Source organism: Coregonus lavaretus, assembly GCF_964263955.1.
Source record: "Coregonus lavaretus genome assembly, chromosome: 38".
NCBI classification, from domain to species: domain Eukaryota; kingdom Metazoa; phylum Chordata; class Actinopteri; order Salmoniformes; family Salmonidae; genus Coregonus; species Coregonus lavaretus.
Window position 1 is genome coordinate 31505236 of NC_140025.1, and position 72089 is coordinate 31577324.

Here is a 72089-nt window from a genome sequence, read left to right on the forward strand (position 1 = left end):
TGGGTGTGAAATGTTTTTTTTCTTTCTTTGCTTTGTTACCTTCGAGGTAATGTGTTTTGTTTTGTGTTTATAATCTAGTGTAAAACAGTAGGGGTGAATGTAGTAGTGTGATGTTGTTCCCCTAGATTATGCACCAAGTTGCACACAAGGACAGTTCAAGTAGGCCAGGTCAAGAGGGGATGTTAATAAGTTAATAATAATAATAATAATAATAATAATAATACTTCAATGTGGTTTCTTTATTTAATTACAGCTGCATAGCTAATGTTATTTTTTGGTGTACAAACATTTTTATGTATCTATATTGTAAATACACCTAATTGTAAAGGTTTTGTATATTTTGGTTTGGTCCATCGCGGGTTATCTGTATTTATGTACCCTCTTATTGTTCTCTTTTGCCTGACCTTCAACTAGCAAGGTATGTTGTCCTTGGCGCCGTAATTTGTCAATATAAAACTGTGGTAAAGTTACACAAAGTGCTGTTACAAAACTATAGGTTTTGTTACAATGTGGACAATATAAAGATTTATGTTAACAACTTTCACCAAGCTCGCTAATTTGGGTACCTATTGTAACTCGGGAGTATTTGGGTCAGTGTTTGAGTGAGTTTCTATGTGCTCACGCAGGTGCCCGATAGCTGTGGCTGCACCAAGGGCTAACATATTGTGTGTTGTCTCTTCGTGTGCAGGTATGTCTTTTATTTTGTCAGAATTATGTTGTATATCATTTTACTTGTATTGTATAGTTGTGTTGTTAGGCAATGAATGTGTGCATGCAGCACCTGTTCTCTTTGGCCTGACCTTCAACTATCAAGGTGCCCGAGAGCTGTGGCTGCACCAAGAGCTAACATCTTTTTTTTGTCTCTTCGTGTGCAGGTCGAATAAAAATTATCCAACCATCAGAATTCCAGTTGTGGCAGTGTCCTAATTAAAAGTACACAACGCAGAACGAACCACGCTACATATGCATAATGATGTAGTAAACAACATCGCTCTGCGTGGGAACTTTTGGTGGGGGGGAAGTAGCCTTTATAAGTCTCCATGGTGGGTAAAGACCATCACTTCGTTGTCTTGTTGGGAATAGTAATAATTTGTGACAGTACGCATTGTATTAGTCTAACGGTTGTTTTTAATTTTGTTTCTCACATTAAACAGACATTTGAGAAGGATTTGAGAAGTGAATTGCTTGCAGTTGTACCTATGACACACAGACACACTAAAGCTGTACAGTGTAGTTAGAAAAGTCAATTTACATTATTTGCAGATGTGTTCCCTTTTATTTACAAATCGAAAAATGTAACATTTGAAATGAATGTGGCAGAACAGTTAAGCATAGAGTTCCTGTGGGAGTCTTCTCCTTCAGTCTTTTTGCCTCCTATGCCTCGTTTCCTATTAGATGGGATTTTCCCAATGCCAAGTTCACCTGAGACAGCCGCTATCCAGTGTCATGTGTTGCTGAATTACAGATCTCGCTATCCCAATGTCGCTGCTGTCCATTGTGCTGAAATATCCAATCTCGGCTATTTGCATACATAGGACCATCCACACTTGACACCACACACACAAGTTAATGCTAATATTACATTTACATTTACATTTTAGTCATTTAGCAGACGCTCTTATCCAGAGCGACTTACAGTTAATTTGACCGACAAAACGATCCCAATCACACACACTTTTGAACATTGCACAACCTGCAACAAGACACTGAAACAGCACTTAATTTCAAGTTTGTTTGTTTCTGAATAAAGATGCGAAGAATGAAATCAATGTGTGGAAGGAGATTGGACAATGTATAGGCATTCCCTATAGCTGTATTTGACTGGAGCATGATCAGATTGCTTTGTTTCAGCCAGAATGGAAATTTGGTCTGAGAAACTATGCCCATTATAGCATGACTATTTCAGACAGAATTCACTTAATATTGTCTGTAAAAATATAAATAAGGCAATGTTTATATGACCCCCTTTCAAACATTCACTTATTTATCACTTTCTTGCAGATATACAGTGCATTCAGAAAGTATTCATACCCCTTAACTTATTCCACATATTGTTTTCTTACAGCCTGAAATGGATTCAATTATAATATTTTATCTCATGCAGCTACACACAATACCCCATAATGACAAAGTGAAAACACGTTTTTGAAATTTTTGCAAATGTATTGGAAATGAAATACAGAAATATCTCATTTACATAAGTATTCACACCTCTGAGTCGATTAAAGCTGTGTCTTTCTGGGTAAGTCTCCAAGAGCTTTGCACAACTGGATTGTAAAATATATGCAATATACATTAAATAGACAGCCATTTTTTTTTTGCCATAGGTTTTCAAGCCGAATTAAGTCAAAACTGTAACTAAGCCACTCAGGAACATTCAATGTCATCTTGGTAAGCAACTCCAGTGAATATTTGGCCTTGTGTTTTAGGTTATTGTCTTGCTGAAGAGGGAATTTGTCTCCCAGTGTCTGTTGTAAAGCAGACTGAACCAGGTTTTCCTCTAGGATTCTGACTGTACTTAGCTCTATTCCGTTTCTTTTTATCCTAAAAAAGTCTCTAGTCCTTGCCAATGACATGCATACCCATAACATGATGCAGCCACCACCATGCTTGGAAATATGAAGAGTAGTACTCAGTGATGTGTTGTGTTGGATTTCCCCTAAACATTACGCTTTGTATTCAGGACATAAAGTTCATTTCTTTGCCACATTATTTGCAGTTTTACTTTAGTGCCTTATTGCAAACACTATGCATGTACAGGTTTCCTTCTTTTACATTTACATTTTAGTCATTTTGCAGACGCTCTTATCCAGAGCGACTTACAGTTAGTGAGTGCATACTCTGTCAATTAGGTTAGTATTGTGGAGTAACTACAATGTTGATGATTCATCCTCAGTTTTCTCCTATCAAAGCCATGAAACTTTCTAACTGTTTTAAAGCCACCATTGGCCTCATGGTGAAATCCCTGATCGTTTTCCTTCCTCTCCGGCAGCTGAGTTAGGAAGGACGCCTGTATTTTTGTAGTGACTGGGTGTGTTAATACACCATCCAAAGCGTAATTAATACCTTCACCATGCTCAAAGGAATATTCAATGTCTGCTTTAATTGTACCCATCTACCAAAAGGTGCCCTACTTTGCGAGGCATTGGAAAACCTCCCTGGTCTTTGTGGTTGAATCTATGTTTCAAAGTCACTGCTGGACTGAGGGACCTTATAGATAATTGTATGTGTGGGGTACAGAGATTATGTAGTCGTTTGAAAATCACTATTATTGCACACATAGTGAGTCCATCTAACTGATTATGTGACTTGTTAAGCACATTTTTACTCCTGAGCTTATATAGGCTTGCCATAACAAAGGGGTTGAAAACTAATTGATTAGATTACTAGATACTAGACTCTGTCAATATGTTTTTGGAAGTGGCTCTGCATTTCTTGCATACATATCATATTTATGTAAGGATTATGACGACCTTCTAAAAGGACAAAGCTGTTTATGTGTGTTCCCTTGTCTCCACATCCCTCAATGTGTGCAAACAGAGCATCTATATCAGGGATGGGCAACTCCAGTCCTCGGGACCTGATTGGTGTTACACTTTTTCCCCAGCCCCAGCTAACACATTTGACTCTAATAATCAAATACTCATGGGCTTCAGTTTAGAATGCAATACGTTTAATCAGCTGTGTTTGCTAGGGATGGGGAAAAATGTGTGACACCACTCCGACCCCCAAGGACTGGAATTGTCCATCCCTGATCTATATGGTAGGAACAGTACCAGATTAATATGGAGGCGAAAGAAACGTACACCTATTTAGGCGAGGTGCTGGCTATCGGAGTAGAACACTTGAAAAAGAAAAGGAGAGCCGCACACTCTAGGAGCTCAGAAGCAATAATTTAATAACCTAATAAACAACGTCAGGATACCCTGATGAAGACAGCTTGTCTGTCGAAACGTTGGTTATTAGGTTATTAAATTATTGCATCTGAGCTCCTAGAGTGTGCGGAAAAAGTGTGACACCACTCCGGCCCCCAAGGACTGGAATTGTCCATCCCTGATCTATATGGTAGGAGCGGTACCAGACCTGAATGAATGTGTCTGTTTTGAATATTCACGGAGACAGAATGATGTGGTTGATAGCAGAGACACCTCAGATTTGTGATGTTTAAATTTGTCTTGTTATTTTTTCTCTGTCATACTACTAACCATGAAGTTGGCTTTAGCTAGCCCAGGTAGGATCCCATTCTCCCAACCTAATAACTACACTGAACAAAAATATTAACGCAATATGTAAAGTGTTGGTCCCATGTTTCATGAGCTGAAATAAAAGCGTGAAATATTTCGTTCGCACAAAAAGCTTATTTCTCTCAAATTGTGTGCACAAATTTGTTTACATCCCTGTAAGCGAGCATTTCTCCTTTGCCAAGATAATCCATCCACCTGACAAATGTGGCATATCAAGAAGCTGATTAAACAGCATGATAATCTACGATAATCGAGAAATTCAATAAGAATTTTTCTACGGCTGGCCATGCTGTCCACCTGGCTATCCCTACCCCGGCCACCAGCTCTGCAACTTGCTCATGAATCCCCCCCAAAATATGGACCCCTACAAATCAGCTGGGCTAGACAATCTGGACCCTTTCTTTCTAAAATTAGCCGCCGAAATTGTAGCAACCCCTGTTACTAGCCTGTTCAACCTCTCTTTCGTATCATCTGAGATCCCCAGAGATTGGAAAGCTGCCGCAGTCATCCCCCTCTTCAAAGGGGGTGACACTCTAGATCCAAACTGTTACAGACCTATATCCATCCTGCCCTGTCTTTCGAAAGTATTTGAAAGCCAAGTTAACAAACAGATCACCGACCATTTCGAATCGCACCGTACCTTCTCCGCTATGCAATCTGGTTTCCGAGCTGGTCATGGGTGCACCTCAGCCACGCTCAATGTCCTAAACGATATTATAACTGCGATCGATAAAAGACAGTACTGTCTTTTATCGACTTGGCCAAGGCTTTCGACTCTGTCAATCACCGCATTCTTATTGGCAGACTAAATAGCCTTGGTTTCTCAAATGACTGCCTCGCCTGGTTCAACAACTACTTCTCAGATAGAGTTCAATGAGTCAAATCGGAGGGCCTGTTGTCTGGACCTCTGGCAGTCTCTATGGGGGTGCCACAGGGTTCAATTCTCGGCCGACTCTGTCCTCTGTATATATCAATGATGTCGCTCTTGCTGCTGGTGACTCTCAGATCCACCTCTACGCAGTCGACACCATTTTGTATACATCTGGCCCTTCATTGGACACTGTGTTAACAAACCTCCAAACGAGCTTCAATGCCATACAACACTCCTTCCGTAGCCTCCAACTGCTCTTAAACACTATTAAAACTAAATGCATGCTCTTCAATCGAACACTGCATGCACCAGCCCGCCCAACTAGAATCACTACTCTCGGCGGGTCTGACTTAGAATATGTGGACAACTACAAATACCTAGGTGTCTGGTTAGACCGTAAATTCTCCTTCCAGACTCACATTAAGCATCTCCAATCCAATGTTAAATCTAGAATCGACTTCTTATTTCACAACAAAGCCTCCTTCACTCATGCTGCCAAACATGCCCTCGTAAAACTGACTATCCTACCGATCCTTGACTTCGGCGATGTCATTTACAAAATAGCCTCCAACACTCTACTCAGCAAATTGGATGTAGTCTATCACAGTGCCATCCGTTTTGTCACCAAAGCCCCATATACTACCCACCATTGTGACCTGTACGCTTTCGTTGGTTGGCCCTCACTACATATTCTCTTGAGTGGTGCAGTGGTCTAAGGCACTGCATCGCAGTGTGCCACTAGAGATCCTGGTTCGAATCCAGGCTCTGTCGCAGCCGGCCGCGACCGGGAGACTCATGGGCGGCGCACAATTGGCCCAGCGTCGTCCAGGGTAGGGGAAGGAATGGCCGGCAGGGATGTAGCTCAGTTGATAGAGCATGGCGTTTGCAACGCCAGGGTTGTGGGTTCGATTCCCACGGGGGGCCAGTATATAAAAAAATTAAAATAATCATTCACTAACTGTAAGTTGCTCTGGATAAGAGCGTCTGCTAAATGACTAAAATGTAAAAATTCGTCGCCAATCCCACTGGCTCCAGGTCATCAATCCCCACCTTATCTGAAGTAATTGGTCACCATAGCAACACCCAACCGTGGTATGCGCTCCAGCAGGTATATCACACCTCCTTTGGCCACCATTCCTTCCAGTTCTCTGCTGCTAATGACTGGAAAGAACTGCAAAAATCTCTGAAGCTGGAGACTCTTATCTCCCTCACTAACTTTAAGCATCAGTTGTCAGAGCAGCTTACCCGTCACTGCACCTGTACACAGCCCATCTGTAATTAGCCCACCCAACTACCTCATCCCCATATTGTTATTTATTTTGCACCGCAGTATCTCTATTTGTACATCATCTTCTGCACATCTATCATTCCAGTGTTAATACTAAATTGTAATTATTTTGCACTATGGCCTATTTATTGCCATAACTTATTACATTTGCAAACACTGTATATAGATTTTCTATTGTGTTATTGACTGGATGTTTTGTTTATCTATAATAATAATAATATGCCATTTAGCAGACGCTTTTATCCAAAGCGACTTACAGTCATGCGTGCATACATTTTTGTGTATGGGTGGTCCCGGGGATCGAACCCACTACCTTGGCGTTACAAGCGCCGTGCTCTACCAGCTGAGCTACAGAGGACCACATGTGTAACTCTGTGTTGCTGCTGTTTTTAATCGCACTACTTTGCTTTATCTTGGCCAGGTCGCAGTTGTAAATGAGAACTTGTTCTAAACTGGCCTACCTGGTTAAATAAAGGTTAAATAAAAAAAATGAAATAAAATGTTTAATTCATATTCATTAAAGATATTTAGTCAAGACTTGAAAAGTGCAATTTATTTCAAATGATAATTATTCAGTGTCTGCAACCCTCAAGAACCAGGGTGAGTCTGGGTCCCCCTTTAACTGGGCAAACACAACTTGCATATCGTCATAGACTAGGCCTAAACGTTAATCTTTTAACCTTGCTTGAATAAAGCAATGCATTTTTAATAGTGAGAAAGAGTTGCGCTTTTCCTTTTAGATTATGATTAAGGTTTTTGGTTGCACCTCGACTCAACGTTGGTTGAGCGCCCTCCACTTTTTCGTCAAATAATACATCTAAAAAAAATGTCATAGGTAAATTATTAAAAGCATTAAAATTGGGATTGGGATGTTTCCCACTTATTTATACAACCTACTCCACAAAGTTTAGAGAAACGTTCTGAAATTAATTAAGAATTAAACAGAAGAAAATCAGAATTGAAGGCAACTATAATGCAAAGAATTTAATGGTCTATGGTTCAATCCTGTTTCTGGTCTAATGAATAGTTAATATTGTTCCTCCTCTTCCTTGTGGCAAGCGCAGCAGCACACTGCCCTCCAAAGCCTGCAAAAAAAACGCCGGACTGCCCCTTTCCTCGCCCTGCATGGAACATCCAGGGTCATGTCCTTGGTGACGTGTGGGGTGACGTCCGGGGTGACCACAGCAACATCCTCTGAAAAAGGACAAAAGCGGGACAGAACGTAAATAAATGCAAACCGTAGGTTCTAAACACTGGCCAGTTGAATGGGATCTTTAATTTCAGCTCATGAAACAAGGGACCAACACTTTACATGTTATCATGACAAATGGCACCTGTCAGAGTGCTTTCTATAAGTCTTACTCACCTGCTTGGATGTCAGATGGCAGAGTGGCGGAGACGGCCACCATGAGAGGCTTTTTTTCAGGTGTGACGTCCACAACCTCCAAGAGTGAAGAAGCCGGGTATGCATTTGTGTTAGGGGAGAGGTCCACAACTTCCAAGTGGGAAGAGACGGGTTCTACCTCTATATTAGGGGTGACTTCCACAACCTCCAGCTGGGAATAAGCCGGGTCTGCCTCTGTGTCAAAGGTGATGTCCACAACAACTAGGTGGAAAGAAGCCGGGTCTGCCTCTGTGTTAGGGGTGATGTCCACAAGCTCCAGGTGGGAAGAAGCAGGATCTGCCTCTGTGTTTGGGGTGATGTCCACAACCTCTATGTGTGAAGAAGCCGGGTCTGCCTCTGTGCTATGGGTTTCGTAAACAACCTCCAGGTGGGTAGAAGCCAGGTCTGCCTCTGTGTTAGGGGTGGTTTCCACAACCTCCTGATAGGAAGAAGCCGGGTCTAACTCTGTGTTAGGGGTGATGTCCACAAGCTCCAGGTGGGAAGAAGCCAGGTGTGCCTCTTTGTTAGGGGTGATGTCCACAACCTCCAGGTGGGAAGAAGCAGGGTCTGACTCTGTGTTAGGGGTGATGCCCACTACCAATGGGTGGGAAGAAGCTGGGTCTGCCTCTGTGTTATGGGGGATTTCCACAACCTCCAGGTGGGAAGAAGCCTGGTCTGCATCTGTGTTTGGGGTGACAATTAAAATCCTGATTGGCTTTACTACTACAAGGCACCAGGATGTCATGACAAAAGGCATCTGTCAGAGTGCTCTCTATGAGTGCTACTCACCTGCTTGGATGTCAGCTGGTAGTGTGGCGGAGACGGCCACCACTAGGACAGGGGGAACTGGCAGGGTGTCTGCAGTAGGCTGGAAGTAGCTTTTCACCTCGTCCGCCACAAAGGCACAGACAGAGCTCATAAAAAAAGGGGTTGTGAGGTCATCCAGGGAGAAGGACTGGCTGATTCTCCAGAGGATCGACCTCACAGAGTCAAAAGCAGCAGCCCGGGAGAAAGGGGTGTGAGGAGAAGAGGCCTTCAACATGCTGGAGAGCTTCTCCCCTACGGCCACCACCATACTCACAGCCATCCCGCTTAGGAGGATGGGGTGATCTGAATGGCCTTCCTCTGGCTGAAGCCACAAGGCCAGGAGGATCCTGGGCACCATCTCCACCACCACCTGGGATGGGCTGAGCAGGTTGCTACAGGGCTTATTGGACAGCTTGTCCAGAATGCTCCTCACAGCTCTCTCCCCGATGCTGTGGACCTTAGGGTCGCTGTAATCAACAAAAAGCAGCAGAGAAAGCTAAACGATGTGCAATGTTCACACAGAGAACACTGCCCTAGTTTCTTTCTGCATAGCTCCAGATGTGTAGATGAATGGAGCAAGCCGTATGCAGGGCAGTACATGGAACTCACATGTCAGCGCCAGCTGGTGAGGTGGGGTGCATAGAGCGGCGGAGCTTGCAGACAGCCTTGTGCTCCATGTCAATCATTTTTAGGCAGGTGTTTACTTCCCAGGTCTGCCGTAGGAAACAGGAAGTCCCATTAGTGTAATTTCACAACAGATATATTCTGCTGTACAACTAGTTGTTGAAAGGCTAGAAAGGAGCTCACTGACTGATAGTCTAAGTCTCTAACTCTCATTCTCTTACCAGCCGAGCGAGTTCGTTCCCCTCCTCCAGGGTTTCCTTCCACACCCTTCAAATAAAACACAAAGCATTTCAACTTTCCTGGCTTCCTATTTTTTGTTGTTTATTTTACCCACACCTCCTGGAGTGCTGCTGGTGACAGAGAATGGCAGTGAAGGTGAGAGCTGACGTGGTACTCACCTCTCCCTAAGGGATTTTTTGCCATCTATAATTATATGGTTGGTTGCGGCTGTCAGTTTGTCTTTCACAAATTTTTAAATACAATCGCGACATAAAACATACAGTTTGGAAAGCAAATGCCTATTGCTGAAAATAGAAGACTAATCTGTCTGTAGAAGCTACAAAAAATATCAATGTCTTTTGAGCAATTCTGAACTAACAGCACTGTTTTTCAAAGTAGCTTATCTTGAAGTAGGCTATTGCAGAATTCCCCAAACTTGGGGTGGCCTAATTTATAAAATGGGGTCACGATAAAACAATTTTTTGCGCTTGGTTCATAGAACCGGGGTTACCAGAGTAACCTCCTGTAGCCACTAAATGTGGCTCTAACTTTTTAACGGTTTAAGTTGCAAAATATTATGACCCCATCACTGAAAGATCATACTCTCAGGAACACATATACTATATATACAAAAGTATGTGGAAACCCCTTCAAATTAGTGGATTCGGCTGTTTCATCCACACCCGTTGCTGACAGGTGTATACAATCATGCACACAGCTCAGTGACTTTCAACGTGGCACCGTCATAGGATGCCGCCTTTCAAACAAGGCAGTTCGTCAAATGTAAGTGCTGTTATTGTGAAGTGGAAACGTCTAGGAGCAACAATGGCTCAGCCGCGAACAGAATGGGACCGCCGAGTGCTAAAGCGCGTAGCTCGTAGAAATTGTCTGTCCTCGGTTGCAACACTCACTACCAAGTTCCAAACTGCCTCTGGAAGCAACGTCAGCACAAGAACTGTTCGTCAGGAGCTTCATGAAATGGGTTCCATGGCCGATAAGCTGCACACAAACCTAAGATCACCAAGCACAATGCCAAGCGTCGGCTGGAGTGCTGTAAAGCTCGCCGCCATTGGACTCTGGAGCAGTGGAAACGCCTTCTCTAGAGTGATGAATCACGCTTCACCATCTGGCAGTCCGACAGACGAATCTGGGTTTGGTGGATGCCAGGAGAACGCTACCTGCCCCAATGCATTGTGCCAACTGTACAGTTTGGTGGAGGAGGAATAATGGTAGGGAGCTGTTTTTCATTGTTCTGGCTAGGCCCCTTAGTTCCAGTGAAGGGAAATCTTAACGCTACAGCATACAATGACATTCTAAACGATACTGTGCTTCCAACTTTGTGGCAGCAGTTTGGGGAAGGCCCTTTCCTGTTTCATCATGACAATGCCCCCGTGTACAAAGCGAGGTCCATACAGAAATGGTTTGTCGAGATCGGTGTGGAAGAACTTGACTGGCCTGCACAGAGCCCTGACCTCAACCCCATCAAATACCTTTGGGATGAATTGGAATGCCGACTGCGAGCCAGGCCTAATCGCCCAACATCAATGCCCGACCTCACTAATGAATGGAGCATGTCCCCACAGCAATGTTCCAACATCTAGTGGAAAGCCTTCCCAGAAGAGTGGAGGCTGTTATAGCAGCAAAGGAGGGACCAACTCCATATTAATGTTCATTATTTTGGAATGAGATGCTTGACGAGCAGGTGTCCAGATACTTTTGGTCATGTAGTGTATGTGTCTTCTGTTTCCCTCAAACCCCTTAGAACAGAGTGGACAGGACCAGCCAGTAAATGAGACTGGTGGAAAAAGAACATCATCAATGATGATGTTCTTTTCTACACAGAAGATCATACACAATTATTGGCTGATGTTTTCCTTTATGTTTTCTTGAACTTCCTAATAACTTTCTGATGCATTTCAAACCGTACTTCCTTCAGATTTAAATATTATTACAAATCAGTAAGTTAAAAAATACAAAGAAAGACAGACTGTCATAGCGGCAATTAAAAAAGTTAACATTGGTTATTGATTATATAACTTTTTTTACATGGTGGTGTTGCGAAACAAAATTGATATCAAAATGGGGTCACTCACCCAAAAAGTTTGGGAACCCCTGGGCTATTGGCACAAGCGCATCGGCCATCACCGCTGAGTAGCCCAGGCTTCATCTTTATCATTGGGTGAGACAGTGCCACTGGAAAGTTTATTTAGTAGCCTCCTGTAGCCAATAATAAATATAGTCTGACTAGAAGGCCGCTCCGGCTCCCTCTCCTCCGGCCGCGTTGTTTTACCTTATTTACGTAAGTATTCGGACCTTGTCACTTGTTAAATCCACCTCAATCAGTGTAGATGAAGGGGAGGAGACAGGTTAAAGAAGGATTTTTAAGCCTCGAGACATGGCTTGTGTATGTGTGCCATTCAGAAGGTGAATGGGCTAGACAAAATATTTAAGTGCCTTTGAACAGGGTATGTTAGTAGGTGCCAGGGGCACCGGTTTGAGTGTGTCAAGAACTGCATCGCTGCTAGGTTTTCCACGTTCAACAGTTTCTCGTATGTATCAAGAATGGTCCTCCACCCAAAGAACATCCAGCCAACTTGACACTACTGTGGGGAAAGTTGGAGTCAACATGGGCCAGCATCCCTGTGGAACGCTTTCGACACCTTGTAGTCCATTCCAGAATTGAGGCTGTTGTGAGGGCAAAAGGGGGTGCAAGTCAATATTAGGAAGGTGTTCCTAATGTTTTATACAGTCAGTGTAGATATTCCTCCTAATATTGTACAGTCTGTGTGTCTCTTCATTGGCCTGGGCTATTGGTTTGCATTCAAGACCAGGTTGTTTTTATTGCTCTCAGAGTTTTCACTGTCAGAGTAGCCACTCATTTCTGTAATTTGTGGGGTATAAAAAAGATTCTGCTAATGTCTTCTATCATGTAAATAATGTAGAATTGCATGAAATGCGTATATACATATTTTTTTTTTCTCCAGAACCTGAAATATTCTATTCCTCATGTGTGGAATTTCTAAAAATGCCTCTGATTAACGCAAATGTGATTGTAGATGCATGGAATGCATTTATAATGTGATTATAGGGGATTCCAACTCACAACATTCTTCCATTGGCTATGCTTGTCTACCCAGACTCATTTATGTTTGCAAGAAAAAGTTGGTGTCCATTTTCTTTTCTGATTATAAATAAACCCGATTTGGTACAATATCTGGCCTGTTCATTACCATGCTCCTTCCTTGACTTTAGCTTTGAGGACCTGACATTATGATATTAAAAAGGTGGCATAATTCAGCTATGTTCGATTAATTAAAACCCCCAATGTAACAAATAAATACACAACTAAGAATACTCTTTTATTAAATTATACATCCAGCCATTTTTGTTATTAGAGAAGATACCATCCCAAGAGCTTGAAAAACAAGTGAAACACGCAGCTGTGATGTTGGTGAACATTTTGACTATATTAAAGTAGGAACACATTTTCAAGTTAACACATGCCTTATAATGACCTATTAATGGCTTATAAATGAAAGTTGTGATAAAGTGTTATTGGATTGGTAGATATTATTGGTGGTATAATTATGTGTTCATATGGTCCACACCTGAGAAGCAGTTGAGGCTGGTGGGAGGAGCTATAGGAGGATGGGCACATTGTAATGGCTGGATAGAATCAATGCAACGGCATCAAACTATGTATGTTTATTCGTCCCTGTTTAAATACTTTAAGAATGTATCCTACAGTATATGCTAGAACTATTTACTTTTATCTATCAATTAGTGTTAGATCAGCGATTACTCCCAAAGGAGGGAGGAAGGAATGGTGTGTTCAAACAGTTCCCTAGATTATCTAGTGCTGCTGCTTCCTCTTCTCAAGGTTGATCCAGATGCCCTTCTCGGGGCGAAGAATGAGCTCCCCTAGTGGACGGAGGTCTTCCCGCTTCTGACACGCCTCCACGTTGAAGTAGCGGAAGATGGATGCCAGGATCACCTTTTCCTCCATCATGGCAAAGCGCTGACCTGGGGGGATGTAACAAAAGCATGTGAGGATGACATCTTCATCGGACACACTTTTAATCGTCCATTTTGTTTTCACTATTTCAAATGCCTTATTGTCTTCAACCTTAATCTGTAACCATTATTAAAGTAGCGAGAGTATGTGAGGATGACAACCTCATTGGACACACGTTTAGAGGCCCACCGTAGTAAAAAGTTTATGTTTCAAGCTGACAAAATATAGCCTGAGTGATATTCTACAAATCAACGTGACAAATCTTGTGTCGTTCATCTCAAATGGAATGATGTTGATTTACCAATTTTCTAAAACGTTGGTGCTACTTAGTTAAATATCTTGAACGTTTCCTATTCTTACCGATGCAGTTGCGGAGTCCAGCAGAGAAAGGGATGAAGGCGTAAGGATGTCTCCCAACGCAGTTTTCCGGCATGAAGCGTTCAGGGCGAAACTCTTCAGGCTGGGGGAAGTGGCGCGGGTCACGGTGGAGGGAGTAGGTCAATATGATGGCATTGGCACCTTTGGGAACCTTGAAACCATCTACAGGTGCAAAAATGTGAAACACAAGTTAGGTTATTAGGTCCACAAAATGTACACGTGAAGAATTAACACATAACCACAAAAAATAACTAAACAAGACTGAAATGGAAAGGCGCTGGATAAAGCATGGTTGTAGGTTCAACTTCCATTTTGGCACAGGCCACCCATTGTGAATATGTACATCAATTAGTATTAATTAAAAGTAGTGTATACCTAATCCTGTAAATTTAAATCAGTTTGAGAATTAATGACAGACTGAAATAAACATTAATGGTTAAGAATGTGTAATTCATGTATATATATATATATATATATATATATATATATATATATATATATATATACTGCTCAAAAACATAAAGGGAACACTAAAATAACACATCCTAGATCTGAATGAATGAAATAATATTTTTAAATACTTTTTTCTTTACATAGTTGAATGTGCTGACAACAAAATCACACACAAATTATCAATGGAAATCAAATGTATCAACCCATGGAGGTCTGGATTTGGAGTCACCCTCAAAATTAAAGTGGAAAACCACACTACAGGCTGATCCAACTTTGATGTAATGTCCTTAAAACAAGTCAAAATGAGGCTCAGTAGTGTGTGTGGCCTCCACGTGCCTGTATGACCTCCCTACAACGCCTGGGCATGCTCCTGATGAGGTGGTGGATGGTCTCCTGAGGGATCTCATCCCAGACCTGGACTAAAGCATCCGCCAACTCCTGGACAGTCTGTGGTGCAATGTGGCGTTGGTGGATGGAGCGAGACATGATGTCCCAGATGTGCTCAATTGGATTCAGGTCTGGGGAACGGGCGGTCCATAGCATCAATGCCTTCCTCTTGCAGGAACTGCTGACACACTCCAGCCACATGAGGTCTAGCATTGTCTTGCATTAGGAGGAACCCAGGGCCAACCGCACCAGCATATGGTCTCACAAGGGGTCTGAGGATCTCATCTCGGTACCTAATGGCAGTCAGGCTACCTCTGGCGAGCACATGGAGGGCTGTGCGGCCCCCCAAAGAAATGCCACCCCACACCATGACTGACCCACCGCCAAACCGGTCATGCTGGAGGATGTTGCAGGCAGCAGAACGTTCTCCACGGCGTCTCCAGACTCTGTCACGTGCTCAGTGTGAACCTGCTTTCATCTGTGAAGAGCACAGGGCGCCAGTGGCGAATTTGCCAATCTTGGTGTTCTCTGGCAAATGCCAAACGTCCTGCACGTGTTGGGCTGTAAGCATAACCCCCACCTGTGGACGTCGGGCCCTCATACCACCCTCATGGAGTCTGTTTCTGACCGTTTGAGCAGACACATGCACATTTGTGGCCTGCTGGAGGTCATTTTGCAGGGCTCTGGCAGTGCTCCTCCTGCTCCTCCTTGCACAAAGGCGGAGGTAGCAGTCCTGCTGCTGGGTTGTTGCCCTCCTACGGCCACCTCCACGTCTCCTGATGTACTGGCCTGTCTCCTGGTAGCGCTTCCATGCTCTGGACACTACGCTGACAGACACAGTAAACCTTCTTGCCACAGCTCGCATTGATGTGCCATCCTGGATGAGCTGCACTACCTGAGCCACTTGTGTGGGTTGTAGACTCCGTCTCATGCTACCAGTAGAGTGAAAGCACCGCCAGCATTCAAAAGTGACCAAAACATCAGCCAGGAAGCATAGGAACTGAGAAGTGGTCTGTGGTCACCACCTGCAAAACCAGTCCTTTATTGGGGGTGTCTTGCTAATTGCCTATAATTTCCACCTGTTGTCTATTCCATTTGCACAACAGCATGTGACATTTATTGTCAATCAGTGTTGCTTCCTAAGTGGACAGTTTGATTTCACAGAAGTGTGATTGACTTCGAGTTACATTGTGTTGTTTAAGTGTTCCCTTTATTTTTTTGAGCAGTATATATATAATCTGCAAAATCGGCAGTGTATCAAATACTTGTTCTCCCCACTGTATATATATATATATATATATATATATATATATATATACAGTGGGGAGAACAAGTATTTTGATACACTGCCGATTTTGCAGATTTTCCTACTTACAAAGCATGTAGAGGTCGGTAATTTTTATCATAGGTACACTTCAACTGTGAGTGATGGAATCTAAAACAAAAATCCAGAAAATCACATTGAATGATTTTTAAGTAATTAATTTACATTTTATTGCATGACATAAGTATTTGATACATCAGAAAAGCAGAACTTAATATTTGGTACAGAAACCTTTGTTTGCAATTACAGAGATCATACGTTTCCTGTAGGTCTTGACCAGGTTTGCACACACTGCAGCAGGGATTTTGGCCCACTCCTCCATACAGACCTTCTCCAGATCCTTCAGGTTTTGGGGCTGTCGCTGAGCAATACAGACTTTCAGCTCCCTCCAAAGATTTTCTATTGGGTTCAGGTCTGGAGACTGGCTAGGCCATTCCAGGACCTTGAGATGCTTCTTACGGAGCCACTCCTTAGTTGCCCTGGCTGTGTGTTTCGGTCGTTGTCATGCTGGAAGACTCAGCCACGACCCATCTTCAATGCTCTTACTGAGGGAAGGAGGTTGTTGGCCAAGATCTCGCGATACATGGCCCCATCCATCCTCCCCTCAATATGGTGCAGTCGTCCTGTCCCCTTTGCAGAAAAGCATCCCCAAAGAATGATGTTTCCACCTCCATGCTTCACGGTTGGGATGGTGTTCTTGGGGTTGTACTCATCCTTCTTATTCCTCCAAACACGGCGAGTGGAGTTTAGACCAAAAAGCTCTATTTTTGTCTCATCAGACCACATGACCTTCTCCCATTCCTCCTCTGGATCATCCAGATGGTCATTGCCAAACTTCAGACGGGCCTGGACATGCGCTGGCTTGAGCAGGGGGACCTTGCGTGCACTGCAGGATTTTAATCCATGACTGCGTAGTGTGTTACTAATGGTTTTCTTTGAGACTGTGGTCCCAGCTCTCTTCAGGTCATTGACCAGGTCCTGCCGTGTAGTTCTGGGCTGATCCCTCACCTTCCTCATGATCAATAATACCCCACGAGGTGACATCTTGCATGGAGCCCCAGACCGAAGGTGATTGACCGTCATCTTGAACTTCTTCCATTTTCTAATAATTGCGCCAACAGTTGTTGCCTTCTCACCAAGCTGCTTACCTATTGTCCTGTAGCCTATCCCAGCCTTGTGCAGGTCTACAATTTCATCCCTGATGTCCTTACACATCTCTCTGGTCTTGGCCATTGTGGAGAGGTTGGAGTCTGTTTGATTGAGTGTGTGGACAGGTGTCTTTTATACAGATAACAAGTTCAAACAGGTGCAGTTAATACAGGTAATGAGTGGAGAACAGGAGGGCTTCTTAAAGAAAAACGAACAGGTCTGTGAGAGCCGAAATTCTTACTGGTTTGTAGGTGATCAAATACTTATGTCATGCAATAAAATGCAAATTAATTACTTAAAAATCATACAATGTGATTTTCTGGATTTAGATTCCATCACTCACAGTTGAAGTGTACCTATGATAAAAATTAAAGACCTCTATATGCTTTGTAAGTAGGAAAACCTGCAAAATCGGCAGTGTATCAAATACTTCTTCTCCCCACTGTGTGTATATATATATATATATATATATATATATATATATATATATATATATATATATATATATATATATATATATATATATATATATATATATATATATATATTGTGGGGGGGGGGGGGGGGATATGGGGGATTGGAAGTGATGCAGACAATAACATTGATGAAAGTTACAATCTATCTGCAATATTAAAGCTGATCTACCCCCTAAAAAATGAATGTCACTCACTGATGTGGCAGTCTTCACCGATGCTGCGGGCAAAGAAGGGGACAGAGGGGAACAGGCGCAGGGACTCTTTGATAACACATTCTAGGTAGCGCAGCTTCTTCAGATCCTCTGTGTTTACTGGCCGGTCGGACACACCTGAGCACAGGGGTACAAGAATGCATGTTACATCCCATTATAAATGTTCTGTAGTGATGTGGCAATCGGACACAGCTATGAATGGGGGGACAAAAATGGGATGTTACACAGTATTATGAATATTCGGTGGTGATGGGGCAATCGGACACAGCTATGATCGTGGGAACAAAAATGGATGTTACACCCTATTAATGGGGGGGACAAAAATGGATGTTACACCCTATTATGAATGTTCTGTGGTAATGGGGCAATCGGACACAGCTATGAATGGAGATACAGGAATGGATGTGATGTTCGTCTGTCATCAAACATAGTAACTAAACCAAACCTGCATCTACTGTCAAAGAGATACTTGTCACGGATAGTGACGGGAGACTATGGGATTAGAATCACCAAACACCTCCTGCAGAGCACATGGTCTAGCGGTTAGAATTACCAAGTACCTCCTGCAGAGCACATGGTCTAGCGGTTAGAATGACCAAGTACCTCCTGCAGAGCACATGGTCTAGCGGTAATGTGTCCAGCTTCTCTAAATACGCTTCCGAGACCAGGGTTCAATCCCAGCAGCTTCTCCTTCTGTCGGACTGTCTCTCCCACTTACCAGTCTACATTGTCTAAATCAAGTGCAATAAAATACTTTAACACAGGTGTCAAACTCATTCCATGGAGGGCCGAGTGGCTGTGGGTTTTCACTCCTCCCTTGTACTTCATTGATGAGGATCTCCCCATACCTGGTTGTCTAAATCAAATCACATTTTATTGGTCACATACACATATTTAGCAGATGTTATTGCGGGTGTAGCGAAATGCTTGTGTTTCTAGCTCCTTTGAAAGGAAAAAGCTAAAACCTGCAGAAACTAGGCCTTCAATGGAATAAGTTTGACTCTACTGCATGCATTATGATACAACTATGCAATAAAATGTTGGATTCGTTTTTTTAACTAACTATTTTTTGATTTGTTGCCGTATGGCAACACTATGAGACAACGGTAACAATATGCAACTATTAATAACATTTAAAACAGTGTTTTCTATATATATATATATATATATATATATATATATATATATATATATATATATATATATATATATATATATATATATGAGGTATTTGAATTATAATTTGATAGTTTTTATTCCTTCATACTATCAGCATAATTTACTCTGGCCATATTATATATTTTTAAATAAATAAGATTATAATTTTTTTAATCCACTCATACAGTGGGGGAAAAAGTATTTAGTCAGCCACCAATTGTGCAAGTTCTCCCACTTAAAAAGATGAGAGAGGCCTGTAATTTTCATCATAGGTACACGTCAACTATGACAGACAAAATGAGATTTTTTTTCTCCAGAAAATCACATTGTAGGATTTTTTATGAATTTATTTGCAAATTATGGTGGAAAATAAGTATTTGGTCAATAACAAAAGTTTTCACACACTGTTGCTGGTATTTTGGCCAATTCCTCCATGCAGATCTCCTCTAGAGCAGTGATGTTTTGGGGCTGTCGCTGGGCAACACAGACTTTCAACTCCCTCCAAAGATTTTCTATGGGGTTGAGATCTGGAGACTGGCTAGGCCACTCCAGGACCTTGAAATGTTAGCAAACTTCAGACGGGCCTGGACATGTACTGGCTTAAGCAGGAGAAACGTCTGGCACTGCAGGATTTGAGTCCCTGGCGGCGTAGTGTGTTACTGATGGTAGGCTTTGTTACTTTGGTCCCAGCTCTCTGCAGGTCATTCACTAGGTCCCCCCGTGTGGTTCTGGGATTTTTGCTCACCGTTCCTGTGATCATTTTGACCCCACGGGGTGAGATCTTGCGTGGAGCCCCAGATCGAGGGAGATTATCAGTGGGCTTGAATGTCTTCCATTTCCTAATAATTGCTCCCACAGTTGATTTCTTCAAACCAAGCTGCTTACCTATTGCAGATTCAGTCTTCCCAGTCTGGTGCAGGTCTACAATTTTGTTTCTGGTGTCCTTTGACAGCTCTTTGGTCTTGGCCATAGTGGAGTTTGGAGTGTGACTGTTTGAGGTTGTGGACAGGTGTCTTTTATACTGATAACAAGTTCAAACAGGTGCCATTAATACAGGTAACGAGTGGAGGACAGAGGAGCCTCTTAAAGAAGAAGTTACAGGTCTGTGAGAGCCAGAAATCTTGCTTGTTTGTAGGTGACCAAATACTTATTTTCCACCATAATTTGCAAAAAAATTCATTACAAATCCTACAATGTGATTTTCTGGATTTCTTTTTCTCATTTTGTCTGTCATAGTTGATGTGTACCTATGATGAAAATTACAGGCCTCTCTCATGTTTTTAAGTGGGAGAACTTGCACAATTGGTGGCTGACTAAATACTTTTTTCCCCCCACTGTATATAACAAATATATGTTATCTTTATAAAAATATGTCAATATTACGCCAAAAAATCTGAAAATTATATTTTCACTGTCTTTTGCCTGGCCCCTCTCAACTGAATTGCAGTTCAACTATCACACAGTGTTGCCGTTTGCCAACAAATGCATTTGATCAATTTCCCAAGAACAAATTCTAGAGAAATTGGATGTAATGTTTAATATCACCTCTTAACTAACATGAGATTGAGTTTACATTTTTCATTGAAGGGGAAATGTAAAAATGATTGCTTTATGAGAACAATGTGGATGGCATTTATGAAAGGGAGCCCCATGTGGGTGCATGTCATGTGACTTTACCTAAGCACATAATTGGCTAGTCTACACCCCCCCCCCCCCCCTTCTGTAAAAAGCAATGGTGTTTATAATTTTTCATTCAGGGAAGCAAGAGGTGAAGAGAAATGATATGTTGCCATACGGCAACACCAGGCAGTAAAGGGTTGAGAAAATAAAGGGTTAGAAAAGAGGGGGGGATTACCGAACACCTCCTGCAGCTCTTGTTGAACCTTTCTCTGCACCTCTGGATGGGAGCCCAGCAGGTGAATGGCCCAATTCATGGCTGCGGCTGTAGTGTCATGACCCTGCAAGACGGGGGCAATAAAAATAACACCAATGATAAATCTGTAATACATTCTACATGGAGTGATAGAGGTTTTGACCTCTGACCCTGAACATGAAGGTGTCCACTTCCTCCTGGATGTCCTCGTGGGTGAGCTTGTTGCCCTCCTCGTCCGTGGTCTTCAGAAGCATGTCCAGGAAGGCCCGCCTCTTCCTCATGCCCTGGTCCGATTCGCTGTCCGACTCGACGTAGGCAATGTACTCCGCCCTCTCGTAGATCACCTGGGGTGTATTCAGTGAAAACATTTGACATCATGCGTTCTGAACGTTGCAGATAGAAAGAGAATGAATAGCGCTGACGGAATTTCTTATTCTATCGTACAGACAATCATTTATGTTCTACACAATACATTTCTATCTGAACATTCTGTAATGGCCATCGTTCTGAACAGGCCCTTGGCTGGATGGATGGGGGCTGATGGATGACAGCTTATTTCCCTGGGTGCAGCTAAATTGTCGAAAGCCCCTTTTTGATTGATTGACTGATTGACTGATGACTCACATTGGAGGTGAACGAGTGGAGGACCTTGAGGCTCCTGTTGTGCTCCCAGCCCTCGCCAAAGTAGTTGTAGAAAAAGTCGGGCCAGAACCACGGCATCCTCTGTCGCCGTGTGATGATGTCACTCATCCTGGGGACAGTAGGAGGGATGCAAGGGAGAGAAAGTTATATTAATTTGATGCAAGTTGATTCCGCTCCATTACATTTTCTCTCAATGAATATTGTCCCCAAACGTCTGTTTATTTGTAGCATTTACAGAGTTTAACAACATGCGTGGTACAAGACGGCTACTACTTGCAACCAACTACCAACAGTGCAGACAGAAGGAGAGAAGGAGGGGGAAACACAGAGAGAGAGAGAGAGAGAGAGAGAGAGAGAGATGCAGGGACAGAGAGCAATGGTCGGCCGTCGATACCCTCTACTTCAAAACAACACTGGGCATGACAGTTGCATTCAGGACGAGGCACTCACTTGTACACACATTGGACATACTCTGAGTCATAGTTACTCTGAGCGTAGATTTTCTTCCCCATTGCAGTCTCTGAAAGGAAAATCATATACAGAGATATTTATTGCAAGATTGGTTGCAATTTTGATAGATCTTTTAGTTGACTTGAAATGGCCACAAGAATGTGAAATCTTTTTAACCCATTGAGCCTTTGGACCCGCTAGAATCACCCCACATCCAGACCCACCACAGATGATGTCGAGGGCACAGAGGGTGACGTGGTTGAAGCAGTTGAAGGGGCCCTTGCCTGCCACCTTGTCCAGCTTCTCCACCAGCACCTCGGCCTGCTCGTTCATCACCTCCAGGAACTCCGTCAGGATGGAGAAGTGGAAGGTGGGGGTGAGCAACTTCCGCCGCCGCCGCCACTTGTTCCCCGTGCTGGGGAGAGGGAGGTGGGGAACAGAGGGAGGGGGGAGATATTGAGGAAGAGAGAGACAGAGGGAGGGTGGCAAAGAAAGAGAATCAGATAGAAAAGGAGGGGAAGCAGAGAGAGGGAGATGCAGAACAAGTGATACAGAGAGAGACTGTGTGTGAGAGATGGATTTCAGAAAATATGGAGGCAATGTGTTGATTGGAAAGTATTGACGTTTCTCAGAATGTATTGATCTTTGTCATAAAAAAATGAAGTTTTTCCCCCACAATTATCGAAGGCTTATCTAAGAATTCCGTTCCTATCTTTCTTTTATAATACATATTTTCTGTAGTCTCAAATGCATATACGTTTGATCTTTCTCGAATGTGATCTGTTTTGGGACACCCACCTGGTTAGTAGACCAGTGCCGAGCCAAGGTTGCAGGAACTTGTAAGCATAGGCTTTGTCCATATGAACAGGGTTGTTCAGAACTGTCTTTAGAATAAAACAGAATAAATAGAATCAAATAGACAATCAAATAGAATAGAAAATAGAACACAATATAGTTTATTTATTTTTCACAGAGGGAACGTTGGTCATTGGCATGGCATCATCAACAAACAGACAGTTAACAGCAAATATATATCAACGTAAAACCCAAACTTTTTAAAAGCAAAGTTAATTATTTTTGCTTTAGTAAATTGTGTTTTTATGGAAAATGTGACTCTTCCTCTAGTATTCAATACAGTCTGTTTGCTTAGGCACACTTGTACCCAAAGCAGCATAATGGGCTTTGATAGCAGTTACCATATCTTGATTGTCAGGCTACCATTATCTGGTGGAATTACTACTTTATTTATGAAGAGTAGATTTCCATCTCCGGAGTGTTCAGTAGGCAGAAATGTTGAGGTTTCAAAACAAGTGTGACACCAACTTGTATGTTTCACCTTATTTAAACACTTTGCAAAATATACAAGTGTTATGCATCAAGTTGATTCAAGTCAATTCTTTGATTAATAAGCCTACCTCAATGGTTTCTGCATGGAACAGAAGGAGGAAGGGTACTGGTCCGATCCAAATCTTCAACAGTGGGGAGTCCCTGAACTGCTCTGTGTAGCCAATGATTTGACGGAAGAAATCTGAAACCAAAGAAAGAGAACTCTCTGAAGTCATTCACTAGTTCAAGCTTCTGACTATCTGATGAATACATATGTGGGTAGATTGGAAGATCAATGAATGACAATGAATGAATGAGTGAGTGAGTGAATGTTCGAAGCTCCCCTCCCTAAACGACTGTCCTCTCCTCTCTCTTCCCTTCTTCTCTCCTCTCTCTCTTCCAGCGTTGACTTTGAACTGCAGTGCGTTCCCTATGAGGGGGTATGTGCCTTCAGTCTCCGGTATGGACTTCATCTCCCTCCATTTATACAGGTAACTGCTGAGTAGCTGGTAGGTGGCTTAGGTCAGCATTGCAACGAAGAGGCTCACCCCCAGCAGCCCCAACGTGTAAGCCCCCAAAACGACCACCATCTCTGGGTAGTACGTGGCTTTAACAACCTCCAACTGGATGTCTGAGACCTGCTGGCTTCATCTAATATCAGGTGGACTTTAATCCTGACCTATTCCCCACTTTTCCCTGTAATTCCGGCTACTAGTTATGATGAATGATTAACCAATAGCAAGGGGGATGAGGAAGGGTGTACATAGCAGCTAGCTAGCTAGCTAAAAGCAAGGCTAGGTTGATGATACTGTAGCTAGCGACCTCCACTTAATAATTATTATCAAAAACAAACGTCATTACCATCACAATAAACTTAAAACAGGTGGCAACAGTCATGTAATATAATTTTGGCTTAACAGCTACTGTGTATTATTTAACATTACTATTAAAATAGTATTCACTTATAGGAATGAGTAATTGTTTACAAGTTGCTAGCTATCCCATAAAGCCATCACCGAAAACCACATATTTTTATCTTCTTCTGTGATTTGGTAATTTCCTGTTCTATTGACGGACTCTGGCTGCACTAAAAACAACGCAAAGTTTGAAAAAATTTAACGTGTGCGGAATCCGTTTCGCAACAGATGCTTCAACCTCAACGGGGCACTGAGATACCACTCTGTTGCCACTGTGATACCACTCTATTGTGGACTGTCTCCATTGAAATGAATGACATCCGGCGCAACACAATGAACTGCTCAGATGTAATGTGAATGAGGCTTAAAGCCTCGTGCACACCGGTTGCATCAAACTGTATATGTTCCGGAGGAAGTCCATTCATTCCAATGGGAGGCAAATTCACACCGCTGGTTAGAACCCAAATGTAATACTGATAAAAGCACCCCCTCTTCAAAAGACCCTTCTCATCGCCTTTTTTTTCTCATAACCTCTCCTCTCTCACCTCCGCCGTTGGCTTTGAACTGCAGTGCGTTCCCTATGAGGGGGTATGTGCCTTCAATCTCTGGTATGGGCTTCATCTCCCTCCATTTATGCAGGTAACTGCTGAGTAGATGGTAGGTGGCGTAGGTCAGCATTGAAACAAAGAGGCTCACCCCCAGCAGCCCCAACGTGTAAGCCCCCAAAACTATCGCCATCTCTGGGTAGTACGTGGCTTAAACAACCTCCGACTGAATGTCTGAGACCTGCTGGCTTCACCTAATGTCAGGTGGACTTTAATCCTAACCTGTTCCCCACTTTTCCCTGTTATTCCAGCTGCTAATGATAAATTATTAACCAGTAGGGAGGAGGTGAGAGGTAAACGTGGATATTCAATAAGGGATCATATTTTGTTGTGTCATGCACACAAAAATGTAGTACACAGGACAAAAAAGTCTGAAAATATATGCACTCAATATTGTAAGTAACTCTAGATAGGAGCGTCTGCTAAAGGACTAAAATGTAAAATGAAAAAGTTAACATGCACACAGACAGGTATAGACACACACACATTCGTTTCATGCACACACACAAATACTCAGACGATAATTCCCTATCATAACACAGCAACGTTCTATTCACAGCCAGTTAAACTAAAACATGGTTTAAACTATAATTTTGATATCATGGATGATCAGTCCTTGAATTCATAGCTCTGTCTATAAAGTTGAGAGTGGTTACATTTCTCCAGCCCCATCAGCTTTTTACCAAAACAGTGGCATATTGACCGCTTTGTTTTTGTATGAACTGCAGATTACCTCTTTGAAGTGGGGGCCCTCCAAAATATTGAACAGTCACACAAGGTCTGAAGAAGGTGTCGTGCTACGAATCTCCATGCAGCAACAATGCAAACAATATATTGTGTTAATGAGAACAGCCTCATTTCTAGGACATTTGGGACAAACAGATTAACGTGATTCACCGTTCAAATTGGATATTGTATTCACATATCTTTTTAATCAATTGATTTCAAATTGGATATTGTATTCACATATCTTTTTAATCAATATTATGGATGGCATAATTGAAGTCTTCATGGTTAGAAGTTCCCCAATGCTAAATTGATAAAAGCACCCCTTCTTCAAAATACTCAATATTCTCATTAAAAAATATATATACACCTTACCTCTCGCATTAGCTTTCAATGACAGAGCATTGCCCAGTAACGGGTAGCTTGGACTTATCCCTGGTATTGGCTTCATCTGGGTCCATCTGTGCAGAGAGCTGCTGAGGAACTGCCAGATGAAGACGCAGGTCAATATGGTCAGGAGTAAGACCAGAACGATCGACCCACTCAGCAATTCACCGATATCCACAGTCATCTTCGTTAGTTAGGTGGTGGTTCAATATTGACTCATAAATGTACATTTGCTTCAGGGTCTCATTCTTTCGCAATAGCACACAAAAGGTTTTGCGTAATTATGGAAAGAAGGCCAACCACTGACCATGTAATGCTCCTCAGGGAGAATCGGGTAAGCTACCCCTACGAGTACCCCTGAAGTGAGCCACAATAGCAGGCTACTGTTTAGTAGGCAGGCCCCCCTTGCCAAGCCACAGTGAGATGCCCTTAAAAAAGGGGGGTTACTTTTGTAGTGAATGAAGGGGGAAGAGCTATGAAGCTTGAAAAAGTATTTCGGGAAAAGGGGCCCACTTGCAATTCCCCAAAAAAAATAGGGAGGGTGTTGGACTTCCAATGAAGGGGGGGGGGGGGGGGACTACCGGTAGAGTAAGTATCATTTGGGCCACTAAGTTCTTAAGGTCCAGAAATCTTGGAAGTACTTTATGATATCACACAAGGGAACATTTCATTCTTACGATGTATTTTTATCAATAGTACATTTCCATACTCTATACCCCTCAAACTCAACTCTGGACCTCGAAGCCAGTTCCACTGCGTTTTTTCATTGTTCCCTTCTAATCAGGAACAATTTAGACCTGGGACACCAGGTGTACACAATTAATTATCAGGTAGAACAGAAAACCATCAGGCACCGGATCTCATTGGGTAAGAGTTGAATACCCCTGCTCTATAAACATTTTTGACATACATAAAGGACTCTTGCAAGACTAGCCCTTGGTGAGCTAAAAGAGATCCTCATAAATAAACATAGTAAAAAATCCCTCCCAAAATCGCATGTGTGTCCCCAAGCCTATACAAATGGGGTAATATCATGCAACACAATCATGTAAAGTTTAATACAGAACTGATTAATTACTGACTGTTTCTGAATGAAAACATGATCGTGTAAGTAACAACCCACTGGTCAAAAACTGGTTGAATCAGTGTTATTTCCACATAATTTCAATACCAAAAATCTATGTAATGACTTTGAATCAACATGGAAAACTGCTTGGATTTGCAAAAAGTCATCAACGTAAGGGAATTTCGTATTTTGTTCCACACAACTTTTAACCTAAATCCAATGACATGGTAAATTGTTTTGTTGTTAAATTTACGTTGACAACTCAACCAAATGTAAATCAGAACTAGATGTTGAAATGACGTCTGTGCCCAGTAGGAGTGTTCATTATCAATTGAACCAGGGGAGAAGGTTATAGTTAATCTACCAGCTGTGTCTCGGTAGCAATTAGCCTGTGTATGAGGTTGTAGCTAATCCAGCACATATGTGTGAGAAAGGGCAGTTTATCCCTTTTTCCTCCCTTTCTTAATCGACAAAACCTTGAAGTAAGCCTCCTTCCTCTTTCTTTTAATGAGCAAAGTTGAGTTATTCCTCTCCCTCTTTTATTCAAGTTAAGGAATGTTTTCAGTGACCCAAATGCCAACGGCTTACTTTCAGGATCCCATAGTTCCCGTGCCGTTTGTTAGAAGTCAGTTTGAAGGATGTGGCCAGGAACTGTCTAGTTTTTGGCAGGCTTTTTCATTTTTTAAGTTTCTCCTCGAAATAAAAAGAAAATAGGAGAATGTCACATTTAAACCCTAGCTTTTCGCGACCCACTTGAGGGCACAGAATTTAGGATTTAAGTTAATTTGTTATTTTTTCACAAAGTTTTGAAGTAAAGACTAATAATACTAATGTCCGAATCCAACTTTACTGAAAACTTTAAAGACATACTGAATAGCATACAGATGGAAAAAACTGACGCTCCTAAAAACAAGAATGCGTTCACATATACTTGCAGTTCACTCAAATCAACACTAGGTGTCATGGGACAAATACAAAGATATTGTTGAACCATGTTCTATTAAACAAAATTCTAACTTTCAAGTAAGTGTACAAAAGAGCTGAAACAAATATATTTCATATAGAGTTGTCCCAAACCCTTAACCTGAAATGACCTAATTAAGGCAGTTCCCATAGCGGAAAAAATAATATGTAGGTTTTTTAAAGTTTTAAAATTATTTTTTTTAGTTCATCTGACATTTCGGTTATATTTAAGAGAACATTACATGGTTAATGTGTGCAATAGTGGGTTATTTTACAGTGTAATTGTAATACTCCTGCCAGCAATACTAAAGTAATGCTGTAAAATAACCCTACAGTAATTGACCATGAAACCACATTTTAAAGCATTTTGTCAGTGATCTGCAAATCACCTTGTATCCTAAATAACTACTCCTTATGATTTGTAGATCAGTCAATGATCAGTGACTGAGCAGAATGGATTCTCTCAAACATGGCCAATACCTTCTACATCAGGGGTCGGCAATAAACGACCCATGAGCCAAAACCTTCCTGCAAGTGGTTTTTTTGGGTCCCCAAATTATTTTTCTGTTTCGTTTTCGGTCAAAAAAGACTGTGAAATCAAGAATTCCGCTAAAAATTTGTTTAATTTAGGAAATGTGTTCCCAAGTATTCCCACAAATAAAAAAAGAGACCTGATCGTGTCTCAATGTAATCAACGTATAAAATGATTGTTATTTTCAAATACACTCACTTTTTGGGCTTAGTTGTGGTCAATTTGCAGTGTATAAATTATTATAATTACTGTATGTTCCGGCCCCCCGATCTAGCTAGTTGCCTACCCCTCTTCTACATCAAATGAAACCAGAGTGTCTGTGCTAATCCAGTTTTTAATTGCCAATACGCTGTACAAGTGACTACTTCCTGGTTCTGTCCCCTAATCTTTTGAATGGGCTTGACGATCATATAATCAAATTCATGAAAACACCATTTTCAAAAATAGACTGTGTAATAAAACGCTGGTTACAACAAACATACAATTCCATGAAACAGTGCAGCACAAGCGACGCCATATACAGTTTAATGCGAAAACATGCTGCGTCCATTTAGTCAAATGTCACCTGTACAAATTAGTGCTAGGCCTAAGATATGGCTCATTTCCAAATACACACAGCAAAAAGTGAACTCTAAGCAAGCCGAAAAATCGTATGAGTGATAATTCACTTACAATTAGTGTTTTTTTGTGTGTTTTTTCTTACCAAGCTAAATGACGTTAGATAATTTAGCTTGGTAAGAAAAAAACAAGAAAAAACAACAAAAAACTATTGAATTATCACTCAATATAAGATATTTAGGCTTGCTTAGATTTCACTTTTTGCACTGCACTCAGCTAGTGAAACTGTGTCACTTATCCCATTAAGTCCACTTACTTTGTCGTTAAGCGGTTAAATGAGACTTACAATACTGCACACTTTCTAGTGTACACTTCCTTTTATCCTCAACCATTGTTTGAAACCTACAGTATTGCACTTTCAAGTGCACTTCCTTAAAATCTTAGCCACTGAATGAAAGCTACAGTAATGCACACTGTTAACTTTACTCTGAACCATACAATGAGAGCAACCGTTTTGCACACTTTCCACACCCTTACACCCACTGCCATTATTTAACAACTATAGCCAAGTATTAAGTAAACTTAATAATACCGTCCGCAAGAGCAGGGCTCTCCAGAGGGTCGTGTGGTCAGATGTCCTGGAGGGCACACTGCCTGCCCTCCAGGATATCTACAGCACCCGGTGTCACAGGAAGGCCAAGAAGATCATCAAGGACTTCAGCCACCCAAGCCATGGCCTGTTACCCGCTACCATATAGAAGACAGGGCAGTACAGGTGCAACAAAGCTGGGATCGATAGACTGAAAAGCAGCTTCCATCTCCAGGCCATCAGACTGTTAAATAGTCACCACTAACCGGCCTCCGCCCAATACCCCACCCAGAACTTAGTCACTGTTACTAGTCGGTTATCACCTAGTACTCCACCCTGCACCTTAGAGACTGCTTTCCTATGTACATAGCCATTGAACACTGGCCACTTCAATAATGTTTACATACTGTTTTATCCACTTCATATACTATATACTGCGTTCTAGTCAAGGCTCATCCAATATAACTACTGCTGTACACACCTTTTCTATTCATATACTGTCCACACACACCATCAAATACATACAGTATAAATATATTCATATTCCGGATTCTGACATTTCTTAATTTCTTTCTTTACATTTTGGGGATTTGTTTGTATTGTTTTGTATTGTTAGGTATTACTGCACTGTTGGAGCTAGAAACATAAGCATTTTGCTGCACCTGTGATAAGATCTGTAGAATGTGTACGTGACCAATACATTTGATTTGATTTAAGTAAATTTTTCAGTACACTTCTAAGCATAATAGCATGGAGAAAGTTACAGCACTCGGTTGGTGGTGCCCAGGGCGATGCGGAGCCTCTGGTGAAAGGCGGGCACCCTCTCCCTCTGCAGGGGCCAGTTGAGGATGCAATGCGGGCGCAGCATGCCCCTGCGCAGGAGCAGACAGCGGGACAACTTGTAGTCCTGCACGTCCTGCAGGAAGACCAGCACCACCGAGTCCCGGCTGTCCTCGATCACCTGGTGCAGGGCATGGTGGGCCATGAACCTTGGGGGAAAGAGGGAGGAGAATGGTGGGAGGAGAGGGGAGGGAAAGGAAATGGGAGGAAGCGGTTTTAAGGGAGAGGAGGGGAGGGGAGGAAAAGGGGAGAAACGCAGAGACAGAAGAGGGCATTTGTCAGAAAGTACAAGTAAAAGAGGCTCTAAGTACAGAAGCATAACAGGAATTACATTTCAGATCTCAATCATATACATGTAATTGACACTGTTATCCAGAGAGATGTGCAATCAAATCAATCAAAAGGGGGAAACAACATGATCAGTGCTAGAATAAAATAATACAATCAAAGTTTAAAAAACTCAACAATGAATGGCAACATTTAACACTGGTTTATACTGTACTGTTAGAGCAGCTTTCCAGAACACAGATTGAGCCTATAACCTCAACATTTAGAGGGTTTAGACAGAAACACCTGCCTTGGATCAGTGCTGTGGGGATACTTTAAATCTACACTCTTCACTTAGACATTATTTGAGCATTATGGTCCATAGCCAAAAATGGGGTCATGATGAGTTCAGAATAATAGCATTTTACATTTATGTCATTTAGCAGACTCTCTTATCCCGAGAGACTTGAGCTGTGGCTGTACTTACATAGTTTACACATTATAGAATATTTTCAATAATTATTGAACTCAAAAATGTTTAGTTTTTTTAGATTAATAAATGGTTATCCAGACGCTATGAGAATTTTCTGTGTAAAATGTTTTGTTTTTTTACTTCTTGTTTGGGTTTCATATCTTCTTCCAAATTGGCCTACTCTCACCCACTTCACACCGTCTCCACTTCCCTGTTTGAGTGAAACTTGTTCAGTTGAATTTTAAACAGAATGCTCATGGTATTATTAATATCATAACACATTGGCTGCCTATCAAATGAAATCGTCAACATGATTTACTTTCATTTCAGGAAATAAAGACTCCTGCAGATTTTCACACCACTGTCCTTATCAATGTTCTCTTTTCCCTGACCAGTGACCACACATGCTCTAAAAAAGCTTATGTGATGTGAATGTTACAAAAAATATAACAACGTTCACTTTACTTACTGTCGACACATGGAGTCTTCGAGAAGAGTTTCAGTGACCACAAATAGTATTTTCCTGGACCTTTTCATATTCTCCACAATGGACTCCAGTTGCGAGTCACCTGGCACTGCATCTCGATACTGCAGATAAAATGTATACCCCTGTTCTTTTTCTAGGGGGAGCAAGCTTCGTTCCACCCACTTTTTATCCTTTGCAGTATGAATGATGAACGCGTCGTTTTCGAACTTCCTCCCCTCCCCGGAATTGGCATCGCTCAATCCTAGCGTACGGTTGATGAGAACGTTCCAGTAGAACTGAATCCTCCAACCCTGGAAGCGCACTAGGAGTGAGGTCACCATTAAGGTCAGGACCGCAGTGCTGGTCAGCACGTAGAGCGCCTGGAATGGTGTCATGTCCTTGCAGGAGAGCGTTTCGAACTCCATGACCGAGCGGTTGTAGTAGGCTTGCGGCGTGTTGCACACATACTCATCCCTGAGGCCCGGCACACTGGCGTTTGTTCCATTCAGCCACGCCACAAACCACAGGATGCTCTCGCAGGTGCAGTCGAACGGGTTCTTCTGCATGACCAGCTGGCTGAGGTTGGCCAGAGCCGGCCTGAACACCTCCTTCCTCACCGACGTGATTAGGTTCTTCTGGAGCCGAAGCACCCGGAGCGACCCCAAGTCGTCGAAGACTGAGTCCTTTAGTTGGTTCAGGACGTTCCCACTGAGGCTGAGCTCTTGAAGGTTGGCCAGTCCATGAAGGGCCTCCTTTGGGATCTCATCCAGACCGTTGAAATCCATCTCCAGGGCAACTAGGCTGCGGAGCCCCCTGAGAAACAGCACCGGCCCACCCGGGTTGGCACTCTTCCACACCCGGGCCAAGTTGTTGTGCTGAAGCTTCAGCACCTTCAGATTCTCTAGTCCATCCAGAAGACCAATCTTGATGTTGGCGATGTTGTTGTTGCTGAGGTCTAGGATGGTGAGGTTGGACAGAGGCTTGAACGGAGAGGGATTCAGATCCAGGGTGCCGGTCAGAGCTCTCCCCAGCATCAGAGTCCTGAGAGTGGGCACGTGGATGAAGGACGTAGGGCTGAGGGTGATCTTCTGGTTGCCATTAGAGAGGTAGATCTCCTGTAGCTGGCCCAAACCCTGGAACTCTTTCCCCGTCAGGGTCTGGGAGATGAAGTTGTTGCCCAGCAGAAGGGTGGTGAGGTTGCCCAAGCTGGAGAAGGCTCCAGGGCCTAGACGGGAGATCGCTGTCTGTGTGAGCTTTAGCGTAAGAAGAGGTGAATCTGCGAGCGACACAAAGGTCTGGTTGGTGATGATTTTGAGCGTCATGCAGCTGGTCCCGCCCAGGTGGAGTAGACGGAGACTCATCAAACCCGCAAAGGTGAACACCGAGATGTTTCTAAAGGCAGTATTCTCCATGCTCAGGCTCTCCAGTGCCCCTAGTGGCTGGAAGGAGAAGTCGTCGATAATAGGATAAGAAGAAGTGTGACTCTTCACCAGCGCCATATTCAAGTTGAGCTGTGTCAGATTCCCCAGCCCGTGGAAAGTGTCCTTAGTCAGGTGCTTGAGGTTGTTCTGCTCCAGAGAAAGAACTTCCAGCATGGGCAGCCACTGGAAGGAACCGTCCCCGATCTTAGCCATGCTGTTGTGGGATAGATCCAAAGAAGTGAGGTGGGTCTTCCCCAGGCCTTTGAAGGTGGAGTTGGTCAGTGTGACTAGCTGTGTCTTCTGAAGGGAGAGGCTGCGGATTGCGGTCCCAGAGAGCTCTGTGCAAAGTTTAGACGTGAGCAGAGTGCTAAGTTTGCTCCCCGTCATGACTAACTCATGTATGCCTGCAATGGGCTTCAGGCAATCAGGCTCAAACTGCAATGAAAAAAATACTGATTAGTTGCCGATTAGATGCTGAACAAGATGCTGCCATAAATTATAGATAAGTTGTCAAAAGAGCTTGAACCTACTACTTCCTACTTATTTATAGTATCCCATTGGGCACACACTGGTTGAATCAATGTTGTTGTATCATTTGAACTAAATTACGTTGAACCAACATGTAATAAACGTTGAATTGACGTCTGTGGCAAGTGGGATGTCGCATTATTACAACCTTTCAAGTGAGGCATTGAGTGATCCAGTTTCCACTACCATTGTTGGGATCCTGCCTTGCTCTGTTCATCGTTTGCAATTGGTTTCATACGAAAATGATGGTTCAAAATGCCATGGATGTTAATTTGGTGGCTTTGCACTATGCCTAGATAATAAGATAAAGGAAACACTGAAGTGATCTTGACAACATAAAAAAGGTGGAAAGTGGAACGACAGGTAAATGAAACCAAGGTGTGATTGGTTGAGCATGGTTCTTATTCCTAGTGTCAGCAGCTGAAAGCATTAACATCATTTCATTTTCCATTTCACAGAATCTTTCGTACCGTTTTTAGAGTTGTTAGATTCGACAGGTCGAGGACTCGTAGGGATGAGGAATTACTTAGAAAGAAGAAGTCATCCTTTTTGAAGGTTGAGATAGTGTTGCCAGACAAAATGAGAGTCACCAGGCTTGGAAGCTGAAGGCGGATGCCCAACTTGGCTGTCTTCAGGTCATTTCTGGACACGTCCAGCAGTGTCAGACTCTGAAGAAACATTTAAAGATATTCCAAGAGGGTTTGAGAGAAAATATAACTGAGACAACTGCATTCAATTATACTTTGTCTATGGTTTAGGCTTGAAATAGAAGAACCCATATCCTATTCAATGGATGGTAAATTAAATAAACAAAAATGGTCAGAAATAGTCCTGAAGAGTCAAGAGCGTCACCCGCTCTCTCATCATCATCATCTAGTACTGTATATCATCATTATCAACACATCCACAACCCCTGCCATCATCACCATCACCTTGACACTGGGCAGATCCCTACCTGTAGGGCAGCGAAGGGCTCTCCCTGTAGCTTCAGCCTGTTGCCAGCCAGGTTCAACTCTGTCAGATTGGTGCAGCTGCTCAACTCCTTCTCCGTCAGCCGATGTACCTCATTATGCTGCACGTTCAGTGTCCTCAGCAGGCCCAGGGTCTGACACAGGCTTTCCTCAAGCTTGGTGAGGCTGTTGAAGCCCACATCCAGCTGCACGAGCTCTGGGTAAGGGGCCAGCGATGCTGGGGGTAGCTCCACCAGCCTGTTGTGGGAGACATCCAGGCCGGTGATATTCCTGGGCAGGTTGGGAGGGATCTCCTTGAGGCTGAGGTGTCTGCAGTCAGCCCGGCCGTTTCGCACCTGGCAGCCGGATTTCTGATTATTTTGAGAGGCGTGGCATAGGGTAGGGCCAGGGATGAGGTCACCCAGATTGACAGCCAATAGAATGAGGATTATATCTGGCCAATTCATAGCTTCAGATGATTTTAACAGCTTTTCTTAAAAACTATAAAAGAAATGGATAGGTATATAGTAAGTAAGCAGAGCTATATAAAGACTTCAGTTATTTGGCAATGCATATTTGTGAACAGGTTTGGCCATGTATTTTATATGGTGATTGATCATGAGTCATCAGAGAGAGAGAGAGAGAGAGAAACAAACAAACATTGCTTCTCCCATATAAAATAATATACATTTGCACTATCAGAGCCATTGTTTCATCTTGCACACAAGACAATCACAATCTACATTTTGCTAAATTGAAACAGTTAACATACTGAGAACTGCTACAAAACTCTGCAGAACAAAATAATTTACACATTGGCTACAGAAACCTATATTTGGATTGTAACATTAGAAAGAAGAAAAAAAAGAACATACCAGATGTCGTGTATTGAGAAGGAGAGTGTTGCTCGTCAGTCATTATGTTAGTAAATGTTTTGGAATTATATACAGTAAATCGGAGGAAGCAATCCGCGGGCGGCAGCAGTGTGTTGTTGAAGTGAAATGTCACGGATCCGCATTTCTTAAACCGTGCGTTGTTCCGTCAGGCTACGTGGTGGCTCCCAGACAATGTTCTATTTCTTCAAAAACGAAACTGGCAAGGAGTCAAGGGCTGTGGGTACATTTTGATCTTTGGCGGCCACTATCGTTGTTGACGGGATTGCATTGGAAATATGACCCAAACAACTGCGCAAACCTTTTAAAGGAATCACATTTTAAAGGTTCTAGTTCATATACGGTTCTGTGTAGGTTATGCTAATGTACTTTAGTAGACATGCAATTATCAGTCTTATCAAATATTAATTATGTTTAGAAGATAGTTTTCCATAAATGTGTATATTCTTTGCTCACTGTTAGTACACTTGAAGTAAGCCTATGGAGAAACACTAGCCTAGTGAAACATGTGCATCCCTTTCTATGCCCATCCACTCCACAAGAGTCTTGGGGAAATTGAGAAACTGTCTAGGGGCAACTTTCACATAGACAACCCCCGCTAGCCTAGCTTTTTGCATTTCGATAAAAAAAAATCAATACATAAATTAAAGCTACAGTCTGCGATTGGTGCATACATTTGTTTACTTCTAAATTAATTATATATTGATTCTTGAAGAATACAATATTGGAATGACCCGGACTGGGTCATAAAGGAAAAAAATGCCTTAGTTCAACTGAAACCAAAATATAATGTCCAAAAATGGGCCAATTGCAGAGTTTTAATAATATTTTATGACTTTAATGTCAATGACTTGTTCACCCTTGTGATAACTGCAAAGCTCACTAAACAGACCATTTCTAAACATACTGGCTTTTGTCCAGGAGATGGCGATAGTGATCAAGCAATAAGTTCCTCATTGGGAAATCTGTGTAAATAAATGAATAAAATAGGTTGGTTGTGTAATAGAAAATGACTCAAGTAAAAGTCAAAGTCACTCAGTAAAATACTATTTGAGTAAAAGTTTTAAAGTATTTGGTTTGAAATATATTTAAGTATCAAAAGTAAAAGTATAAATCATTTCAAATTCCTTATATTAAGCAAACCAGATGGCACCATTTTCTTGTTATTTTAATTTACAGAGGCACACTCCAACACTCAGACATCATTTACTAACGAAGTATGTGTGTTTAGTGAGTCCACCAGATCAGAGGCAGTAGGGATGACCAGGGATGTTCTCTTGATAAGTGATTTTCCTGTCCTGCTAAACATTCAAAATGTAAGGAGTACTTTTGGGTGTAAGGGAAAATATATGGAGTAAAAAGTACATTATCTTTCTTAGGAATGTAGTGAAGTAAAAGTAAAAGTTGTCAACAATAAAAATAGTGAAGTACAGATACCAAAAAACCTACTGAAGTAGAGAACCTCAAATTAAGTATGTAAACAAGTGAAACTGTACGATTACAACCGTCTACCATTTCCCTATGTCTATTTTCATTTCCCTTTTTGGTCCATTCTTTGTGTATCGGGATTCCCCCCTAGCAGTTTATCCCTTTGAAGAGTAGAGTAAGACAAAAATTCCACAATTTATTCCAAAATCAGCATGGCTATGAATTCATCTGAATCTAAGTAGTATAAAATAGTTTTGAACTTAAACATAACTCTAACTTCTGCTTTGTGGTTTGTCCTAGTTTGACATTTATACCGTCTTCTGAGATTTCTAACTTTTCTGTGGTATTTTCACATCCCCCTTCACACTGACTCTTTCAATAATGTTATTTCAGTTGAATATACTGTACACTAAATTATGACATTTGAGGGGTTTGTTTGGCTACCAACCGTTCTGGATTTCTTTCTCTATTGCTGACCAGGAAGTGCAAGTAGACCACATAGTGAATTTACAGAACCCAATGTAATTGATTTACATCTAAATCAGAGACATTGTGTCGACAAGAAGCAATACAATCTCACCCCTCGAGCTAATTCATGTCCCTGTGATTTATAGGGGAGTCAACTATGTTATTCACTTCTCAGCACAAGTTTACTCAATAGACGAAGGGAGCACACCTCTGCATTGCCCTGTCTTAGACCTGTAATCACCAAGATTCTATAGGCAAGTGGTTTTCAGCCCCATCCATTCTGGAACATTGACGTTCAAATCTCAAATCGGGACATTTTGGTTATAGTCCAGCACCAACACACCTGATTCAACCAATCATCAACCCCCGGACTTTTTGAATCAGGTATGTTAGGAGTGTTAGTTCTAGGCTGGAACAAAGTGGACACCCTGTTGAAATCCATTGCCACAGAGGCCATAAGAGACGTAGATCTATAGATTCTAGACTGTATTGATTCACTTATTTACTCATCGCATCGTTGCCTCAGAAACAAGCCATATAGGGAAAGGACCCCTTGTGTTCCAAAATTCCTACGTTACGATAACTTGTGTATGTATCTGTGATTGATACATCAACTTTTGGATATATACCTATTGATTCTTGAGGAGGATAACTTATAAATGTCTCATGATCTTAGGAAGTGGGCAGTGGTGACAGGACCTATGCGGAGAGCACTAATTGACAGAGCGCGCTCTACAGTTCCTGAGAATACATAAGAGGAGGAAACTGTGGGGCTCTATTTGCTCAAACTTGAACTGATTATCACCTTCCTTTATTGATATTCGGAATATGAAGTATGTAATGATGATGATGTATCTTGTCTTTGGTAATTGGAGAATGAGTTGATCATGTCCAGTGGGAATGATGGGGAAGGTGAAGGGATCAGTTTGCATGCTCTGATGAGTATCATTCCCACTGGACATGATCAACTCACACGCACGCACACACACACACATACCTCTCTCTCTCCTTTTCTCCTCCCCCTCTGTCTGCCCCTCTCTCATCCCCAACCATCTCTATCTCTCTCTCTCTATTGATCTCAGTGGCTGCTGGGAGTAAATGGGGGGGGAGCCGGCACCAACTGTGCTGTCAGTCTGCAGTCTTTCCACTCCAGCTCTTCTGCAGGGCCAATCACTGATCAATCCCTCTGCCGTATAAAGGTCTCCAGTCTAATGCATTACTGTACTACCGAGTGACAGAGGAGAGGATGTTCAATATGCTAGCCTGGCGCTATAGTGTGTGTAAGATTGGAATTCCACTCTCCTATTGTATTTTTATACTGAATTGAGACAGGTTAGAGGTGTAGGAGGAGCGATTAAGTCGGAAGGGTAGACGTGGGGATTGAACCCCGGTCTCCGGTGGGGAGACACACATAACATATTCTTTGACTAGCCCAATGCTTTGCACATACTGCGTGAGCTGCTATTAATGTTTTATTTCAGCAACATAGTCCTCATTTATATAATAGGATGACTGATGCCATTGAGATTAAAAGCATCCTAGATTGTAAGGGAGACGTATCCCAAGTGTGTGGAAAGCTAGCAATTAACAATTGAAGACATACAGTTCACATAATACACTTTTTATACATAGTTTGTTATTTGCTAAATATGATTGTCAATTTACATTATGTTAATGTTAGTTTTACCATACATTTACTGTAACACATTTTAGAATAAGGTATGGAACAATATAACTCAAGTTTTTGCCAAACTAAAAATAGATATTAAATGGATTACATTTCATTAGTTCTCTATAGAGACAAGGGGTCCCTATGAGGCTTAGAGGGTTGTGTAAACACCAATAAATGACGATAACCACATAGTCATTCTCTGTTGATACTAATCTGAACACAAAATGAACCTTTGTTATTATCATATAGACCCGAGGGTCGTAATTTTGAAGCATATTGGATGGGTGGATGAAGTTACTGCTGTCGTAAGCAAAAGTCAAATTAGTTCGGGAATTGCACTTGATCGGACTTTTGGGATTTATTTATTGATCGCAATGTGGTTATTAGATTCTGGCAAGGTACCAATTAAAAAGATATGGAGGAGCCGAGCAGTAGCTTGTTTGTGAACGTTTTATGAAGATTAACAGTATTGCAGTGGGATTCAGAAATCCATGTTCATTCACAGCTAGTGCTTGCTTGACTTATTGGTTTTGTATAGCTCAACTTTCTCATCCAGTACAGTGGGGAAAACAAGTATTTAGTCAGCCACCAATTGTGCAAGTTCTCCCACTTAAATAGATGAGAGAGGCCTGTAATTTTCATCATAGGTACACGTCAACTATGACAGACAAAATGAGAAAAAAAAATCCAGAAGATCACATTGTAGGATTTTTAATTACATTTACATTTACATTTTAGTCATTTAGCAGACGCTCTTATCCAGAGCGACTTACAGTTAGTGCATACATTATTATTCTTTTATTTTTTTCATACCCCCTGTGGGAATCGAACCCACAACCCTGGCGTTGCAAACGCCATGCTCTATCAACTGAGCTACATCCCTGCCGGCCATTCCCTCCCCTACCCTGGACGACACTGGGCCAATTGCACGCCGCCCCATGGGTCTCCCGGTCGCGGCCGGCTACGACAGAGCCTGGATTCGAACCAGGATCTCTAGTGGCACAGCTAGCACTGCGATGCAAATTATGGTGGAAAATAAGTATTTGGTCAATAACAAAAGTTTCTCAATACTTTGTTATATACCCTTTGTTGGCAATGACACAGGTCAAACGTTTTCTGTAAGTCTTCACAAGGTTTTCACACACTGTTGCTGGTATTTTGGCCCATTCCTCCATGCAGATCTCCTCTAGAGCAATGATGTTTTGGGGCTGTCGCTGGGCAACACGGACTTTCAACTCCCTCCAAAGATTTTCTATGGGGTTGAGATCTGGAGACTGGCTAGGCCACTCCAGGACCTTGAAATGCTTCTTATGAAGCCACTCCTTCGTTGCCCGGGCGGTGTGTTTGGGATCATTGTCATGCTGAAAGACCCAGCCACATTTCATCTTCAATGCTCTTGCTGATGGAAGGAGGTTTTCACTCAAAATCTCACGATACATGGCCCCATTCATTCTTTCCTTTACACGGAGCAGTCGTCCTGGTCCCTTTACAGAAAAACAGCCCCAAAGCATGATGTTTCCACCCCCATGCTTCACAGTAGGTATGGTGTTCTTTGGATGCAACTCAGCATTCTTTGTCCTCCAAACACGACGAGTTGAGTTTTTACCAAAAAGTTCTATTTTGGTTTCATCTGACCATATGACATTCTCCCAATCCTCTTCTGGATCATCCAAATGCACTCTAGCAAACTTCAGAAGGGCCTGGACATGTACTGGCTTAAGCAGGGGGATACATCTTGCACTGCAGGATTTGAGTCCCTGGCGGCATAGTGTGTTACTGATGGTAGGCTTTGTTACTTTGGTCCCAGCTCTCTGCAGGTCATTCACTAGGTCCCCCCGTGTGGTTCTGGGATTTTTGCTCACCGTTCTTGTGATCATTTTGACCCCACGGGGTGAGATCTTGCGTGGAGCCCCAGATCGAGGGAGATTATCAGTGGTCTTGTATGTCTTCCATTTCCTAATAATTGCTCCCACAGTTGATTTCTTCAAACCAAGCTGCTTACCTATTGCAGATTCAGTCTTCCCAATACTATAGAGATTAAAGGCATTTCAATATAATCAAATCAAATCAAATCAAATTTTATTGGCCACATGCGCCGAATACAACAGGGGCAGACATTACAGTGAAATGCTTACTTACAGCCCTTAACCAACAGTGCATTTATTTTTAATAAAAAAGTAAAATAAAACAACAACAAAAAAGTGTTGAGAAAAAAAAGAGCAGAAGTAAAATAAAATAACAGTAGGGAGGCTATATATACAGGGGGGTACCGGTGCAGAGTCAATGTGTGGGGGCACCGGCTAGTTGAGGTAGTTGAAGTAATATGTACATGTGGGTGGAGTTAAAGTGACTATGCATAAATAATTAACAGAGTAGCAGCAGCGTAAAAAGATGGGGTGGGGGGGGCAGTGCAAATAGTCTGGGTAGCCATGATTAGCTGTTCAGGAGTCTTATGGCTTGGGGGTAGAAGCTGTTGAGAAGTCTTTTGGACCTAGACTCGGCACTCCGGTACCGCTTGCCGTGCGGTAGCAGAGAGAACAGTCTATGACTAGGGTGGCTGGAGTCTTTGACAATTTTGAGGGCCTTCCTCTGACACCGCCTGGTATAGAGGTCCTGGATGGCAGGAAGCTTGGCCCCAGTGATGTACTGGGCTGTACGCACTACCCTCTGTAGTGCCTTGCGGTCGGAGGCCAAGCAGATGCAACCAGTCAGGATGCTCTCGATGGTGCAGCTGTAGAATTCTTTGAAGTTCTGAGGACCCATGCCGAATCTTTTCAGTCTCCTGAGGGGGAATATGCTTTGTCGTGCCCTCTTCACGACTGACTTGGTGTGTTTGGACCATGATAGTTCGTTGGTGATGTGGACACCAAGGAACTTGAAGCTCTCAACCTGTTCCACTACTCCACTACAACCCCGTCGATGAGAATGGGGGCATGCTCAGTCCTCTTTTTTTTTCCTGTAGTCCACAATCATCTCCTTTGTCTTGGTCACTTTGAGGGAGAGGTTGTTATCCTGGCACCACACGGCCAGGTCTCTGACCTCCTCCCTATAGGCTGTCTCATCGTTGTCGGTGATCAGGCCTACCACTGTTGCGTCGTCGGCAAACTTAATGATGGTGTTGGAGTCGTGCCTGGCCATGCAGTCATGGGTGAACAGGGAGTACAGGAGGGGACTGAGCACGCACCCCTGAGGGGCCCCCGTGTTGAGGATCAGTGTGGCAGATGTGTTGTTACCTACCCTTACCACCTGGGGGCGGCCCGTCAGGAAGTCCAGGATCCAGTTGCAGAGGGAGGTGTTTAGTCCCAGGATCCTTAGCTTAGTGATGAGCTTTGAGGGCACTATGGTGTTGAATGCTGAGCTGTAGTCAATGAATAGCATTCTCACGTAGGTGTTCCTCTTGTCCAGGTGGGAAAGGGCAGTGTGGAGTGCAATAGAGATTGCATCATCTGTGGATCTGTTGGGGCGGTATGCAAATTGGAGTGGGTCTAGGGTTTCGGGGATAATGGTGTTGATGTGAGCCATGACCAGCCTTTCAAAGCACTTCATGGCTACAGACGTCAGTGCTACGGGTCGGTAGTCATTTAGGCAGGTTATCTTAGTGTCCTTGGGCACGGGGACTATGGTGGTCTGCTTGAAACATGTTGGTATTACAGACTCAGTCAGGGACATGTTGAAAATGTCAGTGAAGACACTTGCCAGTTGGTCAGCACATGCTCAGAGTACACGTCCTGGTAATCCGTCTGGCCCTGCGGCCTTGTGATGTTGACCTGCTTAAAAGTCTTATTCACATCGGCTACGGAGAGCGTGATCACATAGTCATCCAGAACAGCTGGTGCTCTCATGCATGCTTCAGTGTTGCTTGCCTCGAAGCGAGCATAGAAGTGGTTTAGCTCGTCTGGTAGGCTTGTGTCACTGGGAAGCTCGCGGCTGAGCTTCCCTTTGTAGTCTGTAATAGTTTTCAAGCCCTGCCACATCCGACGAGCGTCAGAGCCGGTGTAGTACGATTCAATCTTAGTCCTGTATTGACTCTTTGCCTGTTTGATGGTTCGTCGGAGGGCATAGCGGGATTTCTTATAAGCGTCCGGGTTAGAGTCCCGCTCCTTGAAAGCTACCCTTTAGCTCAGTGCGGATGTTTCCTGTAATCCATGGCTTCTGGTTGGGGTATGTACGTACGGTCACTGTGGGGACGACATCATCGATGCACTTATTGACGAAGCCAGTGACTGATGTAGTGTACTCCTCAATGCTGTCTGAAGAATCCCGGAACATGTTCCAGTCTGTGCTAGCAAAACAGTCCTGTAGCTTAGCATCTGCGTCATCTGACCACTTTTTTATTAACCGAGTCACTGGTGCTTCCTGCTTTAGTTTTTGCTTATAAGCAGGAATCAGGAGGATAGAGTTATGGTCAGATTTGCCAAATGGAGGGCGAGGGAGAGCTTTGTATGCGTCTCTGTGTGTGGAGTAAAGGTGGTCTAGTTTTTTTTCCTCTGGTTGCACATTTAACATGCTGGTAGAAATTAGGTAGAACGGATTTAAGTTTCCCTGCATTAAAGTCCCCGGCCACTAGGAGCGCTGCCTCTGGATGAGCGTTTTCCTGTTGACTTATTGTCACGATCGTCGTAAGCAGCGGACCAAGGCGCAGCGTGATAGGCGTACATCTTTTAATGAGTACTTTAACAATAACAACAAAACAACAAAACGATACGTGAAGTCAAAAGGTTCACCAACACAAACCTCTACAGATCAAGATCCCACAATTAACTGTGCCAAACAGGCTGCCTAAGTATGGTTCCCAATCAGCGACAACGAGAATCAGCTGCCTCTGATTGGGAACCACCCTGGCCAACATAGAAAACAACGATCTAGAACAGAAACCTAGAAAACTAAACATAGAAACTAACACCCTGGCTCAACATGAAAGAGTCCCCAGAGCCAGGACGTGACACTTATGGCCTTATACAGCTCATTCACTGCAATCTTAATGCCAGCATTGGTTTGTGGTGGTAAATAGACGGCTATGAAAAATATAGATGAAAACTCTCTTGGTAAATAGTGTGGTCTACAGCTTATCATAAGATACTCTACCTCAGGCGAGCAAAACCTCGAGACTTCCTTAGTATTTGCTTTTGTGCACCAGCTGTTGTTTACAAATATACACAGACCGCCACCCCTTGTCTTACCGGAGTCAGCCGTTCTATCCTGCCGATGTAGCGTATAGCCCGCTAGCTGTATGTTATCCATGTCGTCGTTCAGCCACGACTCTGTGAAACATAAGATATTACAGTTTTTAATGTCCCGTTGGTAGGATAACCGTAATCTTAGGTCATCCAATTTGTTTTCCAATGATTGAAGATTGGCTAATAGGATTGATGTGAGCGGCAGATTACTCGCTCGCCGTCGGATCCTTACAAGGCACCCCGACCTACGTCCACGATATCTCCGTCTCTTCCTCATGCGAATGACGGGGATTTGGGCCTTGTCGGGTGTCTGTAGGATATCCTTCGCGGCCGCCTCGTTGAAGAAAAATTATTCGTCCAATACAAGGTGAGTAATCGCTGTCCTGATATCCAGAAGCTCTTTTTGGTTATAAGAGACGATGGCAGAAACATTATGTACAAAATAAATTACAAATAACGCGGAAAAACACACATAATAGTACAATTGGTTAGAGGGCTGTAAAACGGCAGCCATCTTCTCCGGCGCCACAAAAAATGTATTGTACAAATAATTCCTTTAGAAACACCTCCCTTCAATTGCCTTCCGAAACAGCCTTTATATACCCTCACTTATTAATGTGATAGCGCAACACTTGTATTTCTGCTACATTATTAAACAGATAACATAATCTGCCCCCGTCTGTCTCAGGAGAGCTAAACCTGCTTCTGTTCCCTCTCTCTTTATGAGCCCCTCTTTCATTCTTCTTTCACTGCATCTCTCCCATGAGACCTTTCACTCAGAGCTGTGACCCTGCTGTGACCTTTTGTCATAACTCTCTCTCTCTTTCAGGAACCTTTCAGTCGTGTTACTGTGAAGGAGAAGCATAAACATAACAACACTGTCTAACTATGTTGGTTCCCCTATAGGGATTTTGGTTTTGTTATTAAAAGCTAATTTCCAAGCTAATCATTGGCATTTGAAGTAATTAAGTAGTAGCCTAAATTGGTGTACAGGCTACCAGGAAAGCACCAACACAATCATACTATTGGTTCTCTTAGGGATTTGTTTTGTGTGATTTGAAGCAATTATATCCAACCTGATGGACATATCTTGGAGGTCTTGGAGTAGTAGCCTGTATTGGTGTATAGTCTAACAGGGTTTAGCTCAATTCCATTTAAATTCAGTTAATTCAGGAAGTGAATTCTCATTCCCGTAGAATCATTTTATTTTATTTCAATTCATGTTGCAGTACTTCCTGCCGTGACTGAGTTGAAATGGAATGAACCCTGCTGTGAGTGGCTGAAAAGCGCAACATAATCAGACCATAGGTCATTGCAGGTTATTCTCTATTGCAGGTTGTTCATACTGGAAATGTTCAGGTCTTGGGGTAAATACTGTATTTGAATGGTTCAAGGTTATTAAGAACCGTGGTCAAACGTTCACTGCTTCAACCCTTCTAGGGTTCCAGTACAAGTTAACATTTGTCTCCATGATGTGTAATGTGAATTCAAAATGTTTAATTACACACTCTAATGCATGTCTCATCAAACACTCTTCATTTACACTATCCGCATTACACACAATACAGTGGAGGCTGCTGAGGGGAGGACGGCTCATAATAATGGAGCAAATAATGGAGCAAATGGAGTGGTATCAAACACATGGTTTTAATGTGGTTGATACCATTCTATTCACTCCATTCCAGCCATTATTATGAGCCGTCCTCCCCTCAGCAGCCTCCACTGCCGCAATAAGATAGATTGCCGGTCTATAGTGAGCCGCTCTATGGCTGCGTCCCAAATTATACCCTATTCTCTATACAGTGCACTACTTTTGACCAGGGCCCATAGTGTCTCATACCCTGGGTCAGGGTCTGTGGATACAGGACAGTACGTTGTAGCCATGGTGCAGTAGTGGGGCTCAGCTACAGGAAACTGAGGTTGGCTGTTATAATACTAGCCCTCCTGAGACAGGTTTCTATAACTGTGCAGGATAGTTGCAGGGATAGACAGATGGGAAGAAAAGAGAGTGGGGATTTAGAGGTGGATAGGGAGACAGAGAGAGAGAGAGAGAGACAGAAAGGGAGACAAAGAGGAGAGAGGGAGGCAGATAGCTAGAAAGACAGACAGACAGAGGGTGACAGGGAGACGGAGACAGGGAGACGGAGAGAGGAGAGGGAAGCAGAAATGGAGGCAGAGTGGAGAGAAGGAGATAGAGAGACATAGAGAGAAACTGACAGTGAGAGAAAAGATAGTAGAGAGAGGGAGACGGAGAGAGAGGGAAGCTGACAGGATTCCAATGCGGATCAGATATCCCCACAGGAGTGAGACGACTTGCACTGGAGCCAGTGAGCAGGGGCTTGTAGGAAAAGGAGTACACCCAATTGTAGTACTTACTGACAGGCATAATGTGTTCTGGATACTGTGAGAGAGGTTAGTGTGTGTGCATGTGTGTGTGTGTGTTTGTGTTTGTGCGTGCAAGTGTGTGTGCACGTTTGAGTGCACTCATGCAGAAGGGATAACTGAGTGGGTGGTGGATCCATCATTGAGTGCGTGTGTGTGCGTGTGTGTGTGTGTGTGCGTGTGTGTCTGTCACACTCCTGACCTCTCCAACCTGGTACAAATCCCCACTCTGTCAGTTGCCGACTGCATCTCTCAAGTGCTGAAATGCCACGCAAATGATGATCAGTTTTACCTTCTGTTTCTCTTGTGTTTTTACAAACTTGGTCTTGGGCTCAGTGTGTGTTACTGTGTCTGTGATATGGCTGTGTTTCTGTGTAGTTAGTCAGTTTAATCTATATGTTTACATGTGCGTCTCTGCATGTTTCCTCTTCCGACTGTGGCCGATGTGATTGGCTATTGATTTCAGTGGTATTTTTCTAATTGCATTGTGGTCAACCTAACACTATACAGATGTAGGATCTTAATTTGATCACTCTTTTGTTGCTGAGAATTTTCCTGCAAAGCAGGACATTTAAAACTTGTAGTGTATTTGACGTTTAAAAATGCTTCTGAAGTTTGTAATTACCACTTTGAAATTTCAGACTTGATTTTCCCTTACGAAAAATTTATGAACCCCTACAACAATGTCCATGAATTATAATCCACAACATATTTCCCATTTCCTGTCGCTGCAAGGTTATTTTCCTGCTGTAGCAAACTGGCTCAAATTAAAGATCCTACATCTGTATCTGAAAAACATCTTCGCAATTGGATTAGGAACATTACATCGGATAAGCAAATGTAGTTAAATATACCTAAAGCGATCAAAAAGACATGTGCTCTTATCTTCTTATGGGAAGTCACATAAAGAATTAGCATATAATTGAACCAACAGTTGCAACAAGGGCTCCTATTGAGCAGAACAGCTGAGGTAATTAGAGCCTTCAACAGATCAGATTTCCCAACCTCAAATTAGGGTTAACCATAAGGTGGATACCAAACAATCTGACCCTGGACCAGTGGTTATAGGGGCAACTCCAACTAACTCTGTGACCGTTCACAGGCGAGAGAGAGAGGTTGGAGAGAGGGAGGAGAGGAGAGAGAGGGAGGAGAGGAGAGAGAGGGAGGAGAGGAGAGAGAAGGGGATGAGGGGTAGCAGAGAAGAAGCAGCAGAGGAAAGAGAGAGTGAGTGCACAAAGTGTGGGTCGAGGAGGTGGATAGAGAGTAGAAGGGGAGAGAGAGGGCAAGCCGGAGTGGAGAGGAAAGAGAGAGGGTAGTAGTGAGAGAAATAGAGAGCGGAAGATAGAGACAGAGGGGTGTGGAGAGTTTAGAGCGAGAGAGAAAGAGAGAGGGGGTGGATCGAAAAACATGGAGACAGAGGGGAGAGCTTAGCGCGAGAAAAAGAGGGAGTGGGAGAGCGAGAGAGGATAGAAAGGGGAAGGAGAGAAGAAGGAGCGAGGGAGGGAGAGGTGAAGCAGAAGAGGAGAGGAAAAGAGAGAAGGCTAGCGAAAGAAACAGAGAATGATAGAGACTGATGGGAACAGAGACAGAGTGAGAGAGAGAGGGAGTGAGATAGAGAGAGGGAGTGAGATAGAGAGAGGCAGCAAGCAGTACTACATTATCTCTCCTAGTAAAAAAAGGAAAATCACTGCAGTACATCTCCCACACCTCATTTGCTGACAGATTATGTTTAGGGATCAGACACAGGCAGGTGGCAGCGGTGGGATCCAGGACACACTGGGATTGCGTCCCCAATTGCACCCTATTCCCTACATACAGTATGAGCCCTGGCCAAAAGTAGTGCTCTATGTAGGGAATAGGGTGCCATTTGGGACACAGTCTGAGTAGTACTGGATCAGAAAGTCAAGGACATAGAGTGGGTCCCAAATGACACCCTAGTCTCTATGTAATGCATTACTTTTGACCAGGTCAAAAGCAGTGCACTATGGGCTCATCCAAACACAAACACATGGACGTGACCAGAGCCATACTGTATGACATAGTCATTAGTCATAGTGTCAAGAGATCAACAAGGGCATTACATGCTGGAAAATGTATTATAGCCATGTACAAATATTGCAACCTTTTATGCTATATGGTGACTTTCAATACTACAAATCTGATATCATGTTCGTCCATTTCTTATACTGTGTAGTTGTGACTAATTTGATAGAAATGTTAAAATACATCAATATTACATCATATACAGCTTACATTTTAGGTCAAAGTATTGCATCGTCATTATCATTTCCTGCCAATCCGCTATCAACCCTAATCAAAGAGCCCCTGCTGCATATACTGCCCATTCAGAAAGTATTCAGACCACTTTACTTTTTCCACATTTTGTTACGTTACAGCCTTATTCTAAAATGGATCAAATAAAAAGAAATTCCTCATCAATCTACACACAATACCCCATAATGACAAAGCAAAAACAGGTTTCTATACATTTGTGCTAATGTATTAAAAATTAAAGACAGAAAGACCTTATTTACATAAGTATTTAGACCCTTTGCTTGAAATTGAGCTCAGGTGCATCCTGTTTCCATTGATCATCCTTAAGATGTTTCTACAACGTGATTGGAGCCCACCTGTGGTCAATTCAATTGATTGGTCCCACAGTTGACAGTGCATGTCAAGGCAAAAACCAAACTATGAGGTCGAAGGAATTGTCCGTAGAGCTCAAAGAAAGGATTGTATTAAGGCACAGATCTGGGGAAGGGTACCAAAACATTTCTGCAGCATTGAAGGTCCCCAAGAACACAGTGGCCTCCATCATTCTTAAATGGAAGAAGTTTGGAACCACTAAGACTCTTCCTAGAGCTGGCTGCCCGGCCAAACAGAGCAATCGGGGGAGAAGGGCCTTGGTCAGGGAGGTGACCAAGAACCCGATGGTCATTCTGACAGAGCTTCAGAGTTCCTCTGTGGAGATGGGAGAACCTTCCAGAAGGACAACCATCTCTGCAGCACTCCACCAATCAGGCCTTTATGGTAGAGTGGCCAGACGGAAGCCACTCCTCAGTAAAAGGCACATGACAGCCCGCTTGGAGTTTGCCAACAGGCACTTAAAGGACTCAGACCATGACAAACAAGATTCTCTGGTCTGATGAAACCAAGATTGAACTCTTTGGCCTGAATGCCAAGCGTCACGTCTGGAGGAAACGTGGCACCATCCCTACGGTGAAGCATGGTGGTGGCAGCATCATGCTGTGGGGATGTATTTCAGCGGCAGAGACAGGGAGACTAGTCAGGCTCGAGGGAAAGATGAACGGAGCAAAGTACAGAGAGATCCTTGATAAAAACCTGCTCCAGAGTGCTCAGGACCTCAGACTCAGGTGAAGGTTCACCTTCCAACAGGACAACGACCCTAAGCACACAGCCAAGACAACGCAGGTGTGGCTTCGGGACAAGTCTCTGAATGTCCTTGAGTGGCCCAGCCAGAGGCCAGACTTGAACCCAAGCTAATATCTCTGGAGAGACCTGAAAATAGCTGTGTGGCTACGCTCCCCGTCCAACCTGACAGAGCTTGAGAGGATCTGCAGAGAAGAATGAGAGAAACTCCCCAAATACAGGTGTGCCAAGCTTGTAGCGTCATACCCAAGAAGACTCAAGGCTTTAATCGCTGCCAAAGGTGCTTCAACAAAGTACTGAGTAAATACTTATGTAAATGTGATATTTCCGTTTATCATTTTTAATACATTTGCAAACATTTCTAAAAACCTGTTTTTACTTTGTCATTATGGGGTATTGTGTGTAGATTGATGAGGAAGAAAAACTATTTAATCCATTTTAGAATAAGGCTGTAACGTAACAAAATGTGGAAAAAGTCAAGGGGTATGAATACTTTCCGAGTGCTGTTATTATCAATGAGGTCAGTGGCATAGTGCTTTTGAACAATGGCTGATGGTGTGTGTTTCTCATTGTTGGCTTGTAGACAGGGATAGACTGGGACCAGAAATAGAACATCAGTAACTGAACTGGGATCAGCAGCGTGGCTCCACTAGGCTCTCCCCTCTGCACTGTAATGTAATGTTATCGGTGCTACGTGACATCAATACTGAGCTGGGATCAGTACCGTGGATCTACATCACTATGTTCTCCCCTGTACTGTAATGTAATGACATTGATACTGAACTGGGATCAGTAGTGTGGATCTATTAGACACGAGTGCAGACAACTTCAATGTCAGTCAGTCTGCAGGGCCTTTTAAATGACAGTTTGATGCATGTGCAAATCAAACGACAAAAGGCCAGTTGATTTTATTAATCATTGCTCTCAATCACATGCACAGTGAGGGTGGGGTGCATATGTGTGTGTAGGTGTACGTGTGAATAAGGAACACACTCTCTAAGTCAACATGTGCAAACCTTCAGCAGAAATCTCCTTTCCACAAACTCACAGGCTCTCCGAACCTGAGCTCTGACAGATGTGTGTGTGCATGCGTGTGTGTTTGTGAGTAAGTGCATGTGATTGTGTGTGCATGTTTTTGTATTTCCTCACACACACACTCACACAATGTGCATAGACTAGGCTCTCTTGGCTGCGGCCGTGGAAGCTGTGTTTGTTGGGCAGATAGAGGAGGGCTTGGTGGTGATAGTGAGTGCTGGTGGTGGTGATAGTGAGTGCTGGTGGTGGTGATAGTGAGTGCTGGTGGTGGTGATAGTGAGTGGTGGTGGTGGTGGTGGTGATAGTGAGTGGTTGTGGTGGTGGTGATAGTGAGTGGTGGTGGTGATAGTAATAGTGAGTGGTGGTGGTGGTGGTGATAGTGAGTGGTGGTGGTGATAGTAATAGTGAGTGGTGGTGGTGATAGTAGGTGGTGGTGGTGATAGTAATAGTGAGTGGTGGTGATAGTGAGTGGTGGTGGTGGTGATAGTAATAGTGAGTGGTGGTGGTGATAGTGAGTGGTGGTGGTGATAGTGTGTGGTGGTGGTGATAGTGTGTGGTGGTGGTGGTGGTGGTGATAGTGAGTGGTGGTGGTGGTGATAGGGAGGGGTGGTGATGATAGTGAGTGCTGGGCATTAGCACCAAGCAACTAGCTGTGGGGCAAGTGGCTTTATCAGGGGACGATTACACCCAGACAACCCCAGCTTTAATGCACCGAGGCCAAGGAGATCTTAATCCTTAGTGCCCTTTGTTTGCCTGCCTGCCTGCCTGCCTGGCTGGCAGAGTCTATCCACCAGCTGGGTTGGAGCTTGATGCCTGGAAATCTCATTGGTGTAGGCAGGTGGTAGTTAGAGCATTGTGCTGGAGAGTGCCAACGCCAGGGTTGTGGGTTTAATTGCTTCATGGGTAAAATATACTGAATATGTGTATCATTGTCATTTGTAAGTCGTGTCTGGTAAATGTCCATGGATGTGTCCCAAATGGCACCCTATTCCCTACATAGTGCACTACTTTTGTAGTATTTTATTATTGGACGACTCTGCTCTGCCAAAAAGAGGAACCCCTCAACAAAACCACCATTGATGATCATACATGTGATGCAGTTGATTTGTATCTTGGTTATACATTGATAGGGTTATATGAGAATATCCCGACCTGTACAGATTTTTTGTAATAATATACCATTTAGCAGACACATCCAAAGTGGTGCGTGCATACATTTTTGTATGGGTAGCCCCAGCGGGAATCGAACCCACGATCCTGACGTTGGAAGCACCATGCTCTTTTACTGAGCTATATAGGAGAGGAATAGTGGGGTTTGTAAATATCAAGGAAAAATATGTTTGCCGCTCTTATCAGTCAGGTACTGAGATGAGTCATGAGAGTGGCTATTTGCATTTTGGTGTTTGAATTTCATTATGCAAATACTGTATCATGGACAGGGACTGTCATTAAACATGAACCGTTGGCCTATTAACCCTGTAGATAATATGCCCATTATGTCAGAGATAACAGTCTAGTTGTGAATGAAGGAGTCAGGCACAGGAGGTAAAACACAGAAGTCCAGAGTTTATTCCGTTTACATAAATAAAACGCACCAAGCGTCAAAACGAAACTATCACAAGGGAAATATTCCACCTTGGCAATAACAAATGGAAGAGTAGCTCCAACGAGCTACTCGCTCTCACAATGAAACAATCACTCACAAAGACAAGGGGAACAGAGGGAACACTTATACACATACTAAAAAGGGGAATGAGCACCAGGTGTGTGTGATTGACAAGACAAGACATGACAAGTAGAGTGATGAGAATGGGATCGGCAGTAGCTAGTAAGCCGGTGACGACGAACGCCGAAACCTGCCCGAACAAGGAGGGGAGGCAGCCTCGCCGGAAGTCGTGACACTAGTTGTCACGACTTCGGCCGAGGCTGCCAAAACCTTGTTAACTATATAAGTGAACTATCTAAGATGTGCAATGAAATTATCTCCAGCTCAGGACTCCAGCTAGACATTTGGTTTGCTAACTTGCTAGCTAAGTGGCTAGATGTCAAGATGAACTTCTTGGTTAATTTGAAATGCTGAGCTGTGTGTTTCAGACTGCACACCCAGATGTCTGTCTAGGGTGGTCAACAACATGTTCAACAGAACACGTGTTATATAACTCTGATCAACACACATACTAACACACACACACCATGTATGCATCTATGTAAGCACGCCAGTCGCATACATACAACACCCCCCACCCCCCCCCACCCCACACACACACACTCACTCTCAATCAACACAGAGTGACACGAGGGTGACCTTTGCTATGGCCCCTATGGGTAAACTCTGCCATGTGTCATTTGAGCACCGGTGAAGTCATGACTTGACATGTGCAGTCAGCTGTTAGGGATGCAGTGAGGGGAAGGAAGCTTTCCATCAGCCCCAGTCAACCTGGTGACATTAATGGCTGCGTCTCAACAGTACAAAGTGGCCTCCTTTCCTCGCCTCCTTTCCTTCATCTGCACTGATCTGACATTTTAATAATAAAGCGATACACAGGTGAAAACAATATGCCTCTGTCATTATTGAGTGAAGTTTAGAATTACATTTGTTTTCCTCTCTCTTTTCCTATTTGTCTTGATGTCCTTTGGTTTGGTCAACCAGGAGGCTATTCAGTTGAGTTTGCTGGCAGTGGAACCATAGTCAACACACTAACTTCCTGTGAGGTTATATAAGAGTTGTGATGCAGAACAACACTTCTGGTACAGAGTACACTTCATCTTGCTCTCTGGGTTCACGCACTGTGGACTTGTCACTCACTGGAAAAATTGCATGCAGTTGCCTATTCTGAACACATGAGTGCATGGTTGTCTTCCTGAGTGTGTTTCTACAGACATGGTCAAACACTGACAGACTGTTCCTCTGACCTGGCCTTCCATTGTGAAGATCTGTCCAGCATGACTGCCAGGTGCACTTGTGACTGCCTGCACTCTTAGAAAATATATGTTGTTGAACAGCACAATTTCATTACTCAGAAACATTTTGTGTCAGTTCCTGCTATTAAGAAATTAATGTGTTAAAAGTTGAAAACCATACAACACACCCTAAATGTGTTTGATTATTGACCAATCACATTACGAATCTGACTTAATTGTGCATCTATGCCACGCCCCCACACCGTGGCCCACTATGAGTGTTCAACTGACAGCCTGGAGTGAGCCAACCAGCAGGAGGAATACGAAACAAGAAACAAGGTAAATGTTATCTTTATCTCAATGAGGTTAACAATTGATAAGGCTAACTTTAATTGCTAATGTTTTAGCCCTGATTTATAAAAATATGAGGTTTCTAAGACAGGTTTGATCCTGTTTCCTCCTGCACTTGCTGCTAGGTTAGCCAAGTTAGATAGCTAGCTAGCTTGGACTGTTCGACCAACACTGATATACTTCTCATAAATGTGAGGCTGACACAAAGCTTAATATTTATTTTATTTTATGAATATTAAAACATACAATCTATTTGAAGTGAAGCCGCTCAACATTTACATTACATTCAGTCATCTAACAGACTCCTATCCAGAGCGACCCACAGGAGCAACCAGGGTCAACGCCCTGCTCAAGGGCACGTCAACAGATCTCCCACAAGGTCAAAAACGGGGACCCAAACCAGCGACCTATCAGCCACTGGCCCAAGCTCCCAAAAAAATGCTGACATAAAGCTTGGTTAATTCTCTCAATAAGTGTACATTTGTGAGGCGTCCCAGTAAATGTATTTTAATAACTTTACTTTCATTCTTGTCTGAAGGTACTGAGACTTATCTAGCTTGGAATCTAGCTAGCCACATGAGAAGGAGCAGAGCTGCATGTGTCATCGTCTTCGGCATCTGAGGTAAGTTGTCATTGAACTAAGCTAGCAGTTTGGCTAATGTTAACCGAAGTAAATGAGTGGGCAACTTTTCAGTTTTCCTCATGTATTATTTGAAATACATTTTGTGCTTGTTTGTTTTCCAGCCGGGAACTAGCATCCCTTCTCTGTACGGTGTGCCTTGGCCTTCCGAACTGAGCAGCCTGCCAGTTTGTGAGCATTGCAAGGAACGACAGTGTTGCCAACAATATTTCTGTGAAAATCGCTATTGGCTCCTTGATTTGTCGCTAGAAGTTGCTAGATGACATTTTGCCATTGCCTTGCAATTTGCCTTGCTGCGGCACAGCTGCAGTCCTCGACGTAGCGTTTTTGCCTCCTCTCTTTTTTTCACCCAACCTTTTACCTAAATTCAATGACATGGTGACCGTTGTTGTTGATTTCATGTTAAATTCAACCAAATGTCAATCAAAACTCAACATTGAACTGACGTCTGTGCCCGGTGGGCTGTGTCTAGTTAGGGACAACACATGCTGTGTTACTTTTAACATGAAAACATTGTGTTAAATGTGCTAACACAGGTGATTGTGTTAAAAGTAACACAACATGCGTCATCCCTAACTAGACACACGGATGTGTTAAAAAAGAACACATCATCTGTTGTTTTTAACACAACTGTTCTAAGAGTGTGGGTTCAAACCCAGGTCTCCTGCATACCACAAGAGTGTTACCCCGCCGAGCTAAAGCCTAGGCATTAGCTCTGGGATTTAACGCAATTATTCAGGTCTCAGATTTATTAATCATGCCATCTCCATTACATTATATTAAGCTCTATCAAAGCCTGTTGGATAAAAACTGTCTGAAAGGAGGAGGAGGGGTATTCATTCAGCGGAGAAGGCGAAAGAGGAGAGATATTTATTCTCTTTTATCACTCTGTGGGGTCAGAACAGTTGCCTTTTCTGAATGTCTTAGTCCTTTTAACCGAGGTGCTGGAATTTACATAACGGTCAAATCGGTTCCTCGCAACAGATTCCGGCTCATTCCGAGCTCATTCCGTTCGGAATGTGAAAGCTTTTTCTGAGAAGAAATCCATCATTCATAACATTCTTCCTCCTTTTCATTCCACTTCAGGGAATTCATCCCTTTTTGGTCATGGTATGCCTACTTTCCTGTGTCATGTGGTCAAATACTGATCTCCAGATTTAGATCTCTTTTGAAGTGAGGGAATGTTGATACCAAAGAAGGAGAAAAAGGAATGTTTGAAATCCCATCCTCAAAATGTATGCTGTAAGACTCAAATGTCCCCCAAAATCTCACAGAAGACATTGGTTGTGGTGGGTTTGCAGAGGGTATTTTATCCTGTTTTATTTCATTTCATACCTCTTCGTTTCTCCTCTTCTGTCAACCATATTTATATTTGTCTCTCTCCCTCTTTTACCTTTTGACCACCTCTGTCTCTCTTCTCTCATATATTTGTATCTTACTCTCTCGCTCTCTTTCCCTCCCTTAACCCAGTGTCTTTCTTTTCTCTTTCTCCACCCTCCCTCTCTTCATCTCCCCCTCCACTCTCTATTTTTCTCACCACCTCTCTTGCTTTTGCTCACCATCCCCCCCTTTTTAGAGTTGGCTTAAGCTTAAGCCACCGGGTCATTTTCAATTCTTTAACGCGTGTCGGTTATTAGAGTACATTTTAATTCCCCAAAGCCAGGCATTACCAGACCTGAGGTGCTTTAGTACAAACTAAATGACATTGTTCAATACCGGCATCCATCTGCAAAGCTGCATAGTCAGTGGTATAGAGCAGAGTTTAAAATGACATTGCCGTGCGGAGCTGTGGTAACACTTCTGGCCCGACACATATTGCTTTCCACCAGAAACTGGGGTAAATCCCCACGTCCACCCTTCCCACTGTTTCTCCAACCTGCATGTATCCCCATTCTACCTGGTACCAACACCACTGTAGGCCTATGCCTGGCTTGTTCCCTAGCGTGGCTCTGGCTGAATAGAGCTGCTCTCTCCCTGGCAGCCTTGTTCCCTAGCGTAGCTCTGGCTCTAGCTGAATAGAGTGGCTCTCTCCCTGGCAGCCTTGTTCCCTAGCGTAGCTCTGGCTCTAGCTGAATAGAGTGGCTCTCTCCCTGGCAGTCTTGTTCCCTAGCGTAGCTCTGGCTCTAGCTGAATAGAGCTGCTCTCTCCCTGGCAGCCTTGTTCCCTAGCGTAGCTCTGGCTCTAGCTGAATAGAGCAGCTCTCTCCCTGGCAGCCCTGGCTGGATAGGATTAACTGAGCCATTACTTAATTACAGGCCAGAGGAAAATCAAGCCAATCGCTGAAGCTGATTTTCCATATAAATGCCTTCTACTACAGCCGGTAATGAGAGAGAGAGAGAGAGAGAGAGAGACTAATATTCTATTCCTATTTTTAACTTCACATCCTTCAGACAGTCTGCTCAACAGAACGTTGTCGATCTTATAATCACTTAGGATCAAACTGGATTCAATAAAGCACCAATGCACAGCACTAACACCAGGCAGTTAGCCAGCAACTTCAGCTGTTGAGGTTGTACCCTCACCACCCTGTGTTTGTTTTATGCTCCATGCCAATGCCCTCTGGGTCTATCTGTGCCACCCTGTTCTGTTCTGCCCTGGCACTGCCTGGCATGCTGTCTATCCCAAATACAACAGCAGGCATCCATGTATTTATCACAGGCACTGTGTGTGTGTGTGTGTGTGTGTGTGTGTGCTTGTGTTCCCAATAAGCGGTTCGAGCAGCAGTGTGAAAGTGAGGAGGACACAAGGCATGTGAACCAACAGCCATGGGAGCCAAACTGATAGACTACTGTACCAGCACACAGCCACGCTCGTTGATATCTCTCTGTATCTCGTTGATACTTTATCTCTCTCTCTCACACACGCACACACTCTCTTTCCTCTCTCTCTCTCCCTCTCTCTTTCTCTCTCTCTCTCCCTCTCTCCTCTCTCGCTCTCTCATCTTATTTTCCCCCCATACCTTCAACAATATGAGAAAAGACACCTGCTATTTTGGTATTGCATATCAGACATTGCATCATTGTCGAGCTATGCCCCATCCTCTCAGCCATCCCCCACTTATCTAGCCAGTCAGCAATTGGTGTCACGCCCTGACTCGGTTGCCCTGACTGTTATGTTTAGGTGGCGCGGTCGGAGTCCGCACCTTTGGGTGGGGGGGGTACTGTCACGCCCTGACTCTGAGGACTTGTATTTGTTGAGTCAGGGTGTGTATTTTCTGGGTTGCGTTTGCTATGTCGATGTTCTGTGTTTAAGATCTAGAATGGGTAGATCTATGTTGGCCTGAGTGGTTCCCAATCAGAGGCAGCTGTTGCTCGTTGTCTCTGATTGGGGACCATACTTAGGCAGCCTTTTGGCAACTGTTAGTTGTGGGATCTTGTTCCGTGTAAGGTATGTTTGTGTGTTACCTTGGACTTCACGTTTCGTTTTGTTGTTTTGTCGGTTGTTTATTCCTTTAAATAAACATGTATGCTTATCACGCTGCGCCTTGGTCCTTCTCGTTCGTAAACGATCGTGACAATCGGACTGAAGAGATCTGGCTCTCCGTTCTCTCCCAGTGAACAAGGTAAGGAGGGAGAGGTGTGTGTGTGTGTGCGTGTGCGTGTATGAGAGTCTCCCAGAGAACAGGGTGCGGAGGGGAGAGGTGGGTAAAGAGGGTGGTAAGATTAGACGTGTGACCTAAACTACACTACAGTGCACCATCTGACAGGGGTGTCGGTGTGAAGTCCTGGGTCGTGTTCATTAGGGCAAACATTTTATAAAATATTTTGCAACAGAAGACAAAAATTTGAGTCTCTAATTGGAAAAGTCCAGATAGTCCATCCTTGTTTCAGTCCGTTTTCTTCCATTCAATGCCTAATGAACAGGACCCCAGTGAAGCTGAATAAAACACATGGGAAAATGTGAAGGAGGATGTTACATAATAAAGTGTAACCTACTCCCGCAAAGGAAAAAGCGAGAGGTATTAAAGGGGTTGTGAACTTGTTAAGTATGAGTGGCACTGGCATAGTACACACTCCCGCAAAATACTTTAAATAAATCAAATAAAATGTTATTTGTCACATACACGTGTTTAGCAGATGTTATAGTAGGTGTAGCGAAATGCTTGTGCTTCTAGCTCCGACAGTGCAGTAATATCTAACAATTTCACAACATATACTCAATACACACAAAAAAGTAAGGAATGGGATTTAAGAATATATACATATATGGACAAGCAATGACAGAGCGGCATGGACTAAGATATAGTAGAATATTATAGAATAGAATGCGGTATATACATATGAGATGAGTAGTGCAAGATATGTAAACATTATTAAAGTGACTAGTGTTCCATTTCTTAAAGTGGCCAGTGATTTCAACAGGCATCAGCAGCCTCTAATGTGCTAGTGATGGCTATTTAACAGTCTGATGGCCTTGAGATATAAGCTGTTTTTGATTCTCTCGGTCCCAGCTTTGATGCACCTGTACTGAGCTCGTCTTCTGGATGATAGCGGGGTGCTTAGCCTCACAGTCATGGGTGAACAGGGAGTACAGGAGGGGGCTGAGCACGCACCCTTGTGGGGCCCCAGTGTTGAGGATCAGCGAAGTGGAGATGTTGTTTCCTACCTCCACCACCTGGGGGCGGCCCGTCAGGATGTCCAGGACCCAGTTGCACAGGGCGGGGTTCAGACCCAGGGCCTCAAGCTTAATGATGAGCTTGGAGGTGTTGAATGCTGAGCTATAGTCAATGAACAGCATTCTTACATAGGTATTCCTCTTGTCCAGATGGGATAGGGAAGTGTGCAGTGTGATGGCAATTGCATCATCTGTGGATCTATTGGGGCGGTAAGCAAATTGAAGTGGGTCTGGGGTGACAGGTAAGGTAGAGGTGATATGATCCTTGACTAGTCTCTCAAAGCACTTCATGATGACAGAAGTAAGTGCTACAGGGCGATAGTCATTTAGTTCAGTTACCTTTGCTTTCTTGGGTACAGGAACAATGGTGGCCATCTTGAAGCACGTGGGAACAGCAGACTGGGAAAGGGAGAGATTGAATATGTCCATGACCACACCAGCCAGCTGGTCTGCGCATGCTCTGAGGAAGCGGCTAGGGATGCCGTCTGGGCCGGCAGCCTTGCGGGGGTTAACATGCTTAAATGTCTTAATCACGTCTGCCATGGAGAAGGAGAGGCCACAGTCCTTGGCAGTGGGCCTCGTCAGTGGCACTGTGTTATCCTCAAAGCGGGCGAAGAAGCTGTTTAGCTTGTCTGGAAGCGAGACGTCGGTGTCGGCGACGTGGCTGGTTTTCTTTTTGTAGTCCGTGATTGTCTGTAGACCCTGCCACATACGTCTCGTGTCTGAGCCGTTGAATTGCGACTCCACTTTGTTTCTATACTGATGTTTTGTCAGTTTAATTGCCTTGCGGAGTGAGTAGCTACACTGTTTGTATTCTGCCATATTCCCAGTCACCTTGCCATGGTTGAATAGGGTGGTTCGCGCTTTCAGATTTGCGCAAATGCTGCCGTCTATCCACTGTTTCTGGTTAGGGTAGGTTTTAATAGTCACAGTGGGCACAACATCACTTGTACACTTCCTGATAAACTCATTCACTGTTTCAGTGTATATGTCTAAATTAATTTCGGAAGCTACACGTGGTCAAAAGTTTTGAGAATGACACAAGTATTGGTCTACACAAAGTTTGCTGCTTCAGTGTTTTTAGATATTTTTGTCAGATGTTACTATGGTATACTGAAGTATAATTACAAGCTCGATGTTGACACCAGGCCATCCTGCAAAAGTCTTCGCCTCACTGTGCGTGCAGATGCACTCACACCTGCCTGCTGCCATTCCTGAGCAAGCTCTGCACTGGTGGTGCCCCGATCCCGCAGCTGAATCAACTTTAGGAGACGGTCCTGGTGCTTGCTGGACTTTCTTGTGCGCCCTGAAGCCTTCTTCACAACAATTGAACCTCTCTCCTTGAAGTTCTTGATGATCCGATAAATGGTTGATTTAGGTGCAATCTTACTAGCAGCAATATCCTTGCCTGTGAAGCCCTTTTTGTGCAAAGCAATGATGACGGCATGTGTTTCCTTGCAGGTAACCATGGTTAACAGAGGAAGAACAATGATTTCAAGCACCACCCTCCTTTTAAAGCTTCCAGTCTGTTATTCTAACTCAATCAGCATGACAGAGTGATCTCCAGCCTTGTCCTTGTCAACACTCTCACCTGTGTTAACAAGAGAATCACTGACATGATGTCAGCTGGTCCTTTTGTGGCTGGGCTGAAATGCAGTGGAAATGTTTTTTGGGAGATTAAGTTCATTTTCATGGCAAAGAGGGACTTTGCAATTAATTGCAATTCATCTGATCACTCTTCATAACATTCTGGAGTATATGCAAATTGTCATCATAAAAACTGAGGCACCAGACTTTGTGAAAATTAATATTTGTGTCATTCTCAAAACTTTTGACCACGACTGTATACCTGGAAATGTCCTTGGTGTCACGACTTCCTCCGAAGCTGCCTCCCCTCCTTGTTCGGGCAGGCTTCGGTGTTCGTCGTCACCCGCCTTCTAGCCACTGCCGCTCCATATCTCATCATTCCATGTGTCTTGTCTTGTCTTGTCAATTACACACACCTGGTTCATATTCCCCTCATTAGTACATGTATAAGTTTTCCCTCTGCCCCCTTGTCCTTGTGGGTGATTGTTTCATGTGAGATGAGTGTAGCTCGGTGGGGCTACCTGTACGTTGTATTGCTGGGGTATATTTTCCCCTGTGTGCCTGTATTTGTTCCAGTGCGCCTGTTTTGCGCACTGGACTGTTGACGCTATCCAGCGTAACTGTGTACGACGGAATAAACTCTGTATTCTGTGATTTACCCTCCTGCGCCTGACTCCTTCAAATCACATTCTCACACTTGTACGGAGCAAAGGATCCCAATTTCGAAGTCTCCCAAAAGGTTTTTCAAATTATAAAAACTGGCAATAATGGATATTAACTGAAATATTATCTTATGGTATGTAGTTTCTTGCAATAGCCCTCTGTGACTTTGGTGGGGGGCCCTTGCTCGGACCTTGGTGGAGGCCCAGCAAAACCGCGTTACGCCACTGAGTGGTATGTTATTGGAGATACTAGTCTACAGTTAGGTATTTCCTGTGGTAAGGTAGGGGGGTACGATATGAGGTGTATCACCAGGGATGGAGACAATGTGAGCTATGAATTAAATATTTAATCATAGGTCAAAAGTTTGCCTCTGGCATTTTCAGTTGCGTCACAAATTCGCAACCAGACAGGTCATCTTTTTATGCTGTTGTTTTTCTTTCGTTGTTTTACTGTGGAGTGACTGGCAGGTTGCTGGCACAGCTATCAGACAAAATGCCATCTCCCATCTCCCATCTCCCATCAGAGACAGGAAGAGATCGAGAGAAAAAGGTCCAGACAGAGAAAGACAAAGAGGTTGAGACAGACGTGGAAGCATCCTGGTTGTTCCTGGCTAATGAAGCCTTGGTTTACATAATAACGCCCCCTGTCTGAGCACACAAATCTCTCTCTCTCACACACACACACACACACACACACACACACACACACACACACACACACAAGCTCTCTCTTTCCCTCTCTTTCCCTCTCTCTCCTTTTCTCTCCCTCTCTCTCTCTCCCCCCCTCTCTAAAACTCTCTCTCACACACACTGAGCCTGCCATCTGTGTCTGAGCAGAGGTGTGACAGGCAGATATATGTGCCTTCAATAGCTGACTCTGCCATCCAGCTTCATCGCTACAACAGTGGCTGCAGCTACATTACCATGCAAATGTGATGAATATGAAATGGTGTCATTGGTCAAGTGTACAACCTTTCCTGTCAATGGGAATGGGAGTTTACTTTTTTATTTGATATTCTGTCAGAGTAAAGGTGTTTGATGAAGTTGTTGTTTCAGGGAAGATAAGCATGAAGTTGATAATATGGCACCTTGGTCATGTACTCCTTTGTGTGCAGATGTAGGATCTTCATTTGAGCCAGTTTGCTAATGCAGGAAAATAATCCTGCAGCAAACAGGAAATGTGAATTATTATGTGGATTATAATTAATGGACATTTTTCAAATTTAGATCCAACACCTGTATGTGCGCACAGGCACTTTTGTGATTGTGTGTGCGTGTCACGTTTTGTGTACTACAGCCTTTACAGTAGGTGTGATGTCTGGTTACACAGGTCATTCCCTCGTCTCTGGCGCTCTCAGCACATCCCAGTATTACTGATAAGGCTGTTCTGAGAACTGCTTGGACAAGCCTTTTCACAGCGGCTGGGAGCAGGATGAAGTCACTGTGTTTTATTTAAACCGGCTTTGATGCCTGGAGATCCTGTGGTTGTGTGGCTGCTATCATAGTAGCAGGTGTTGAAAGATGTGAGAGGTGAGGAAGGATAAGTTATTCAGTTCTTCATATCATAGATATTATACAGTGTGTGTTAATATAGTTGCTACATCCATTTTTGGACTTATAATTGAATGGTATACCCATTGATTCTTGAAGAATATAACTTATAAATGCCTCATGAGCTTAGTTCAACTGTCGTACCCCATCAGAACCCAAAATATAAGCTTGTTTTACTTCCAATGTTTGTCATGAATGTAATTGTAAACAAACACTGTATAGCCTGAAAACCAGCCAGGTCCCCCGTGATACAAGTCAGTATTTGACGTCTGAGGACGTGGATACCAGCCACTAGGGGCAACAGTGAGAGCTGTTACCTTCAAGTAGGTTTCGGTTTTGCCAGGGCATCAAATTTAAGAATTTGTCTCTGATTCCAAAGGTTGCAAGTTCAAATCCAGCGATAGAAAGTTGTTTTTGATATTTTTGTTTTAAGCCTATCCCAAACCTTAACCATTACCTTAACCATTCAGAGTTAATGCCTAACCTTAATAATTTGGAGTTAATGCCTGAACTTAATCTTAAACTTGACATTTTGGAACAACTTTGAAATTTGAATTCTAATTCTGACATGAGACTGTGAGAGCTTGTTGCTGAAAACATGGTTCAATAAAAAAGTTGATTCCATGGATGGTCAGTCCTTGCATCCTTAGCTCGGGCTATGGATTGGAGAGTGGTTACATTTCTCCAGGCCCATTTCTTTAGCTTTTTACAAAAAATGGAGGCGGGGTGACGGCTTTGTTATTGTTCATAACAAGTACATAAGCATGTCAGAAATGCTTTAGTCAACAACTGCAGTGGATGTCATACAGTTGATGCTTAAAGTAATTTCTTTTTTAAAATCTAATATTTTTTTAGAAAAGGATGTTGTCGATGGCATCAGAGTTTTAGGACAATGGCACTGTCAGGTGTTTTTTGGCTTGACAAGCATGTCCCTCCACGGCTGACAAGTGGTGGTTACGACACACTTCAAAATCCTCACTATTATCCGAAGGCATCCATCATTCCATCCACCTCTCTCTCTCTCGCTCTTATTCTCTCATTCACCTACTCACTCCTAAAGCACTCATACAGTACACCTCTCTCTCTCTTTAGTGCCATGAATAAAATTGGCACTTTCAGCTGGCAGTGCCCACTGTATGGATTAATGCAGGCAGGCGGGGGGGTTAGAGTTTGGGGAAAGGCATAGCGGGCATAATCTGTGCTAGGCTGGTCAAGGGAGATGGGTGGGTGACAGAATCCACATCTCTATCCCCTCCACTCAACCGGAGTAAGGTGGAAATCGATGCCAGCTTTAATGGTTTTTATGTAGGCAGGAGCCTATACCTCTTAATAGTGATGGAGGTCTGTCTTTGACCAGGTAATGAAGCGTATAGGAGGGAGGTTAGGGTCTGACAGGAAAATAAAAGGGTCTAGATGACAGGGACAATATATAATACAAGTCCTGAATTTAGAGGTAAAACGTAACCAACTCCATGACGATTCAAGAGATATTAGATTTGCCTAGACCCGATCAACTGTGTTCCAAATGAGTCATGCTAAATCGGTTACATTATCTTCATAAAATTAACATTAAAATGGTCTAAAAGACAGAATGGAATTTGTTGTGCTGTGTGATATATAAATTCACCATGTAAAATACCTCAAATCAAAATGAACATATTTTAAAATTTTTCAGTGTAATTATTTGTACTACAATACCCTAAAAGGATCTGTGTCAGCAACCATGGTCTATCACATTTCTGGTCGGGCACTTGACGTGGCCAGCCCTCAAAGCAATATCATCAAAGACAAGTCTGTCTGGAATTTACAGTGGAAATGGCAACATACTGTAATGCCCCAACAATGTCCCTGCCTGTGCCCTCTCCACATACCTGCCAACCCATTCAGCACCACACGGCGGTGCCCTTAACGCTCGCCAGGCCACCGATAAAGACAATATCGGATGTTTGGAATGTGTACCCCTCTGGAAGCAACAGAAGGGAACAGCCATGTGAGAGGAAAATCTCAGATAAAGAAGTTATTTTGTCCCATGGAGTGTTGAGACGACCCTTCTAGCTCTTTCATTGTGGGCTGTGTGAACGACCACATACGAGGCATGGCGCTATGTTTAACCCTTGGACGTGAGATAATTAAAGAGAGACACGGGGACAGGGAGCCCCCCTTTTCACTGCGGTTGGTCGTGATGGCGTCTACTTGAGAGGTGGAAGGGGAGAGGGGCGGTACCAGATGGTGTCACACCTTTGTTATGCCAGATTGACTGCTGTGCTGGACCCCTTATGTTTTTGAATCGACCTTCAGCTATTACCTCCTACATTCACAGACACCTTCACGGCAGGGAGGAAGTAGGAAGTACACTACCAGTCAAAAGTTTGGACACACCTATTCAAGAGTTTTTCTTTATTTTTACTATTATTTTCGTTGTAAAATAATAGTGAAGACATAAACTATGAATAACACATATGGAATCATGTAGTAACCAAAAAAGTGTTAAACAAATCAAAATATATTTTATATTTGAGAATCTTCAAATAGCCACCCTTTGCCTTGATGACAGCTTTGCACACTCTTGGCATTCTCTTAACCAGCTTCACCTGGAATGCTTTTCCAACAGTCTTGAAGGAGTTCCCACAAATGCTGAGCACTTGTTGGCTGCTTTTCCTTCACTCTGCCGTCCGACTCATCCCAAACCATCTCAATTGGGTTGAGGTCGGGGGATTGTGGAGGCCAGGTCATCTGATGCAGCACTCCATCACTCTCCTTCTTGGTAAAATAGCCCTTACACCGCCTGGAGGTGTGTTGGGTCATTATCCTGTTGAAAAAAAAATGATAGTCCCACTAAGCCCAAACCAGATGGGATGGCGTATCGCTGCAGAATGCTGTGGTAGCCATGCTGGTTAAGTGTGCCTTGAATTCTAAATACATCACAGACAGTGTCACCAGCAAAGCACCCCCACACCATAACATTTCCTCCTCCATGCTTTACGGTGGGAACTACACAAAGACAAGGCGGCTGGAACCAAATATCTCAAATTTGGACTCCAGACCAAAGGACAAATTTCCACCGGTCTAATGTCCATTGCTCGTCTTTCTTGGCCCAAGCAGGTCTCTTCTTCTTATTGGTGTCCTTTAGAAGTGGTTTCTTTGCAGCAATTCAACCATGAAGGCCTGATTCACACAGTCCCCTATGAACAGTTGATGTTGAGATGTGTCTGTGACTTGAACTCTGTGAAGCATTTATTTGTGCTGCAATTTCTGAGGGTGGTAACTCTAATGAATTTATCCTCTGCAGCAGAGGTAACACTGGGTCTTCCATTCCTGTGGCGGTCCTCATGAGAGCCAGTTTCATCATAGCGCTTGATGGTTTTTGTGATTGCACTTGAAGAAACTTTTTTCGTTATTGACTGACCTTCATGTCTTAAAGTAATGATGGACTGTCGTTTCTCTTTGCTTATTTGAGCTGTTCTTGCCATAATATGGACTTGGTCTTTTACCAAATAGGGCTATCTTCTGTATACCCACCCTACCTCATCACAACACAACTGATTGGCTCAAACGCATTAAGAAGGAAAGAAATTCCACGAATTAACTTTTAAGAAGGCACACCTGTTAATTGAAATGCATTCCAGGTGACTACCTCATGAAGCTGGCTAAGAGAATACCAAGAGTGTGCAAAGCTGTCATCAAGGCAAAGGGTGGCTATTTGAAGAATCTCAAATCTCAAATATATTTGATTTGTTTAACACTTTTTTGGTTACTACATGATTCCAAATGTGTTATTTCATAGTTTTGATGTCTTCACTATTATTCTACAAGGTAGGAAATAGTAAAAATTAAGAAAAACCCTTGAATGAGTAGGTGTGTCCAAACTTTTGACTGGTACTGTATGTATTTTAAAAGCATTGGAACTAGGCCTCACTGCCCAAGAACCAAGGGTTTGATTCTAAACATTTAATTTATCGACTTTCAGGCCTTGTTCCAATACTTTGAAAATACATATTTCCTTCTTTCCTCCCCACATTGAAGTGACTACTGGGCTAAGATTATTGGACAAGTGCTGGGGTCAGATAGGAAGTATTGACCTATCCAGTCATGTCTTATCAGTGATTATTCCCATGAAAGAAAAGGATGCATTTTACAGTTTCTAAATCCTTGGTTCAGTGAGGCCTACTTCCAATCCTGACTTGGTATGAGCTAAAAGCAAATCAAGCCAAGAGATCCAGAAGACAAGTCTAACCTCCATCAAATTAGCTGGCTTTTTCCATGAACCACAAGTCCGCCAGTGTATTGGAATGGCCCCAGCCACCATGCCTAAGTATATCTGCCCGTGTCCCTGTCACCGGCGGGTCCCTGCATACCAGACGCCACCGCAGCGTCACCCTCTCTCTCCAGACCAAGCGGGGGGCCTGTCCCATGTCTGTCCCCCTGGAGTCGACGGGACGGGATAAGGGCGCTATTTAAGGGCCCACTATGCCCCGCGAATAACACCCTCCTAAAATAAGGGCTCCACTTGACAACAGTAGGATGCTTTTGGATTTTGCAGTATGAGTATATTTTTTCAAGATGGTAGCAGAAACTAAACAGGCCACACACACATATTTGGACACACACACACGTGCGCACACACACACACAAACACACTCTTTGACATTGTTGCCACCCCTCAAAGGTCATCTATCAACGAATAGTTATATTTAGTCAACTTCGATCTTGTGTAGAGGGAGGGGCGGGGGACACCAAACTAGATGGTAACAGGGGGATGATAACATCTGACCCTAGATCAGTGGTAGAGGCAACGTCTACCAACCCATTCAGAGGACCACAATGGAAATAAGCCTTCGTTGTGGTTTTATCCTCGATAATGTTTAATGTATGTAATGTTGTCTCTGGCTGGAGCAGCCTACTACTTTTCATTATCAAATAAATTAAATCAATCAATCAATCAACATGACTACAGCTGAGAGAGATGTACAGTAGGATAAGTGCCTCAGCTGGAAATACAAGGCCACTCTCCTCTCTTTCAACTAATGTTTTTCTTTCAGGGGCATTTCTTATGTCTTCACTTCCTTATGAGGTCGTCCCCCACTGATATGCCCACTAGACTGTTCATAACGACCTATGCTGGAAAAACATTTTAAGAATTCATAAGCGATATGGGTTCCTCTGGTCGTGTGTGTGCGTGCGTGTGTGCAAGTGTGTGTATTTGTGTGTGTGCAAGTGTGTGTGTGTGTGTGTGTGCCCCCTTTCCTCGAGTCTCATTGATTTCTGTCCCAGTGGTGTTACGATGCATTAGTACTCCAGGTAAACTCAATTTCTTCTTACTCATGTTATTCTACTACGACACCCGTTAAGGGTTTACAACTGTCTGGGCAAGTGTAGCAAAACAGTAGTGGTCTAGAGTCTGCTATAGGACTGGTAATGTTGCAGATGATGTAAAGAATAGCCCTGGACACTGAGGCTAAATGATTCCTTATCTGTTCAATCAATCAATCAATCAAATGTATTTATAAAGCCCTTTTTACATCAGCAGTTGTCACAAAGTGCTTATACAGATACCCAGCCTAAAACCTCAAAGAGCAAGCAATGCAGATGTAGAAGCACGGTGGCTCGAATAACTCCCTAGAAAGTCAGGAACCTAGGAAGAAACCTAGAGAGGAACCAGGCTCTGTCATTTCATTTTGTGAAACACTTCACACAAATTATGCCCGATGTTTCACAGGGAGTATCATATCGAATTTCATTCAGAGCATATAGCTTTCAAAGACATTTGGACAGTGACCAAGGTTATGGTAGTGAGTATAAAGCTTCCACTGTGTGTATGTAGCATGTGTCAAACCTGCTCTCATCAGAAAGCCATGTGCTTTCCCCTGCCATGACCAGAAATCACAGAGGACATCTACTATATGGGTCATGGGCAACCCCTTTACACTTCATCTGAATAATTCAGTGGTGTGTGTGTGTGTGTGTGTGTGTGTGTGTGTGTGTGGCTACATCATGCTTTCAGTACTCACCATGTCCTGTAATATTGTTGGTATACTTTGATAGCCATGGTAATACAATGTGTGTGTGTGTGCATTTGCAATGCCTGATAAGTTATCCATCAAGATTAGCATTTTATCTTCTGCAGGTGTTCTATTAGTCTAGCTATGGATCATACACTGCAGGCTCAGTTTGTGCATCCTAACCAGTAGTGCAGAGAAACAGGCTCTATAGGCTATAGGTTCCAATATAAGCAGCTGCATTGAAAGCACATGTGAAGGTCTTTTGCAAACTACATTCAGAGGTAGGGGAATTACATTTTGCCCTATTATAGGTGACCTGCACATCTCCATCCCATCCTCCCAGAAGAGCACATAATTGAGCCACGGCCGTTGCCATGACTACGGGAGGGACCAATGAGCTGCTCGCGGCTGCCCGGTAGGCTACTGCACGAGGCCATTTTGCACATGGAGGCGCACACAGCATATAGCATCATCATCCTCGCATACAAACGCCCTTTCCCTGGGAAACAAGGAGGCAGGCTCGAGCCATTGGATATCTGTCAGATTGGCGGCACCCAGCCGCGTCGCACAGAGCATGCGGAAAAAATGTGAGCTCTCGTCTCCACCTCCTCTTCAGCTAGCCACTCTTCAGTCAAGAGGTGTTGTCGTGGTGGGACGGCGTTTTGTCAGGAGTAAAGGGACAGTTTTACTGCAACGCTATCTCCATAGCTCCGAGTGAGAGCAAGTTACCCGGGAGAAAGGGTGTTGCCTTGCTTTTGCCTGACCGCACGGTGCCCTAGCAACGTCCATGCTTGTTTGCTTATTTGAAATTGGACCGAGACAATTGAGGACGTCGAGGCAGGTGTGCGGTGTCATTCGGAATTCTGCTGGCCAAAAGGGTATACGCTGTCCATTTTCCCGTCTCATATCAGAATTGTATGGACTTTAATTCCGGTCAAGCAGGATCCTGTCGACGAGGTTGATACAGTAGAAAAGCGAATTTCTTCAGATGTCTCTGCGTTCGCTTTGAGGTAAGCAATGTTGTGACAGCCACTGCAAGCTACGGCTACTGCAATTAGCGCACATCTGATAATATTGTAACTAGTATAGCTAGGCTATCTACAGAGTTTCATACCAAAGATAAAACATTATTATCCAATATCCTGAGCAGAGTCTACAATGTTGCCAATGTTGAAATGAAGGCAACATTAATGGAACATCATGGTTTGCTTATTTGGGAATGCTTTCACGAAACAACAGTGCTGATGCTTAGCCTAAATGCCCTCTCTGTCATAGCGGAATGGTTGTTGTTACATTGCCCAATTAATGTGCTATACTGTAGCCTATTTCTAAATCACTCACCATAATTTGAACAACAAATTGGAGCTTTTATTATGGTGAGTTTCTCCATGTCAACTTCTAGATAACACGACTCGACTTCAATTCGATTTAAGTGGGTTTGATCACATTCCAATGGACCGGTGTTGCCAGTTCTTGGCAATGAATAAGAATGAATACGGTAACTCAATCTAGCGTGACCTTCTTGAACAAGAATGGATGCTCTCGAGTTGATGCGCAAATATTTGCCACGTTAATGAACACAACAATTAGGCAAGGACCATCATTACACTGTCATTAGTGGAGACCGGGCCCCAGGGGGGGTGAGGAGAAAAGTGGTTGTCTTGTTGAATACAATAATGACATTGTTGCACTCTTCTTGCAGGCTTGTGTGTTTCCCAAACTCGGGCCAAATTTGTAACATATAATACGAATTGTAATTCGTAACATACCATACAAAATGGGGGATGGACATCCACAAATTAATACATACCATACGAAACGTAACACATCATACTAAATGGAGTTGTGATAAGGTGGTGTTGAAGGAGTCAGGCACAGGAGGGTAAATCACAGAAACAGGCTTTAATCCGAAAAATACATGTTTAAGCAGAAATGCGTCAAACACTCTCCAGGGCACAAAACAGGTGCACTGGAAAATACAAGGCACACAGGAAAAATACTCCTGTCGATACCAAATATACAGGAGTGTCTCGTATTTATGTACAGAATAATACGAAATGCTCTGATTTTGGTTTTTGCCCTAGCACTACACAGCTGACTCAAATAATCAAAACTTGATGATGAGTTGGTTATTTGAATCAGCCCAGGCCTGAGTTTGGGAAACCATGGACTAGGTGACCATTGGCCAAGGCAGCAATAAACACCATCCATGTTTACTTTGTAAGTTGTATAAGAGATATTGAATGAAACAACTATAGCCTACTTGGAAAACCAGACATTGAGTGAATTAAATTATATTTTCTCCAGTTTTCATACCTCCAAATAATGCCCCTTTTTTCCCTCTTGCCTTGAGCATTTTAAAATGAATATAGTGATCAAATGGATTTTAAATTGTCACCCACTCACTTTCACTGATTAACAAAATTACTTTCTTTGGATTCAAATGCTCATCAACCTCCCTTCACTCACTGGGCTCTAGCAGAAGGGTCTCATGTCATTACACCAGCCCCACTGCATGGGCATCAAAGGCTTAGTGCACATTAAGAAGATTACCCTGGCCAATTGTTGCAGCATTACTGGGGTTTCACTTCCTTTACTCACTGCTATGCCCTTCAACAATGGCAATCAGTCTTAACATATGCCATAGTAGGCAATTATTGATGAGCCTTAAAATTATAATTATTTTCAGCCTAAAGGTGATCATATCACGTTGGTTGTTTTGCATCAATGTAGTTATCTGCAGTAGCACAGAATCAATTACTTGGTTTACAT

At 43.2% G+C, this 72089-nt stretch overlaps 3 protein-coding genes across 3 annotated transcripts; all 3 read right to left on the bottom strand.

Annotated features, from left to right (window-relative positions):
• Window positions 1–6949: 6949 nt before the first annotated feature.
• LOC311112131 (uncharacterized protein) lies at window positions 6950–11798 on the bottom strand. The gene is made up of 7 exons (XM_084155108.1): window positions 11728–11798; window positions 11531–11604; window positions 9440–9485; window positions 9204–9307; window positions 8865–9061; window positions 7770–8468; window positions 6950–7597 (listed from the first exon to the last, which is right to left on the bottom strand). The coding sequence occupies exons 2-7, from the start codon at window positions 11602–11604 to the stop codon at window positions 7431–7433; spliced, it is 1287 nt and encodes a 428-aa protein (XP_084011234.1). The 5' UTR covers window positions 11728–11798; the 3' UTR covers window positions 6950–7430.
• A 985-nt stretch (window positions 11799–12783) lies between these two features.
• On the bottom strand, window positions 12784–24998 carry LOC311112282 (cytochrome P450 4V2-like). The gene is made up of 11 exons (XM_084155337.1): window positions 24743–24998; window positions 23370–23482; window positions 22753–22838; window positions 22179–22369; window positions 21955–22024; window positions 21487–21613; window positions 21033–21206; window positions 20845–20947; window positions 17814–17948; window positions 13813–13992; window positions 12784–13460 (listed from the first exon to the last, which is right to left on the bottom strand). The coding sequence occupies exons 1-11, from the start codon at window positions 24933–24935 to the stop codon at window positions 13291–13293; spliced, it is 1542 nt and encodes a 513-aa protein (XP_084011463.1). The 5' UTR covers window positions 24936–24998; the 3' UTR covers window positions 12784–13290.
• Window positions 24999–28792: 3794 nt separating this feature from the next.
• On the bottom strand, window positions 28793–35607 carry tlr3 (toll-like receptor 3). Its single transcript, XM_084155556.1, has 5 exons — window positions 35443–35607; window positions 34573–35068; window positions 34088–34285; window positions 31672–33524; window positions 28793–30612 (listed from the first exon to the last, which is right to left on the bottom strand). The coding sequence occupies exons 2-5, from the start codon at window positions 35032–35034 to the stop codon at window positions 30384–30386; spliced, it is 2742 nt and encodes a 913-aa protein (XP_084011682.1). The 5' UTR covers window positions 35035–35068; window positions 35443–35607; the 3' UTR covers window positions 28793–30383.
• Window positions 35608–72089: the final 36482 nt, after the last annotated feature.

What these genes read in the sequence shown, in the direction of transcription:
- LOC311112282 (XM_084155337.1), bottom strand. Translation starts at nt 24,935, where the DNA reads ATGGCGATAGTTTTGGGGGCTTACACGTTGGGGCTGCTGGGGGTGAGC. An exon ending in AGAGCTGCAGGAGGTGTTCG is followed by an intron (nt 17,949 to 20,844) that starts GTAATCCCCCCC and finishes CCCTGTGCTCAG; the next exon opens with GTGTGTCCGACCGGCCAGTA. An exon ending in CGGTGAAGACTGCCACATCA is followed by an intron (nt 13,993 to 17,813) that starts GTGAGTGACATT and finishes TTGCACCTGTAG; the next exon opens with ATGGTTTCAAGGTTCCCAAA.
- LOC311112131 (XM_084155108.1), bottom strand. Translation starts at nt 11,604, where the DNA reads ATGAAGCCTGGGCTACTCAGCGGTGATGGCCGATGCGCTTGTGCCAAT. An exon ending in GGGGTTCCCAAACTTTTTGG is followed by an intron (nt 9,486 to 11,530) that starts GTGAGTGACCCC and finishes TTTTATTTGAAG; the next exon opens with GGTGTGGAAGGAAACCCTGG. An exon ending in CCTAAGCGGGATGGCTGTGA is followed by an intron (nt 8,469 to 8,864) that starts GTATGGTGGTGG and finishes CCCCAAACACAG; the next exon opens with ATGCAGACCAGGCTTCTTCC.
- tlr3 (XM_084155556.1), bottom strand. Translation starts at nt 35,034, where the DNA reads ATGAATTGGCCAGATATAATCCTCATTCTATTGGCTGTCAATCTGGGT. An exon ending in AGCCCTTCGCTGCCCTACAG is followed by an intron (nt 34,286 to 34,572) that starts GTAGGGATCTGC and finishes ATGTTTCTTCAG; the next exon opens with AGTCTGACACTGCTGGACGT. An exon ending in GAAGACTCCATGTGTCGACA is followed by an intron (nt 30,613 to 31,671) that starts GTAAGTAAAGTG and finishes CTTTCCCCCAAG; the next exon opens with GTTCATGGCCCACCATGCCC.